The 69,811-nt window shown below is 32.6% G+C and overlaps 8 protein-coding genes and 1 pseudogene across 16 annotated transcripts; 3 read left to right on the plus strand and 6 right to left on the minus strand.

Moving 5' to 3' along the window:
* Positions 1 to 1,806: 1,806 nt before the first annotated feature.
* Positions 1,807 to 4,190, plus strand: LOC124833956 (hypothetical protein At1g04090-like). Its single transcript, XM_088104518.1, has 2 exons — positions 1,807 to 2,326; positions 2,441 to 4,190. The coding sequence occupies exons 1-2, from the start codon at positions 2,221 to 2,223 to the stop codon at positions 3,979 to 3,981; spliced, it is 1,647 nt and encodes a 548-aa protein (XP_087960644.1). The 5' UTR covers positions 1,807 to 2,220; the 3' UTR covers positions 3,982 to 4,190.
* Positions 4,191 to 4,269: 79 nt separating this feature from the next.
* On the minus strand, positions 4,270 to 6,441 carry LOC124833958 (large ribosomal subunit protein eL13z-like). The gene is made up of 5 exons (XM_047308535.2): positions 6,309 to 6,441; positions 5,693 to 5,808; positions 5,397 to 5,530; positions 4,812 to 4,970; positions 4,270 to 4,678 (listed from the first exon to the last, which is right to left on the minus strand). Exons 2-5 carry the CDS (start codon positions 5,799 to 5,801, stop codon positions 4,457 to 4,459), a joined length of 624 nt encoding a protein of 207 aa, XP_047164491.2. The 5' UTR covers positions 5,802 to 5,808; positions 6,309 to 6,441; the 3' UTR covers positions 4,270 to 4,456.
* A 3,945-nt stretch (positions 6,442 to 10,386) lies between these two features.
* Positions 10,387 to 12,343, plus strand: LOC124828436 (putative polyamine transporter At1g31830 pseudogene; annotated as a pseudogene).
* Positions 12,344 to 13,519: 1,176 nt separating this feature from the next.
* LOC124828447 (uncharacterized) lies at positions 13,520 to 15,807 on the plus strand. Its single transcript, XM_047301738.2, has 2 exons — positions 13,520 to 13,904; positions 14,409 to 15,807. The coding sequence occupies exons 1-2, from the start codon at positions 13,775 to 13,777 to the stop codon at positions 15,716 to 15,718; spliced, it is 1,440 nt and encodes a 479-aa protein (XP_047157694.2). The 5' UTR covers positions 13,520 to 13,774; the 3' UTR covers positions 15,719 to 15,807.
* On the minus strand, positions 13,879 to 23,087 carry ERV1 (Erv1/Alr family protein). 5 transcript variants are annotated; one of them, XM_088104520.1, is made up of 8 exons: positions 22,787 to 22,926; positions 22,094 to 22,305; positions 21,604 to 21,681; positions 20,901 to 20,948; positions 20,424 to 20,488; positions 19,502 to 19,579; positions 18,597 to 18,741; positions 13,879 to 14,017 (listed from the first exon to the last, which is right to left on the minus strand). In XM_088104520.1, exons 1-7 carry the CDS (start codon positions 22,830 to 22,832, stop codon positions 18,627 to 18,629), a joined length of 642 nt encoding a protein of 213 aa, XP_087960646.1. In that variant the 5' UTR covers positions 22,833 to 22,926; the 3' UTR covers positions 13,879 to 14,017; positions 18,597 to 18,626. The 5 variants fall into 5 exon arrangements, with proteins under 5 accessions (XP_087960646.1, XP_047157714.1, XP_087960648.1 ...); XM_047301758.2 differs by lacking the exons at positions 13,879 to 14,017; positions 22,787 to 22,926 and adding an exon at positions 23,024 to 23,087 and having other exon boundaries at positions 18,486 to 18,741; XM_088104522.1 differs by lacking the exon at positions 13,879 to 14,017 and having other exon boundaries at positions 18,486 to 18,741; positions 22,926 to 23,017.
* A 1,278-nt stretch (positions 23,088 to 24,365) lies between these two features.
* Positions 24,366 to 28,218, minus strand: LOC124828469 (protein RBL-like). 4 transcript variants are annotated; one of them, XM_047301777.2, is made up of 7 exons: positions 28,032 to 28,049; positions 27,707 to 27,805; positions 27,013 to 27,081; positions 26,788 to 26,884; positions 25,482 to 26,572; positions 25,140 to 25,401; positions 24,366 to 24,686 (listed from the first exon to the last, which is right to left on the minus strand). In XM_047301777.2, exons 3-7 carry the CDS (start codon positions 27,019 to 27,021, stop codon positions 24,505 to 24,507), a joined length of 1,641 nt encoding a protein of 546 aa, XP_047157733.1. In that variant the 5' UTR covers positions 27,022 to 27,081; positions 27,707 to 27,805; positions 28,032 to 28,049; the 3' UTR covers positions 24,366 to 24,504. The 4 variants fall into 4 exon arrangements, with proteins under 4 accessions (XP_047157733.1, XP_087960649.1, XP_047157726.1 ...); XM_088104523.1 differs by lacking the exon at positions 26,788 to 26,884 and having other exon boundaries at positions 28,032 to 28,047; XM_047301770.2 differs by lacking the exons at positions 26,788 to 26,884; positions 27,013 to 27,081 and having other exon boundaries at positions 28,032 to 28,218.
* Positions 28,219 to 38,055: 9,837 nt separating this feature from the next.
* On the minus strand, positions 38,056 to 41,076 carry LOC148206656 (uncharacterized). The gene is made up of 10 exons (XM_088114148.1): positions 40,817 to 41,076; positions 40,532 to 40,736; positions 40,224 to 40,460; positions 39,482 to 40,141; positions 39,138 to 39,397; positions 38,888 to 39,055; positions 38,705 to 38,809; positions 38,555 to 38,603; positions 38,379 to 38,474; positions 38,056 to 38,290 (listed from the first exon to the last, which is right to left on the minus strand). The coding sequence occupies exons 4-10, from the start codon at positions 39,887 to 39,889 to the stop codon at positions 38,201 to 38,203; spliced, it is 1,176 nt and encodes a 391-aa protein (XP_087970274.1). The 5' UTR covers positions 39,890 to 40,141; positions 40,224 to 40,460; positions 40,532 to 40,736; positions 40,817 to 41,076; the 3' UTR covers positions 38,056 to 38,200.
* Positions 41,077 to 47,520: 6,444 nt separating this feature from the next.
* LOC124844018 (cyclic dof factor 1-like) lies at positions 47,521 to 50,521 on the minus strand. Its single transcript, XM_047320871.2, has 2 exons — positions 50,217 to 50,521; positions 47,521 to 49,261 (listed from the first exon to the last, which is right to left on the minus strand). The coding sequence occupies exons 1-2, from the start codon at positions 50,358 to 50,360 to the stop codon at positions 47,978 to 47,980; spliced, it is 1,428 nt and encodes a 475-aa protein (XP_047176827.1). The 5' UTR covers positions 50,361 to 50,521; the 3' UTR covers positions 47,521 to 47,977.
* A 5,288-nt stretch (positions 50,522 to 55,809) lies between these two features.
* On the minus strand, positions 55,810 to 61,922 carry LOC124844017 (phospholipid-transporting ATPase 1-like). 2 transcript variants are annotated; one of them, XM_088104526.1, is made up of 9 exons: positions 61,360 to 61,922; positions 59,727 to 61,252; positions 59,313 to 59,619; positions 58,277 to 58,982; positions 58,071 to 58,194; positions 57,689 to 57,908; positions 57,239 to 57,534; positions 57,076 to 57,151; positions 55,810 to 56,295 (listed from the first exon to the last, which is right to left on the minus strand). In XM_088104526.1, the coding sequence occupies exons 1-9, from the start codon at positions 61,401 to 61,403 to the stop codon at positions 56,076 to 56,078; spliced, it is 3,519 nt and encodes a 1,172-aa protein (XP_087960652.1). In that variant the 5' UTR covers positions 61,404 to 61,922; the 3' UTR covers positions 55,810 to 56,075. The 2 variants fall into 2 exon arrangements, with proteins under 2 accessions (XP_087960652.1, XP_087960651.1); XM_088104525.1 differs by having other exon boundaries at positions 57,076 to 57,534; positions 61,360 to 61,920.
* Positions 61,923 to 69,811: the final 7,889 nt, after the last annotated feature.

Genomic DNA, 69,811 nt, shown 5'->3' on the forward strand with positions numbered 1-69,811 from the left:
AAAACCTTAAGGCAATGGATTAATGAGTCTTTCATCTTTATATACTACTCTACTTTCTCATTTCTATCCAATGTGAAACTTGAACTCACACTTGGATTCCCAACAAGTGCATCGTCATCACATATGCCATAATCATCGTTGCAACTTAATAGCGCCAACTTCATATTACTTGGTACGCCAAATATTATATAGAATTAGTATTCATCTTTATCATAGCTTAACTACCTAACAATTCCTAAATTACTTTTCAGGAACAGATTAAAGAAAAAAAAAAACACAAAAATTTACATCAGAACGTGGATGACAAAGAGATTAAACATATATTTATAAAAAGGGTTTGTTGTATTCACCGTCGTAAAACAAGAGTAAGCTGGTTTTAGTTTCTTTATTATAGACTTGGTCTTCATTCAAACATCCATTAATTGTTTTCCACATCTATGGCAATTAATTATAAGGCTTTGTTGAATGTAGTGATAGTAATTGCCATGGTTTTAGCTGCTTTTGTGGTTGCAATGTACTATTTCATCACCAAGATTTTGTACAACCCCAAATATAGTATCACAGCCTATCAAAAGGCATTGGCAAAAGCTGCGAGCATGGAAAGGAGAACTTCAGTGTCACATCAGATTCCAGCCCACAAGTATGACAAGAAGAAGCACTACTATGATGTAACTCAAGGTCGTGAAGATGGAACTTGTCAATGTTTTAGAAAACGGTCTGCAACATTAAATTTTCCAGTGTCTTCCCGACCACAATGCAACCGCATTCATCAACAATTTTTCATGACATCAAGAATCGCGGGGAAACAGCAACCAATCCCAAATTTTACAACCTTAAAACTTGCACCTGGGAGACTTTAATTAGTTTATTCTATATTTTTAATTCAAAAATATGGAAGATTGTTGGGAATTGAGATTTTTCAGCTGTAATTTAATGCTTCTGTGGTTACATATTTTGTTTGTAATTGTAGTTAAAATTTGCTTGTTTTAAAAGAAAGGCTAGTTGTAGGTCTCGTGATGTTTACTTTTAGTTGTGATAATTTGTTGTTGTAGTTTATCTATTCAAGTCTTGTTCGTAAAATTATAAAGTGTGTAGAATGAGTGCAAAATTAATATATCAAGAACTCCACTGACCTTTAAGGGTTTGTGAGGGACAGAAAACGAAAAATAGAGTGTAAAAAAACAGCAAGGAAATCTAGCAAAATCCCTTCAAACACAAAAATGATTTCCAACTTCAATTGTTTACTTTCATCTCCTATATTTTTGGAGGTGAAAACTACCATTTGTGAACTACAAAAATAAGGAGTCATATTAAGGTTAAAGTTTGTAAGATATGGTGACAGATGGAAATTAGAAGACCTATAGCTCAAATGAGAAGTCATAATCATCAAGTGGCAAAAGAAGACAAAACTTGTTAACATTCAAGCAACACTACATGATGATATCAAGATTTTGATTCTTAAAACTACAAAAGATTCATGTGATAAGTAATAGGAGGACATTCAAGAAGTAAAAGAACAAAAAGAATGCAGGTTTTGGACTTGAGAAGAGAATTTAAAGCCATAAAATGAAAGAAATTGAATCTGCCAAATATTTTTCAAACAAAGTTTCTAAGGTGTTTACACAAATTAAATTTCTCGGTGAGCAACTTCTAGACCAATGAGTTGTTGAGATCATTTTTGTGTTCTTCCAGGTTTGAGTAAAAAATTTCCTTTGTAGAGGAAAATAATGTTTTTCTAAAACATCAATGTAGAATTTGTTAAAGCCTTACAGGCTTCTGAATGGACAAAAAATGAAAAAAAAAAATATCACATAACTATACACTTATACATCATCCATGACAAACACAGTACTCTGTTTTGCACAAGTTCCTCGCGTCATAAATGATCACATCATTCACATCTGGAAATAGTCATTGCCCTTACGAAAAGGGATATAAAGGTAAACAATAGAAGCAAGTCACTTGTTTAATGAACAACTTGGTGTGTAAGTGACGTTGAACAAAGTTTAGACGGTTGTCTATGTAGCACTATTATCTTCCTTGTACGACACATCTTAGGACTACTATAGTATTTTGTTTACATATATATGATGACCTCGCTACCTTCAAAATTATCCTCGAAGGAATATACCAACACCACTTGGTAAAATCGCTAGATATATCATATAGTAGCTATATTCTCCATATATTCACACTCATTCTTCTGTCAGAAACTCGACAATGGATAATTGTTGTGCAGGGAAATTCTTCAAGAAAAAACAATCTCTTCCCATTGATACGACATTCAAGCTTCCTGTACCAGTTGCAAATTCTTCTTGGCCTCCAGGTATTCATAATGTGATTCACTGATTGGTCATAACATAACATATTCTCTCCTTGTTGGATAAATAGTCTACTAAATGCATGCTGATCGTTGCAAGTGGCAAATTGTAACATGTAGGTGGTGATTTTTCCACTGAAATAATTGACCTGGGTGGACTACAGGTGTCTCAAATATCAACATTCAACAAAGTTTGGAGCACACATGGCGGTGGACCTGACAATCAAGGTTTCACCGTGTTTGAACCATCAATACCTCAAGGTTTCTTTATGTTGGGTTGCTACAGCCAACCCAACAACAGGCCACTTTTTGGATGGGTTCTTGTGGCAAAAGATGTGTGCGCAAATACAAGGAACCCCACTCTAAGACAACCAGTTGATTTCACACTTGTATGGAATAGTGCATCTATGAAGATTAGCCAAGATGCTCCTGTCTATGTTTGGCTTCCAACACCACCTGATGGGTATAAAGCTGTAGGCCATGTTGTCACCACCACACTAGATAAGCCTTCCCTTGACAAAATCAGGTGTGTCAGGTCAGACCTCACTGACCAATGTGAAACAAATTCATTGATTTGGGAATCAGGCAGCTTCAGTATTTACGATGTTAGACCAAGCAATAGGGGAATTCAAGCTCCTGGTGTTAGAGTAGGCACCTTTGTTGTTCAAAATGGGAGTGCCAACCCTCCATCTATTGCTTGTTTGAAAAACACCAAAACTATCCCAAAATACATGCCTAATCTACAGCAAATCAATGCATTACTCAAAGTTTACTCTCCAACTATGTGCTTGCATCCCAGTGAAGAATACTTGCCATCTTCTGTGGATTGGTTTTTCAACAATGGAGCACTACTATATAAGAAAGGGCAAGAGTCAAATCCTGTCCCAATAGCACCAAACGGCACAAACCTGCCTCAGGATCATAACAATGATGGCGCCTATTGGCTGGACCTTCCTGCTGATGCAACCAACAAAGAGAGGGTCAAGAAAGGAAACTTGCAAAGTGCCAAAAGTTATGTACATGTGAAACCAATGCTTGGAGGAACCTTCACTGATATTGCAGTATGGGTCTTCTACCCATTCAATGGCCCTTCAAGAGCAAAAGTTAAATTAATTTCTTTTCAATTGGGGAAAATAGGTGAACATGTTGGGGACTGGGAGCATGTGACACTACGGGTAAGCAACTTTAGTGGTGAACTATGGCAGGTCTATTTCTCACAACACAGCAACGGCATATGGGTTGATTCCTCTCAGATTGAGTTCCAAAGTGGCGGCAACAAACCACTAGTCTACTCTTCCTTGCATGGTCATGCATCATACCCACATGCTGGCCTTAACCTGCAAGGGGAAGATAACATAGGCTTAAGGAATGACACTGATAAAGGTAACAATGTTATGGATATGGGGGCATTTGAATTAGTTTCTGCTGAATATTTAGGTTCTGCAGTCATAGAGCCTCCTTGGCTTAACTATTTCAGGGAATGGGGTCCTAAAATTGATTATAATATAGATGTTGAGCTGAAGAAGATTGAGAAATTCTTGCCTAAGAATCTAAAATCTGCACTAGAAAAGATTTTGAGGAGTCTGCCAAATGAGGTGCTCGGAGAGGAAGGACCTACAGGTCCAACGGTGAAGAATAATTGGAACGGAGACGAAGTTTGAAGATTGTAACCTTTAAATACGATTCTTACGTATAATTGTGTGTACATGCATAGTTAGATATTGGATTGTGTAATTCTAATCAGTTAGGAGTTGTTGCTCTGTTACAATTTAACTGTAATAGCTTCTGTCACAATAATTTAAATAGAATTCTATTATCATGACCAAAAAATAAAACCATGATGAAATTCAAATTTATAAAGGGTTAATTTAGAGGGCCCAAACACTATGCCATCCACAATAGATCAGGAATAATTGTAACCTGCTGAAGAAACGAGAAAGACAACTTACTGAAGACAAAATCAAATAAATAATCATAAGAAACCAGAGTGTTAATTCGATTAGCAAACTTGAGTTCACCAGAAAAAACTGACTGACGCTTTTAAGACTAACGATCTTCCCATGCCATGCGTGCAGAATCTCAAACAAAAATTTCTCAAAACTATAATACGAATAACAAACTGGCTTCTCAAGGACCCTATTTTTTGTCTTCCTTCTCTGCTTCAGCAGCTTTCTTTAAACGGGCACCATGGTGACGTTGGTTGGTGCGTTCAAGACGAAGCTTATAGTAAGCTTTGAATGACTTCATTTCATCTGTTACCTTAACAAGGTCAACAGTAGGCTTCTCCCTTACAATGGGCAAGAATGGACCCTGAACTTGGGTAGCATTTGCTAGTTCCTCAGCACTAGAATCACCAGTCTGCAAAATATAAGGGCCGTAAAAATCCCAAACTTTTGGTAAGTTTCCAACTTCTATGGGAATGATGATGACCATAAAAACAAATAAAAAGTTCACATAATTACCAAATTAATCAAAGAATTTTTAGTATTACCTTGACCTTTCGTGCTCGTCTTGGGAACACAACCAACTTGGCCTTGTATGTTTTGAGTCTCTGCACATTGGCCTGCAGACTCTCCAAAGAACGGTTCTTGCGACGATGATCAACAGCAATACCAATAGTTGGAGCAAGTTTTTTTGGAATTCCAGCACTCTAAGATATATAAATGAATATTATTCTGTCAGAAAGAAAGAAAAGAAGCAGAATTTCTAATGTTCTACACAGTTTTCGCGTAATTACATGCTTCCATTTTCTTTTTGTTCTTTCAGCATGAATCTTATAAACTTGAATGGAAACAGGGATAATGAAGAATTTTCAAAGAAATTAAAATTTCATACTTGCTGACTAGCAATTAGCATGTTAAGTGGGATACAGTGTAGACCTTCTCCATAAAAAGAAGGGACAAAAGAAATAATGCATAGGGCTCCTATCGGTTACCTTTGCATAAAGACAGCTCAAACAGCCAATCAGTATTTGATAACATTAACACCACCCCACCAATCACGGATCTATTGCAAGTCATAGATTACTCATAAAAAGGTGCTTTTGGGAGGATGGAGGAAGAACAATGCATTTTACCTTCAATTCCTCAAGAGAAAATCCTCTCCCAGCTCTGACTTTCATGTTGTATTTCAAAGTCTGACCATGAACTACGGGCCTGAGAGGTCCGGCAGTTGGCCTGGGGAAAATTTTGACAGCCTTCTTCTGCCGAGCTGAAAAATTGCGTCACCCGCATATCAAAATTAAAAGACAAACACAGCAATCATTATAAACTCAAATTAATTATTGTTTATTGAATAATAAGTATTAAGCCAAACTAATCAATTAGGACAACAGTGTTCAGAAGAGCAAGTAAGAAATTAGGTAAAAATAACCTAATCGTCTTCTGGTCTTCCTCGCTGGTTGATTAAACCAAGTCTTCACATAGTTTTGCCAATGTTTCCGAAAGTGTCCACTTGGGATGACGTTGTTATGCTTAACCATTGCTTACCTTCAAATAACAAAGATATAAAAGAAAAACAGGGTCAACAAAAGATCATATAAACATGGAAAATCAGCTCCAAACTGCAATCAACATACTATGCCATCATAACTAAAATGATTCACATTTAATACTCTTCATATGCAAACCATGTTACAGTGATACCAAATGAGAATACCTAATTATTGGTTATCTAAACCTAGAGGATTCTATCAACCATGAACCATTATCATTTTTTTCACACAAATCGTCATATACATTCAGCTAGTAAAATCGTCTAGGTTTCCACATCCTCGAACCAAGACAAGTCGCAAATAGAAATTTTTTTCCAGTAGGTTTTAGTTCTCTTCCAATTTTTGATATTTCAACACTGCACGTCCCTTGAAAATGTAATCGATAAACTCTTGTAGGTGGTATACACAACTACGAATCTCCCACACTCACTCACATCTTTCGAAACCAAAAGAAATTGAAAAGAGAGTGGAACACAGATATGAACAAGTAAAAACCTGGTCTTCCGTTGAAACGCAGGACACTGTTGTGTGTAGCTGTGGCTGCAGCTGTGGAGGGACGCTAGGCAAAGAGGAGAAGGATTAGTGTTATGTTTTAGAAGGGTTTCTCAGATGGGCCAGCCCAGCCCAATCCGTTTAAGGTTTAACAGGCCCGATCAATTTGCTTAGCATTCAAATAGAGACATCATAAATCATGCAGTAACTGATTATTGTGTGCTATTTGATAAATGATAAAGTAAAAAATATATCCACTTATTTTGAGATAAAATTTAAGAATTATCTTCTGATAATTCTTAATTGTATATTTTAATCAGAATTGAATTTTTGTCATGAATACTGATTTTTAACACAAACATCAAATCAAAGATATTTTGTATATCAAATAAGTAGTTCAAAATAAATTACTACAACAGCAAGCAAAAGATATTCTATATATGTAACTAAGTCGTTCAGAGTCAGTAACTTAAATATCAAATAACAAAAGTGTAGTATATTCAAGTAATTAGTTCAAAATAAACGTCTTAAAATTAGATCAGATATTGTCTTTGCTCAGAGTGAGCAACAAAACATAATAGAATTTTTTTTTATAAATTATAAACTTCAAATAGCACTTTTAGTTATAGGCGAACTCTTTTATCAACGTTTTTTCGTTATGAAAAATATAAATTTAGATGCATTCTTCTTAAAACCCTCCACCAATCAATATTTTCGGTCTTCTAATTAGGTTTCTTTTTTATATAATTTCTCTATTACCTTTTAAAATCGAATTCACTAATTTGAGTTTCCTTTTGACTGTTCAACTTTCTCTAAAATCTTCTTCAACTCTAAAATCTTCTTCAACATCTTAATTTTTACTTTCTTTAGAGATTTATTAAAGAGATTATATAAATGTGATAATTTACATAAGAAATTGATAATCCTTTTGACCAAAAACCTCGGGATATTAAGTTTATGAAAAAAAAAATTATATATGGTATTTAATTTATTATATATATACTCAATATAAGATTCAGATTATTTTCAACACTTCTATTTTTAGATTTTTGTTAGATAAAAAGTTAAATCTTGACAATTTGGAGATTACGGTGGAGGAAATCAAGGATGAGACAGCGGCGATCAGGCGCGATATACAATAACTGATGAGGGTGATGGGGGAGGTCACAATAATCAAGGAGGTGGCTCTGAAGGAAGTAGCAACTATGTGAATGAGAATCAAGAAAGGCGCGACAATGGGGGAATTTCCCAAAATTGGCGGAAAAGGGTCGAATTACCATCGTTTGAAGGAGTGGAACCCCATAGTTGGATCAATCGGGCCGAATGTTTCTTCGACATCGAGAAGGTGGCCGAAGAAGATAAGGTGGATCTAGCCTCCATGCTACATTAGCATGGAGGGAAGCGCCAGCTACTGGTTCAAGTATTGGAGGGAAAAAACCAAGAACCGTTCTTGGTTGGGACTAAAGGCGGGATTGATTAATCGGTTTGGAGGCGGGTTAAGGGGAACCGTGTATGAACAATTAGCGACGCTGAGACAGGAGGGCGTGGTGGAGGATTATATTAGGAGCTTTGAGAAGTTGTTGGGTCAGACTCAGGGGTTATCGGAGGAATTGATTTTGGGTTTTTTCCTTGCTGGGTTACGCGAAGACGTAAAGGGTCAAGTACGAATTCAAGATCTGGCAGGTCGGACCAAATGATAGGTTCTTTATCAAGAACCTATGTGAAACACGTCTCTAAACTCACACACAACCCACAGTTGAACTGAAACAGTCTCCTTTATTCAATATGCAGGTAATGGTTACAGAAAGAAGAGAGCTTAACCTCCCCCTATCAGGACTTAACAAGTTCCTGATCAAACAAATGAATTCACTAACTACTCTCCACTTACAACTAATCTCCCTTATATACAAGGTATCCTCAACCGACCCCCCTAACTGCCTAGACAGTTAAGTTATGTAACTGTCTTTCTCCTACTATACACATGTAGAGGTCTAACATTTTACGTCTCTTAAACTTTACTTCATTTAAGCATTGTCAACTAGTGCTCCTTTCTAGAAGTAACTTATTCTTATATATCTCATCAACATTATTTAACATGAATCAAAGCATCCAATGAACCATATACTTAGAGTTATCAACTTGACTTATGACACATGAACCAACCCAAATTCACCTTTGAAAAAAAAACTCCTTTTAGGAGGCTCCATTAAGTAGGGGAATAAAAACTCAACCTTCAAAACTCTCTCTCAAGTGGGTTAGGGTCAGGGTTAAGGTGAGTTTGGTTCCACTACAAGACTTTAATTAACTTTTAGAAACAATTTCATTTATGTTCACATATAAAATTATATATTTTACAAGATAGTCTAATATGTTATAATTTTATTATATTTAAATCAATATTTTTATATCATACTTATTATTATATTATTAAATAAAATATATTATATATAATTTAATACAGTTATTGACTATAATCTTATTATTAATTTTATTTAGAGAAAAAAACTTATAGCATTTAATAAAGTAATACATAATACATTGTGATAATATTCCAAACACGACAGAAGAGACATAAAGTCTAGCTAAAATGTGAGATATTAGATTAATTCTAATAAAATTTACAAAAATGTTTTTTTATAATTAATAAATATATATTAATTAGAATTGCTTCCTCTATCTTCTTAGTCGTCCTTTCCTTTGAATATTCAAAGTTTATTCGTTCATTTGGAGTAGTTGATTAAATGACTCCCACTTCTTCTTTTGTTATTTGTGTGTTTCAAGAGACTCAACAAACTCTTCAACTGAGAACGTTAACATGTCCTTAGAATCCTCCATTGCTCACACCACTTTCTCAAAGTTGATTGTTAACAACCTCAAGATCTTCTCCATAACTCGGCTAGCAAGCAACGTCTCTCGATTTTAACTAAGTTATGTCACAATGGTTTCTACTCGAGTATTATACTCTAAAACTCCTTTTGTCTCCTTCATCCTCATCCTTTCTAACTCGCCCCTGAGTGTTTAAAGCCTCACTCGCTTCACTCGGTCATGCCCCTTATAAGTTTTCTCCAGAATGTCTCATGCTTCTTTTGAAGTTTTTGCACTTGCAATCTTCTCATTGTCAAACTCATCAATAGCTCGATAGAATATGTATAAGGTTTCATTGTCCTTCACTCATGGTACTTTTAACGTATTGAATCGAGCATTTGACCAATTCGTGGTATTTATTGGATCTTCATGACCATTTTTCATCACCTTCCATTTGTTTTGGGAACCAAGAATGATCTTCATTTGTAGACTCAAATTGTCATAGTTGACCATTAAAGACAATTTGAACAAAGACACATTGTTTGTAGGATTGGTCATCTCACTCTCTCTTTTGCAAACACTCAAGCTCTATAACTTTTTTTTTCACACTCGGATATTCAAACTAAAAAGCTCTAGTATCATTTTATAGACAACAAACTCTTTAATAAAAAAACTTATTCACCTCATTTATATATAATCAACAATATAATTTATAAACCACATTTTTTTAACGTTGTATTCCAAACAAATAAATACGAAAACGACTAACTCATTAGTTATCCACAACTACTAATACATTATAATTATCAAGACAGATAGTACATTAACCATCTAATCTAATGTAGTTAAGTTTATTCATATAAACTAATATCTCTTCCTTTGAAAGATAGTATAAGGGATTAATAAAAAAATTGAATTTTTGAAATTTAAGCATGGAACATAAGAATATTTTATTAGGTTTCTCTAAAGAGAAGGATGACAGTTGACTAATTTCACAAGAAAAAGTAAGATTAATTTTTTAATGAACTTCAAAAGAAAATAAGATAAAAATAAAAATAAAAATAATACTTTCTCTGTTTAATTAAGGAAGATGAAGTGGCAGACAGAAATAAAAAAATGATAAAGTAAAAGATGAACCGTGGATGGTGCAACACGAAGAATAAAGAATGGTAGGACTTTCATTTCGTCCGTTTCCGCATGCATTGTCATGAACACAACCTTTATATTCTACGTTGTTTTACTTGGTACGTTTATCTAGCTTAATCGTTGGATTCCAAATTCCCCAAAGACAACTACGTCATCATTACAGTTTGCACCGTCTAAGGATTTAGATTCTTTCGTCTTTTCCTCTTTCAATCTCATCTTCTGCCTCTCATTTATTGCTTGGTATTATCTCTTTTGCTCTCTCTTCTGCTCTCTCTACTATGTAGCAATAAATGACCAACTGATTCAAGTTTTCCTTTCACTTTCCGATTTTGTGAATGGAAACTTTGCTGGTAAATTTCTCAAAGCTATTGTCTTATCTGGTTTTTTATTTGATTGCCTTCAAAGTTTATGACACCTTCGAGTTTAATGGGGTGGTTCAATGGTGGTGAGTATGCGCGTATTGAGGAGTTATCTTCCCCAAGGGAAAATCACACAAGGAAAGTCTCTGTTCTTCCTCTAGTATTTCTCATCTTCTATGAGGTTTCTGGGGGACCCTTTGGGGTTGAGGACACTGTGCATGCAGCAGGTCCTCTATTAGCCCTTTTGGGGTTCTTGGTTTTTGCAGTCATATGGAGTGTTCCTGAGGCTCTAATTACTGCAGAGATGGGTACAATGTTTCCTGAGAACAGTGGTTATGTGGTTTGGGTCTCTTCTGCCCTGGGTCCCTTTTGGGGTTTTCAGCAAGGTTGGATGAAATGGCTTAGTGGGGTGATTGACAATGCTCTGTACCCAGTGCTATTTCTTGACTATTTGAAATCTGGAATCCCTGCATTGGGGGGTGGGGTTCCCAGAAGTATTTCAACTTGGGCCTTAACTGTGGTTCTCACTTGCGTGAACTATAGGGGTTTAACCATTGTGGGAACTGTTGCTGTTTTTTTAGGTGTTTTCTCACTCCTTCCTTTTGTGGTCATGGGATTCTTGTCAATTCCAGACTTGAAACCTTCAAGATGGTGTGTGGCAAATCTTGATGATACTGATTGGAATCTATATTTGAATACTTTGTTTTGGAATCTCAATTATTGGGACTCTATTAGTACTCTTGCAGGAGAAGTGGAAAATCCAAGGAGAACTCTTCCCAGGGCTCTATTTTATGCTTTGATCCTTGTAGTTCTGAGCTATTTCTTCCCTCTTTTGATTGGCACCGGTGTTGTTCCTCTCAACAGGGAGTTATGGACTGATGGGTACTTCTCAGATATTGCTGAGATTGTTGGAGGAGTGTGGTTGAGGTGGTGGCTTCAGGCTGCTGCTGCAATGTCAAACATGGGAATGTTTGTTGCTGAAATGAGTAGTGACTCTTTCCAGCTTCTAGGAATGGCTGAGAGGGGCATGTTACCAGAGTTCTTTGGCAAGAGGTCTCGTTATGGAACTCCTATAATAGGAATACTGTTTTCTGCATCTGGTGTTATTTTACTCTCATGGCTGAGTTTTCAAGAGATTGTGGCTGCTGAAAATTTCTTGTACTGTTTTGGGATGATTTTGGAGTTTGTAGCATTCATATTGTTGAGGATCAAGCATCCAAACGCATCTAGACCTTACAAAATTCCTGGGGGAATAGCTGTAGCAGTTGCTATCTGCATTCCTCCCACAATTTTGATTTTTGTTGTGCTGGCTTTATCCACCAACAAAATACTGCTTATAAGCCTCATTGCTGTAGTGATAGGCCTTGTGATGCAACCTTGTCTCAAGATTCTGGAACAAAGGGGATGGCTTAAATTCTCAGTTAGGTATGAGCTCCAGGATCTTCACAATCAAAACAGCATTCCCTCCTTTGTGGGTTAGAGTTGTCTAGTGGAAAGAAAAGTATACTTAATGAGCAGAATCTGAATTTGAAATGCATTTTGTCTGGCTACATCCTAAGCTGCTTATCAATTCTGAGTTTGGTGATAAATAGGATATAAATTAGTCTTTACTCATTAGTCTCCTCATGCTGATAATTAGAATGTTCTAAGTATATTTATTTGCCTTCTATATATGTATTTTTCTTAATATCATGCAGTGTTTTGAATGAAAGCTGTTCTGTTCCCATATCTCTCACATTCATAGAGAAACCATGCAGTGGCCTCCTAATTCTAGCTTTCTGTTCATGTGCCAAGACTTTTCTAGTTCTTGCTTTACCTAAATATAAAGACTTTGCACTGGAGCTTATGTTTAAGTACACCTTTGCTACTTGTGTTCACTTACAAGTTAAATTAAGGTTAAAGTTTAAAATAAGAATTTTAAAAGTAAAACTAGAAGTTGTTTGATGATTTTATTTTAAGTTTTTAGCTTTAAATTTTTTTTTTAAATTAAAAATTGTTTGGTAAAAATTTAATATGTATTTTAGACTAATTGCTTCACTCTACGAAAAAATTATTTGATATAATTAGACTTGTTTTGTTCAAAAATAATTTAAGTAACAAAAAGTTATTTTATTGATAATGAAAATTTAAAAAAATATTCAAATATGATTCATATATATTTTATTATATCATATATATTCAAATAATAAAAAAGTTAATTAAACGTTTTTATTAAAATAAAAATGATTCATAAATATTTTATTATATCTAACATTAACTAAATAAGAAATAATTACAACAAAAGTAAAACATTTAATATTTCTATATTGTCTTTCAATAGTTTTTAGATGGTAAAAGAATTATTTAAATTCAATAATGAAGAAGAAAATGGCGAGAAAGAATAGCACTTAGTTACGATATTTATTAACTAATCAAATTCGTAAGTAATTAAAAATAGAATTATAGACAGATTTTCTTATTTGTTAATGACTATTTTATTGACAAATTTTGAAATATTAATAATTCATCGATAAAATTAAATTACTGATAAATTTTTATTATTAGACAGATTTTATCCATTGAAAATTACAATTTCTTTTGTATGACATGAAAAAATTAAATTAATTAATGTTTTATACAATGTTGTTATTATATAATGTAATTAAAAAAAATCACTTAATATTAATTGATTATTTATGTAGATGTGTATGGGATAGATGTGTAAGGTATTGACACCAAAAACTAAAGTCAATCCATCGCCATCAAAACCTATTGAAAAGAAAAAAGTGGCAAGCACTATAAAATGAAATAAAAATTGTGATTTGCCTAAGCCTCTATTTCACATTAGAATGACTCGTGAATAATGTTGCAAGTACGTAGCATGGTAAAGTAAAGTGTGAGGGCAAAACAAAGAACAATTACATAAAGAAGTTATACCTTTTATATTATTCAAGTTCAGCAAAGCCCAAGGCAATACCCAACCCATTTACGTCAACAAACCAAACACATGCATACGTACAAACAAGGAATTGTTTCTTTGACAAGAAAACACTATCCACACACACCTTCTATATAAACATGCATATACAACGAAAATTTAAACAATAACATATCCCATTCAAAGCATTTTGTGACAGAATTTCAGTAAAAAGACTTTTTAGCCTATAACATTGTGCAGCTATGGCTTCCAGGCAGAGAACAACATCTTTCCGTCCACAACTTTCTGTTCGACGCGTGTACGAGACTTTGCAGCCTCAATCAGAGACTAAAGAACTCCCAGAAGCTTATCTTCTACATGTTTATCTTCCTGGTCTGCTCATTTACTTTTCTCTTAATCCATGCTTTTCTTTCAACTTATATATATATATATATATATATATATATGAGCAATGTACTTCTATGATATAGATTGAGTTTACTCTTCTGCATGTAGATTTACTTAAGAATGAGGAATGTTTTAAAGTGATATATCACAAATGATAACACAGTTGCCTAGTTTATATTTTTCTGAGAGTATGTACGTTATAATTGTTTAATCACTTCTGAATTTTCATATAATTCCTAGGAATTCATCTTATCCAAACACACGGCATGCACATCTCTATTTTAAATTTGTAACGTTAATAATCACAAATATTCAATTAATACGATACAGTTCACGTTTAATAGTTTCAGAATAGTCATTTAAATCAACTTTACCCGAGTCTAAGCCAAAAGAAGCTTTATCTTAAACAGACAAATCGAGTTTAGTTTAGTTTTTCAGTTTGTTTTCTTCTGTCTTGAGTGTAACTATTTTTTTCACCTAACTTTACAGGTTTTCCAAGGGAAAGTGTAAAGATAACTTATGTGGCCCCTTCACGAACGGTGAGGATATCTGGAGAAAGACAAGTTCGAGGGCCAATATGGCAACGAATTGACCAATCATATCCCATTCCTGATTATTGTGATGCAGAGGCACTTCAGGGTAAGTATGAAGCTCCTGTTCTCATCCTTACAATACCAAAGAAGTCCACGACCGCATCACAAGCTGCACCTAAACAACAAGAAGTGGGAACATCCCAAGACAAAGGTGCAGTGGCTGAATCAAAGCCTGATGAAAAAGTTCAGGATGCTACTCCACCACAACCTACGACTACAACTAAAGTGGAAGAAGAACCAGTTGAAGACAAGAAAAGTGCTTCACCACCAAGGCTTGACTTTGAGGCACAAAAAAGGGAAGACACACCATCTCAAACCCCTTCAGAACCAATTAGCGACCAAAAGGGTCAAGTGGAAGCTGTAGAAAGAGTTCGTTCCATTGCTGAGCCTCGAATGAGTGAAAAGGAGTTGGAACAAAAACCAGCATCACCAAGGTCATCCACAATGCAAAGAGATGAAAAGCCACAAAAGGGTCAAGAGGAGGATGAGCCAAAATCAACACCAGCTGTGACAACCAAAATGGAAACAGATAAAAAGCCTGAAAAGGGTCAAGAGGAATTTGGACCAAGACCAACAACAACAACGCTAACCAAAGTCAAAACAGCTGAAAGGTACCAGCAGGGTCAAGAGGAATTTGAACCAAGAGCAACACCAGCAATGCTAACCAAAGTAAAAACAGCTGAAAAAATTCAAAAGGGTCAGGAGGAAATTGAACCTAAATCAACACCAACAATGGAGCAGAAAATCAAAAGAGATGAGCAACCTCCAAAGGGTCAAGAGGAAGGTGAGCCAACACCTGGAATAACAAATATTTCCAGAAAGCCAACAGTTAAAGAGCAACCGGAGGAAAAGAGGATAGAAGAAACAAGTGTTGATGCTGCTAAGAAGGAAAGGAACTCAAAGAATGAAGCTAAAGAGGAAGCTTATGAGTCAAGACACGCGAAAGATAAGGAGCAAGCTGATTTTAAAGAGAAAGAGAATTTTGTAGCCAAGGAAGCAGAAACTCGTGCTCCAAAAGTTCAGAAGAAAAAGGAGAAAAAAGGGAAGAGTGAAGAGAATGCAGTGAAAAGGGTTGGAGGTGTCTCCCATGCTTTTTCAAAAGTAGCATTGAATGAGGAAGAGAAAAAAATAGCAACAAATATTGGTGCTGCAGTTCTGGTCATTGCTGCATTGGGATATTATTTATCTTACAGGTTTACCTCTTGAGTTGAACTTAAAACATGTTCCAATCAATGTATGCTTTCTCGCACTTGTACATGAATAATAAACTATAACAAAAATCATTTGAATAAAGAGCGAATGCAATCTATGATTCTTCGTATTTCATGTTCTGTACGAACGCAAAACCAAGTGTTAACTATAATCGTATAAAATTTTATATAAATGAATTGAAACTATATATATAATATCGAAGAAAAAAGGACGGACCACAGCCAACGTGATGTGTGTTTTTTCTTTTACACTCTTTGAAGAACACTTTCACACTTGTACAACCCTCCACGGATAAAATTTGTGTCCTGTGACAATCTTCGAGTTCCACCACTACATTCGAATAAAACTAATAATAAAAAAGAAATTCTAAAATACAAGTTTGTCCTAATCCGTGTTTGGCAATGTCAACTCATATTAGTATGACTTGTATTTGGTATACAATCCTTGAAAATTATTGTTGTAACATACGCTTTAAGTAGAACAAGATTCAAATGTTAACATTGATGATTAACTGATTAGAGTTAATGGAAGATTTTAGAAGTTTTAATGTTAACGTAATGATATCATCTAATCACATTAGTTAATAAGTATAAAAATTTTCATAATCTTTCTCATAAATTTCTAGAATTTAAATTTTATAGAATTTTTTACCTAAACGTCGTATTTTACCAAAAAATATTTTATTTTCTGTAAAGATAACTTATCCTGTAATTTTTTTTAATAAAAAAAACCAGCAATGTATTTAAATTGTCGCCGTAGTTCAATTAAATTCATAATTGGTAATTCATGTCAAGTCACATACAGTGCACACTAAAAAAAATCAATTCATGTTAAAATTACTCTTATCAAATTAAATTGAGCTCAGTTATGAGTAGAGCTGTCAAAACGGGTTACCCAGTCCGACCCGATCTATCACGGGTTGGTCATTTAGTGAGCCAATCCAACCCAACTCATTTATTAGTGAGCTAGAAGAATTCGAACTCAACTCAACCCACCACGGGTTGATGGGTAAACAGGTTGACTCACTGGCTCACTTAATTACAATTTTTTTTAAATAAAAAAAATACAAACTTTCTATAATACAAATCTAAACAAATTTCACTTCTATGTTTAATTAATTTTGAAAATAAGAAACTTAAATACTTTTTTCAAACAAAAATAAAATAATAAATATTTTTTTATAAAATTAAAATTAAATTTTTATAAAATTAAAATTAAATTTTAATAAAATAAAATTAGGTAGGTAGGTTGGTGGGTCAACCCGGCCCACCACGGGTTCAACCCACATGAGTTGGGTTTAAACGAGACAGGTTGAAATCTAACCCGCATAAAAAAAATATAATTTTTTCTAACCCAACCCAGCTCAAACCCGTGGTGGACCGGGTTAGCTCGCGGGTCATGATCCATTTTGACAGCTCTAGTTATGAGAGATTTTTAAATATGAAAAAAGAGTGTTTCATCCTACACCTCCAAGATCTCATCCTGTACCTCCAAAAGTTTCACTTTTAACCTTCTGACATCTCATCATTATCTTACACCTTTAACTTTATAGAAAATTTTATTTTTAATTTTAACAAAAAAAATTTATTTTCTTCTTTTTCTTGTTAAAAAGACTCTATATCAACTAAATAATAACTAAATTTAAAATTCAAATATTATTTAATATAATTTTATATTTTAATAATTATTAAAATATGATTTATGTTATAATAATAATTATATTAAAAATATAAAAATAAAATAATTAAAAATAAAAATAATAACAAAAAAGTAAATTATATTAAATAAAATATTTAATATATTCAAATATATTAAATTATATTAAAATATTAAATTATTTTAAATAATTATTAAAATTTAAATAATAAACAAAATTTTAAAACAATTATTTATCAAATAACAAATAAAATTATATTAAATAAAATATTTAAATATACTAAATTATATTAAAATATTAAATTAAATTAAATAATTATTAAAATTTATATATAAAATAAAATTTTAAAAACCATTCTTTATGGGATATGGATATACGACGATTAACAAATTTTTCAAAAATTTTTGTCTTTTTAAAATTTTAATAATTATAAAATTTAATTTAATATTTTAATATAATTTAATATATTTAAATATATTAAATATGATTTTAAGTATTATTTTTATTTTTATTTTTATTCTTATTTTAGTTATTATTTTTCAATTTTCTTAATAGAACTATTTTAAAAATATAAATTATATTTTATTAATTATTAAAACATAAAAATATAATAAGTAATATTATAATATTTATTTAAGTTTAATATTTATTAAATTTTAAATAAAAAGCAAAGTATTAACATATTATATAGATTTTAATATATAAATAAGCTTTTTAAAATTTTCATTTTTATTTAAAATTTAATAATTATTTAATTTATTTTAATATTTTATTATAATTTAATATATTTAAATATATTAAATCAAATTTATTTTTATTATTATTTTTATTTTTTTAATATAACTATTATTATAATATAAATTATATTTTAATAATTATTAAAATACAAAATTATTTTAAATAATATTTAAATTTTAAAATAAATTAAATTAAATTATTATTAAGACAGTGAAGATTGTTTTTAGTAAAAAAAAAAGAAAATGGAAAAATATTTATTAAAGTTAAAAATAAAGTTTTGAAAAAGTTGAAGTTGCAGGATGATGATATGTTTAAAAGTGAAATTTTTGGAAGTGCAGGATGAGATATTAGAGGTGTAGGATGAAATACTCATGAAAAATATCAGACTCTTGGATTATGAAAAATCAACCTATAAATATCGTATAGAAAAATATTCGTTGACAAACATGCTCTCAAAAGGCCAAGTTTAGTACATACCGTATATAAGTTATCATTTTTAAATAGATATTATATCTTCCCAAAAAAGGATGTACTTCCAATAATTTCACAGGCTTTCTGTTCGCATTCTAGTTTGCCCCACCTTGCATCAACTCGTTCACAGGGGAATACTGGTTTGCCAAGGCTGCCAAAAAGAACACAAAGTGTCATGCAAATAAAAAATGTTGGCATTTACTCCTGGTAGTCCTGTTTGCATAAATTTCATCACAAGACACTTAAAAGTTAATTTTTAATTTATTTATAAATTAATTTAGATGAGAAGCGTAATTCATTCAACTTCTTCAAAAGCTAATTTAACTTACACATAAACCAATTTTAACTTGTACAAAGTTTATGTCAATTTATCTTATTTTCTTTCTTATATATGTCTACAGAAAAGTTTATCCGATCATGACCTTAGCTTTGCTATAGTTAAACACAACCCTTTTAGGCCTAATGCATGGACAATGCACAAATCTATTTTTACCAAGTCAAAATTGAATTCTACTTACAAGGTGCAGCAAGGATGAAACAACTTCAGCAGGATATGAAAATGAAGTCAAAATTTTGACTAAGCTATTAGTTTTTTAATCTACACATAAAAGGATTCTTTCTTTTCAGGTATCAACATAGCGAAGTCTTCTTAATTAAATAGCAAACTGTACTACATAAATTTTAAAGGAATAAAAATTTAAATAATTTCTTAACTCTAGACTTTCAACTTTTAAAGCATATTTGCCAACACAGCAGAAAATTAGACCAAAAGTTTTAACAGGACATACCCATTAACATACTAATAGAGGCATACACTGAAAAAATATATACGAAAAAGATGGTTTGAACCATTTGTTAAATGATACGGTGGCAATAATTACATCTTATAAACCATAACGAGCAGAACTCACCTTCTATTAACAACATTGTGAACATGACACAACCACTGAGAAAATTCAGTATGTGACCCAGTCTGTACAGGATTTGCTCTGCCAAACATGTGAATAAGCACTTAAGTAAAAGGTTAACTAAAATAGAACTTTTGGAAGAATATCATGCTGATGCAATTAAGCAACATGTGAAAATTCGAGCAGATCAAATAATTCATTTACATGAATCTTTCATACAGGATATAAAGATCCATAAGAGCTTAGTTGGAGTATTGGAGATGGTTAAGGGCAAAGCATAGTAGTAGAAAAGTTTGACCTTTATGTTGTCAGGTCAAATCAAAGTCACAGATAGTAGTATAGTTTAAAAAAAAATACTCAATAGTGATGCAAATAGAGACAACATGTGCAAATTTCAGATGAATGAGTATTAGGGGTTGTCCTTTTGCATTAAATACGGCATGGATTTGCGTATGTTAAATGAAAGTAATCTTATATACTTAGTATTGCTGCAAAAGGACCTTGTTAGAAAACATAAAATGTAATGACTAAATAACTCTTTCGGAAAAAAAAATAGAAAAGTAAGGATGAAATAGGAATTACTTTGTGGGCTATGTAGTTCAGTTTAAAAGGTAAAACAAAGACAGAAGTCCGCATTCATCATTTAGAGGCAAAAAAGGCATTATACTTAAGAAAACCCTTGACTAAATGCCAATGCTCAAACTCTGGTAGATTTTTTGACATCCATCCATCATGAATTTACAATTTTAACTAAATTCATTACTTTGTCCATCCGTGTCCCCAATAAAAGGAAGTTATAAAAGTACAATTATCTAAATAGGAAATAAAAAATTTAAATGAATAAAAGGGGGAGAGAGAAAAATTAAAATAAACAATTATAATCACGTGTGATTAATTGTAGGATAAAGAGTGAGGATTGATATACCTAAGAATTTCTTTAAAATGATCTGCACATTCCCTGCATGGATACATTCGAGACAAGATTTGTACCTGTGTAATAATTGCATCCTGTTACAAGATTTTACAGTCTAATAGCATAACTAAATTTCCCTACTACCATACAAACGGAATTTTTGACAAAGTACATTGTTTGCCTTAAGGTCAATCCCTGGTTATTTGGATCATAAGTTTAGACCAAGACTCCAAGTTACTTTAATGATAGGTAAAAAACACACAAACGTTCCTCCCACACACTTATTGTCAGGATAATATACTGTCGTATTGACATAATAAATCAGACATTAAGGTTTTTGTAACACAATACCACAAGATAAATTTGATGCAAGGATTTCGTATAAAAATTACAACAAAGACTCAAATAGGGCCACATCATGTCCTAACTACTAACTTCTGGATGAAATTTTACATTTATATCTACAAACAAAGGAAGCAAGGAAAATACCAATTCTTTTACATCCTTCTTTTGCTGTCTTGTAGGCTTATCTGGATACTGAAAAGATAACAAGGTCGTTCAATGGAAAACATCCAAGTTATTCATTTTTTTTGTTTCAGTTAAGGTGATAAGACAACAAAACTAAACCTGCGTACCACATGAATAAGAAAATATTGATTATCTTTTTCTTTTTTGACATCCTCGGATACAAAAAATGTGAAACCATGAAACCTAATGTTGTGCTGTGTGATTCAACTTGGTTATGAAACCGTTAATAGAAAACACTGAATTTGTTTGTAGATGAAAGTAACAGCATTTGAAGAAGTGTTCAGAAGTTCAAAAGTAGCAACACAGATGAAACAGACTTTCAGAGTGCATAGAAACAAAAGGTTGAAGATAACGAAGTTGAAATTTTAGAATGGCAGGTCGAACACCATGATAATAAGAGAAATGGAACCTAGTAAAACTTTTAAATGGAGAATATTAACCATGTGAAACTCTGCTAAAATAGCATCCCATATGTAAAGCAATAAAAAGTAGGAGAAAATGGTCTGCAATAACTGGTACATATGTCTCCTCGCATAAAATAATTCAATACTTATTATGCAACAGGGAACAACAATTCGGGGCATAATACATAACATATTTAGATAATTAAAAGCAATGGAGGGATTAATATTAATAGTATCAGTACAAATTGCAGTGACAAAACCTGAGCTGCTAGAGTGTGAAGTAAAGTCCAAGTAGCCCTTCCAAGCTCTTCTTTAGGCCCTTGGGTTGTAGACTTTACCTATAGGAACAAATTGATGATTAAAAGTAAAGCAATTCACAAAATTTCATATGCATAAAGATATCCGCTAAACATATGAAACCTTGATAAATATAGCATTCAACTCAATTAACGATCTAACAAGGCTACAAATAATTACCATGTTTACATATATATACCAACAACATAGTAATTCCCCCCACCCAACCAAAAAGAATATATTTTTAGGGAAAAAATGGGTGTTTCTTAAAAGCCTCAATTATAAACTTTATCGTAGCAAATCAAAGCATGAATTAAATAAAACATTTTAAAAAAAGAAAGTAAAAGGTATTCAAATTCAACTAGAACCTAGAGACAACTGCATATTCAATTCAATTCAAAAAACCACAAAGAGCCAATAACAAAACCACAGTCACGTTGATGATATCGATACCTTGACAGCAGTATCACCAAGTTGTACAGATGATGTAGTTTTTGCAAGTGGAGCTTTAGTGGAGGAAGAGACAGACAAGGGAAAGCCACTACCAGGGAGCCCTGATGACTGAAGATGAGAACCTACGAAATTAGAGAGATGATGTTGAACAAAATTTGAGACTTGCTCAAAGTTTTGAAACAGGACCTGCAGTGGATTCACAGGCATGCTACCTGACATAAGAGCAGGAGACAGCATAAGAGAGAAAAAAGACAACAATCACACTCAGCAAAGCTCAACATCAAAATTAAACTAAACCACATACATATATACATTCGTTAGGGGTGGCAAAGACCTGAAAATCACATAGAACTAACAACAGCGCGTATACCTATAAGCTACAAGACTTGAAAACTAATCATCACATATAAAGAAATGTAGTTTGCATTTTCTCAAACATATTGGGTGCACTTAATTAAACTACCACCCAAATCAGACTAAAGTCTTGATTCACAACGACGGACATCTTATATCATTCACAATTTCACACTCAATCTACTCAAAGAATTTGAATTGCATGGAAAGGGTCAACAAATCTCAGGTTAAAGGAGACTCTTTTCTTTCCAACAACACTCCATAAAATTCAACCAAGTAGTTAACATTACCCATGCATTATACACACAAAAGAAAAAGATAACTGCATCATTCTCTTACTCGCATCTGTAACAGAAAATATCACGGCTTCCATGCATAATAGCATAGCAACACTATGAAACTCAACAATTTTTATCAAACTAATGACGAGCAAGCGTGAGAAAGCGCACTAGGTAATCATGACAACCCTTAATCTTACAGTATCATCCAAATGGTTAAATCAGATATACAAAGCAAAACTTCATCATCACTTATTGCCACTGAATACAAATGAATGAAAGAAAGAAAATGAGTTACCGCCACAGAATACTGTCTCAAGAACGTAATTCAAGTCTTCTTGGCCGTCTCTCAAGAATGGGGTTCATCTACTCTTACATATAAAAGGTAAATAGTTATATTATAAAAATAACTAAATTAATTTATTTTAGTAATAATATAATTGATTTAAATTTTATTTTAAAAATATTTATAGATAAAATATTTTAAATAATAGTTATATTTACAATCAATATTCATAATTTAAAGTATAATTTCTCCACACCTCATAAAATAAAATATTTTCAATTAAATTCCTATTAAATTATTTTAGTATATTTGTCAAAAAATTTATGTAATTTAGTTTTTCATAAATGAAGGATGTTATTATTATTTTATCCTGTCATGATTGTCTCTATAATTTACAAAATATAAATTTGTGATTAATATAATATGATATTACAATTAAATATTGATTAGTTGTTTTTATTAATTTATTAAAAATATATTGAATGACGATACTGTTGATTTTCATGTCACTGCTCACAATGATCAACAGTGTGTCATCATTATCACCAAAAAATTACTGTTGATACTGTAGGAGTGTCAATATAATTGCTCTTTCTAATAACCTGTCTCTTCTAACCTATCATTTTCATCTTTATTTCTAAATCAAATTTTATTCATTTCTAGTCAAAATTATTATTAAAAACAATTCTATATAACAATAAAAATTATTTATCATAATTACTAAACATAAATTATCTATACTTATTAAAAAGTAGGATTGATTGTTGTAACCGTGTTATACATGTATTTTTAATATACACATTTTATTATCAATTTTACCTTTATTCATGTTATAAATTATTTTATTATTTTACTGTTTAAATTTTATAGCTATTTTTTAAAATCTAATAAAATTATAAACATTATTTATTTTATACCTTATTTTTTAAAATAATTATGTTAAAAATGATTTTTTTTGTCATTATAATAAAAAAAGAATGGATATACATGCCCCCATATACGCATGTTTTTACTAGTTAATTTTAATTAAGATAAAATGTATATTTAAAAAATATTTATTACGAATTTTAATTAAAAAATCAGTCTTGACAAATTACATGAAATAAAGAACATTAATTTACACATGATCATTTTAGTTTTTATCTCCTAATAAACTCATAAATTGGCTAACTTACCATTCTTTTAAAAAAAATAAAAAAGAAAAAGAAAAGTGTTACATCTATTCTTGCCATTTATCAAGGAACAATGGCTAAATCATGTAGAACTTGAGAAAAGCTCAGTTCATTAGGATTCAAAATGCTGTTTTTATATGGTTTTAATTTTAATCTTCAGATGCATCTAATCCAACGGAACATATCAAGTTTCAGTTGTCTCCATACCATATCTACACTTCTATCTCTCTCAGCAGTAACAACAGGTGTCCAGGCATAAAAGTAAAAGACAAGAAATTATAGTAAAATATGCTTTTACAGGCATGAATTTGCAATACGCTATTATTCATCAGAAAACTCATCACCATAAAAACCATTACTACCATCCTCATCAACCACAGGTTTAGTTTTGAATTTTGATGCTTTGCTAGATTTTGAGGGTTTCTTTAATTTTTCAGCCTGCAACTCCAACACCTTCTCTGAAGGTTTCCGCTTTCTTTTAGCTCGTGTTCCCCAAGCATCATCTGCAAAGCAATTTTAAAGACTATGTAACAATTGCACACACAACATAACCTTCTTTAGTAACAGACAATCAGAGTCTATGTAAATGTTTGAACTAAAAGTTCGCACACTTAAGGTTGAATTATCTTCACTTTGCAAAAGTAACTCTCATTTTAGTCCATTTCAAACTAACTTGCAATGCAAATTTAAGACAACTCGGTCTAAAATGCAATTGAAAACCAAACAATTTTTTAATGTACATTGAAAACCAATTATGCCCTACGTATGGTGGACAGGCGAACTTCAGTAAATTTGCTTGAAAACAAGGAAGAGACCAAAACTAAAAGGTTCCTTGCAATAATTTTGCTGCACGAGTTACATATTCGGGGTTCAATAGTTCACTTCTTTTGAAAAACAAGATTTCTTAAGAATCCAAATACTTAGCTTCTAGCGTACAGTGTAAGGCTTGACATTACCTTCAAGTGGACTTGAGTTATGATTCGTGGTATGTTCATTTGGTCCAGCCTCTTCCGAAAGTGGGGATCCTGAGTTATTGCTGTCCACCAACTTGGAAGAACTTTCTATGAACTTGTCCATTTGTTCAGGAACATCACAAGTGGGAGTTGCTGGCAGGAAACATAACTCTTCTTCAGACATATCAGAGTCACTGAAACCAGGATCTTTCTCCACGGTTACAATGTCAACTTCGTCATCTTCATTAACATCCGATTCTTTTACCTGAAAGAATGTGAACTTAAGACTAAAATTTAACAGGGAAATAAAAAGAAAACCAGCATGACTATCTAACACTAGCTTACCTTCCCAGTCTCGGGAATCAAATCAAATTCATCTTCTCGCTCCACATACTCCTCATTTTCCTCAAGCTCCTTAAAATCGGGAGCAAAGGCACTCCAGTTCTCTGTGTAATCTTTAGCCCAGATATAAACTATGCCGTTCAAAGAAACAGATACAACAATAGGACGTACAGGATGCCATGCTAAATCAATAATGGCTTCCTTAGGTCCTTCAAGGATTTTGACTAGACGGCCAACTCTATCCCATATGTAAATCTTGTGCTCTCCTTTACTGGCAGAACCACCAACAACCCACTCACCATCCCCACTGAAGCAAGGTGCTTTCCAGTGAACCTTCGTGATTAAATCTTGAAGCTCCCGGAACAAAGTTAAGCATTTTGACCCTACAGCCTTCAACTTCTCAACACCTTCTAGATCATTGAGGTTCTCATTCAGATCAACAAGTGCTCTAACTTCATCTTTCAGAGGTAGAAGATTTTCAAAGATCCTGATTATTCGATCATTTGAGTTTGTTAAAAGATATTTTCCATTCCTGCTGAACACAATGTTCTTCACTACAGAACCACCAGGAATAGGAACCATGGCACGCACCTCATTATCTATATGGTTAATTATAAGAATTTCCCCCTTTGAGTTTCCCACATAAACTAGGTTTCCGTTCTTACTAAAACACGCAGCAGTTGGTGAAAAGGAGGTAATTCCATCAGCACACTTATTACGTGAGGCAGGGGTTGCTCCATTATTAGATACCTCCAAGACAGAAACCTTAAGAGAAGTTGTATTTCCTGTGTTCAAGTCAACAATCATAGGTGCACATGAGAGAGGGCATGCCAGGCAAAGAGATGGTTTAGAGGAACCCGGATGAAGACGAGCATGCAGAGGCGTTTGTTGTAAAACTATTCTTGTTATTCTCGTACCACTCATAACATCCCACAGTAAAAGTGACTTGTCAGCAGCAGATATAAGAATCCGGTTACCACACTTTGACCAACACACACTGGTTATTGGAGATGAACAATCATTATCTCGGAGCTCTTTAGCAATGCCCCGCGTTTCAAAATCCCAGATAACACAACTTCCGTCATTGCACCCAACTGATTTAGTTAGTAAAAGCAAGAGTCAGAAAGCTGAAAATGTATAACAGCTCCAATTAATAATTCATAAAACTAATCTTTTTTATTAAATTTATATACAAAACATTCAAAATAAAAACAGACATGCTATGAGTTTATGCATCAAAACAAGAAACTACTGCATAGATCCGAAAGTGATACTCAGTATGAATGTGGCGATGATCTTATTGTGCAACCTTCCATGGTTCCACTAGACCCCATTGGGGGCCAATACTGCTGAGAAAATCTCCCCACGCACTCAGCATATCTATACAGATTAGTCCCAACAAAATTCTGCATGCCCACAGACCAAAATTCTTCAAATAATTAGCACTACCAAAAACATTATATCTTCCCTCCTAGACCATAATGACCGGAGACATATGATAACTGCCAACATAATCCATAAATCATCAACTCACACATGGCATATCTTCAAGTTTACAACAACTCCATCATGAACCTCGTCAGCCTTGTTGTCAAAGGATTGACTGTTTGCACAAGGTAACTTTGCATTATCTATGTTTTCCATCAACCAACAAGGCCAAACATTTGGCTTTACACAGGATAAGTTTCAATAACAAATATGCAAGCCATTTTAGTACATTCACAAGGACTAATTCAACTCATGTGATTATATGACTCAATATACTGGTTTCAATGAAAAAAAAACGACTATTCCCCCCACTCAACCAAATCACACACTGCTTAAAGCACATAGCAACTTAGCACAACAACCTAACACATACATATATATAATAATCAAGACATTCTAAAAACCATAAACAAACCAAACCACGTCATCCATATCATACCACGTTGTTCCAGTACACGAGCGATTATAAATTGGTAAAGCAATCATACTTCATGTCACAAAGAATCATCATTTGCCAGAAAGAACAGCAAAGCAAAACGGACAGACCTAGGTTGTATTTAATTGTTTTCTTTTTTCAATTTTTCAAAACTATTGTATCAAAAAGATTTCAAAAACTGTTGTTCACAGAGTATGGTGGGTGAAGAATATGTCTCAGGACAAAGAATGATGACACAAAATTGAAAGTAAAATTATTAAAATAACTGAAAAAAAAATGTTAAAAGGGAGAGTGAGAGAATTACCGGCAAGAAGTGTACCACGACGATTGAAAGCAATACATTTCATACACCCATGTTCCAAATACTCTTCTATCACTTCAGGAAAATCTCCCTGCAAGGGGTCTTCAATATTGCACAAAATAACAACAATGTCAGTTGGTACCCATTAATGGAAGTAAAAGTAACTTCTTTTTCGTTATTTTAGTGAGTACGCCTTTTAAACTTGTCAAAGGTTAACTAATTGAGTGTTACGGACATAAACAAAAACAAAGGTTTAAAAAGATTATGTTGGGTTGCTGAAACAAAGGAAAGGGGCGTAAGAGAAAGAAATTGGAAGAAGAAAACAAACCAATGATTTGTGCGTTCATCGTTGCGGGAAGCTTCCAGTGCAGATTCAGAGAGAGAGGATGAAGTTAACTGTGGAAGGGGAAACAGAAGCAACAGACCAAGAATGGCGAAAGACGAAAAGGGAACACAGGCAACGGTCGCGTCGTGTACCGTACTGCTATCTTCTACCGTCCGTCTAAAAACAAACATCTTTTTATTTGTTGGAAAAATATTTGCAAATATATATATATATATATATATATATATATATATATATATTAATTTTAAATAAAAATAAGTTTTTAAATTATAAAATAAAATTACATATTAGAATACTAGTTCAAATAAATATAATCTTTATAAAATATAAACTTAAATAAGTTATATTCAAATATAAATTTAAAAAAATTAATTCTTTCAAAAATAAACCCAATTCATATGTCTAAAGGGTTAAATATGTTTTTAGTCCCTGAACTATCAAGCGATTTTGGTTTTAATCCCTACTCAGAACTTTGATGGTTTTTAGTCCTTATTGTTTTAAAACTCTGAGTAATAGTCCTTAAAATTGGACGGTGTTAAGTTTCAGTGGATGTGGCAAACGGCGTTGCCACGTGATCACTGATTTACTCTATTCTCTGTCTGCCACGTTGGATGTTTAAGTATTTGAACTGAGATTAAGTTGATTAATTAAGTTGTTCTAGGGTTCATAATTTGTGTGTCTTCTATGGTACGCCAGCACTCACCACCCCGATCCCCACCTACCGACCAAGCACGTCTCCGACGCCGGCCTCTCCCCCTCGCAGCTCCAAAAGCTTCCCTCCATCACCGGAAAAGACCTTCTCATGGGCTCCGAATGCGCCGTCTGCCTCGACGACATCGCCACCGACCAACCCGCTCGACTCGTTCCCGGTTGCAACCACGCCTTCCATGTGGAATGCGCTGACCCCGCCGTCCCAAACTCCGCTGCTGGCAGAGCGCTTTACTCTGACCCCATCAGATTCCGGCAACAAGGGTCCCCTTCTCTGGCGAGCTTCTCCACTTTCTTCTCCTTTTCTGTCACCAACCTCAATCCATCCTTCGTCGGCGGTGGCCTCACCTTCGTCATCTCGCCGGACTCCACCGCTGTCGGCGATTCCACCGCTGTGTGGGTCTCGTACTCGACTGTGAGGCCGAAAGATCCGATTTTGAAGGTGGATCTCGATGTCGGTATGTATCTTAATGATTTCATGTATGTGGGGTTTTCTTCGAACGGTACTATGGGGGCTGTTGCTGGGGTTGTGACTGTTGCTGGGGTTGTGACTGCTGGTGCTTTTCATCTTGCGCTCTTTGCTGGTGCATTCATTTGGGTGTATTCTAAGAAGGTGAAGCGAATGAAGAAATTTGATCAATCTATTGAGTCGGAGATTATTAGAATGCTAAAGGAGTTTAGCTAAAGGAGCTGAAATTTGCCACTAAGGGGTTCAGTGCTAATAGGGTCATTGGTCATGGTGCTTTTGGGACCCTGTACAAGGGTGTGCTGCCTGAGAGTGGTGACACTGTTGCGGTGAAGAGGTGTAATCATAGTGGTCAAGGTAAGAGTGAGTTTTTGTCCGAGTTGTCTATAATTGGGAGTCTCAGGCATCCGAGGTTTTGTCCGAGTTGTCTATGATTGCAAGATAATGATGCAGAAGCCTTACAGAGAAGAAATTATGAGTGAAGCCGAGAGAAAACGACGCGTCGCTGCCAACTCCAACCTTCAGAACGTAATTAACAGACTTAATCTCAGTTCAAATACTTAAACATCCAACGTGGCAGACAGAGAATAGAGCAAATCAGTGATCACGTGGCAACGCCGTTTGCCACATCCACTGAAACTTAACACCGTCCAATTTTAAGGACTATTACTCAGAGTTTTAAAACAATAAGGACTAAAAACCATCAAAGTTCTGAGTAGGGACTAAAACCAAAATCGCTTGATAGTTCAGGGACTAAAAACATATTTAACCCTATGTCTAAATTATAAAATAAAAATATATAAAATTAAATTCTAAATAAATTTTTCATGATTAATATTTTTTCATTAATATTTATTATTTTAGGTCTAATTTTTACTTTTACTTTTTTTTTCTTATTTTGATTCTCTCTTTTTTTTTTCTCTCTTGTTTCTTATTAGTTGAGAAAAAAAGTCAAACTAATTCATTCTTTGAGTTGCCTTTTTTCTTACATTAGTGACTTTTACTGTGTTTTTAAAAGTTTTAATAAACCCTTAGTATATCTTAATTACAATTTTGAAAGTGAGGATGTGACATCCCAAAATATAGTAACCACATCATATAATTTAGGAGTCAACATTCCCAATAAAGAGAACAGTTAGAGTATGACTTGCAATTAAATACGAAATTACAATCATCCAAATAAAGGACAGAATATAAAACTTAAACAGTTTTGATTATTTCAAAATAACACCAACTCTTATTTAGAAATCCTAAAAAGACTATACTGCAGCATCAGCATCTTCCAACTCTTGCTCCAAGCGAACCTCCTCGACAACATCTGCTCCCATCCAAGTGGATGATCATCGCAAAGGAAAAACATACCCAAACAGCACACAACACAGAAGCAAGGGTGAGCTAGGTAAACAAGAAATAAACATATAGTACAATCAATCCATGTTATCATGCTTAGTTACGTATAAAAGAACAATTAAAACATACCCATTAAACCACGACTCACACACTCACACGACTCATCCGGATTTGTATAACTGTCGAACTATTGGTCGTCTTTGCACTTGCATAGTTCAGCTGGCCCTCCCCAACACTAGCAAGGTAAATCCCACAATCTGTCTATCTAAAGTCAAAGACTATAGACGAGGACCTTCCTCTACTCTCACCACTTACACTGCTCTCCTCTATCTGAGTATGAACAGTGCTTCGAGTGTAGGGATAGACATACCAGTTCAAAGCTCCATACAGTTATACACAACAACATCATCACCCCACACATCACTTTCAGTCATCTCTCCCTGAGATGTCCTCTTCATATTCATTTATATCATCATACAACATCAACCATGTCATAAAAACAACTCATACATTACATACTTTCACAAAACCATCACTTATTAACACCAATTTCTTTAGGACTTTTAATGTTCAATACTTAAATAATTCAAACAGCTTGGAGACTCTCACCAATGGCTCCGGAAGGGTCAAAACCCCCCAGAACGACCTAAAGAACGTTCAAAACGGACATCCAGAACCCCGAAAACCACCCAAAACTGTCCGGAATGATTTTCCGACGACAATAATCGATTATCATATGTGATAATCGATTATCATATGTGATAATCGATTATCATATGTGATAATCGATTATCATATGTGATAATCGATTATTTGCGAGAGCTTTGAAGAGGATACAACTCTCTGACTAAAATAATCGATTATCAAGTGAGATAATCGATTATTCTTATCAGTTTTTGACATCAACGTGATTTTTCTGGTTTTGGTGCATCTTAGACATATCCAAATGAACAAATTAAAATCTGTAACTCTAATATTGATATGAAACATGTTTATAGATGAAAGTAAAGCATTGCATTGGTCATTTGGATAGGAATTAGATGTACTAAACCAACTCAATTTCTACTCCAAAACATCTAACTCAATAACTAGAGGACCCCAAACCCAATTTTATTAACTCAGGATCCAATTTCAATCCTACCATGTTGCTAATGGCTTTGCTCAATTTTATGGCCCTAACCAGTTCTAATAGACTCATACCAGCCAGCCCCACTGTCCAATTTCACTCAAGACTCCCTAGGCTCAAATCCTCTACCTCAGTTCCTCTCAAAAGGCATAAAACATTACTCTCTTAACCCTTTACTCTTCTAGCAAGACCAACTCATCAATTCCATTTCAACCACTCTTTACTACCCAGTTGGTCAACGGAGAAGAATCAGATGTCTGAACGCATCAGTCTCACCTTCGACGCCAACACATATGACTAGTCATAACGTACTGGACCAGGCCAGGGCTGCTCTATGATCAGGGATGTGCCAACTCAGGTTTTTAAGATTCCTCTATCCTACCAACACAGTACTCTCAACAAGTCCCAATTCAGTAACCTAAGTTATCCAAACTGCCCTATAGTGTTTTAGACTCTACTTGCCCTATTTCCCTTATCTCACTTTCCTTTACCGTAAGCTAACACAGTACCTGCACACCTATTTATTAACCCCAAGACCAACATTACATATTCCAGTCCTCTCCAACAACAGTCAATACAACCAACAAATATATCCAGGTAAAATCAACATCAGTATAGCATGATCACACAATTTCTTCATTTTCAACCAACGCAATTTAAACATGTTCATCACCAAAACAACATAACAGTAAAAGCAAAATAAATCAGACAAGCATATCATACATCATCTAAAATTGTAACTAGCTCCCCTTACCTTGAAGTTGAGCAGTATATCCTACTGGAGTGCCCTAACAGTACCCTCCACACAGAGCGAAACTTGACAGAACCGTTCAGAATGAAGAGAACGTTTGATAGAAATGAAACCCTCTACTCCGCAGACGCTTAGGTAGCACCAGAATCAACTTTCTATGGTTCAAGGTTCTGGGTATCTAAAGAGAAGGCAGAGAAAACTTTTAGGACAAGAGTTTCTTTTTAGAGTGAGAAAGGAAAACAGAAAGAAGAATCTAACAATTTGGGGAAAGACCCTTGCTAAGGTCATGTTCCCTTAGTTTGGGTTTGGCTGCCTCCAACTGGGCCCAATGGCCTTATAATTTTCTAGGCCCTTACAGAGGATATGTTGAATTTTAATCGTTTATTTCTAAAAAATAATTAAAATTATATATTTAATTTATTTGAGAAAAATTAAAAAAAATGAAAAAAGTTAAATAAAAAACAAACAAAGTAAAAAAAAAAAGAATCTACAATACTAGTCTTTACAATACTAGTCTTTTAACTTTAGGCACATATTGTTTACAATACTAGTCTTTTAACGTTTCTACAATACTATTTTTTTTTAATATTTTCATACTTTTGAGTATGAAACCAAGTTCTAAAGTAAACAATGGAATTAAATAAATTTATTGACGAAATCTATAATTTCATTTTCTAAAATTAATTTGAATTTCAAGCCTTTTTTTATCTTTTATTTTCATCCTTTAAGTAAAGTTTCGTGGCAGCTTTTTTTACCATATTTTATTTATTTTTTCCTTAAAACTCCACACTAATTAAGGAATCCTTTTTGAGAAAGAATCTTATTTTCAGAAATGCGACCAAATATCTAGTTATCATAGGAAAAAAATAGATTATGTGGAAGTTAGTTCCTTTGTGGTTGAACCTTAACAATGTCCCTTTTTTTTAGTGTAAAAGCTATATTTAGATTGTGTGGAGTTAACAGTGTAACCTATAAATATATTTGAATATTGGTAATTGAAAAGCATATTCAATCGATTGAGTTGTCTCTTGAATATCATTTGACTACCTTATTTTGTACAACCATTGTTTTCTAATGATAATGAGAAAGCCAAAATCATTGGCATGTTTTGGTGAAGTTGCACCAACCATTTTAAACTCTCATTATCGAAGACGTTCAAGGTTTATGAAATTAGAAACTATTGTGGAAGAGGAAATGCAAGAATCTATTTCACTGTGCAGAGCTGCTCATGTTTCTCTTCCTTTGCTTCTTTCTGGGTTGCTCTACATTTTGATGTGCAGAGGACTGGTTTGATGTTATGTTCATTTCAACACATGTAAGAGTTTTGCCTATAATATCAAATAATAAATCTGGTAACAAAATATATTTAATAAATCTCCTTTTTACTATTTTCGGTCATTACATGCAATATGGAATAAATTACACAACATCGTAAATATTAAATTCATCTTTAAATAATTGTACCCATCACTAATTACACAAAAAGGTAAATTCAATTTTTTTTAGTTGTATTAATTGATAACTACATAAATATTATTATTATTATTATTATTATTATTATTATTATTATTATTATAACTGATACGAAGAAGACGATCAGGAATAAAAGAACGTTAGCATCAATGTTTCTTTTTCTATTACGTGATTTTAATACTGGACTTTCTCGCCGAAGTTAGATAATTTCAGTTTCATTAGGTTTTTTTATTTGTTTCTTTTTTGGATTTTATTATTAATTTACTTATATATATATATATATATATATATATATATATATATATATATATATTAGTTAAATAAAAACAGTGGACACACATGACTATGCTCTCTTTTTTAGATAATTAATTTTATTAAGAAAATATCTGAATTTAAATAAATAGTAATTTTAAAAAATAATTAATTTTAAATTAATGATTTTAGGAAAAAATGAAAAAATAATTATTTTAGTTTAAAATAATGGTTTTTTGAAAGGTAAAATTAGAAAAAAAGAATACGTACATAAAAAATAGAAAAATTCCATTTATATATGGATATAGATAAATAGATAAATAAATAGATTAGAAGAAAAATTAATTATATTATGTAACTTTTACTAAATATTTTGTTATCCATAAAATTTGGATTTCGTAAATTTAAGCGTAAATTATATTTCACTTCAATATAATAATTTTTGTTAAATTTTGTTGAAATTAAATATCAATAATAAGGTAAGACTCTAAAAAATCAAATATTAGATGTATTAAAGTGTTTTAAATAATGATACTCCATTATTTTAATTTAAAAATATCAAAAGTATAAATAGAATTTCTTATTAAAAAGTTTCATTATTTAAAAGGTTTTATCTCTCTAAAACTTTTTCTTTCAAATATTTCTCGACCTTTCCTCTAAAATATCTAACCCCTCTATTCATATGTCTGAAAATCAAATACTGTTTGAAAAACCCTTAAGGTGAAATTTTCATTTCTAATCGATCAATTTTTATTAAAGAGTTGATTTTTACTCTTTTTCTTGATTTAGGCGTTTTGCATGTATCTATGTTTCCTCTCTAATTTAAGGTCTGAGTTTTCTCTAAAACTCTTTGTTGATAAGTGATAGTAAAGGTATGTGTTGATCAAGTTATTGTGGTTTGTAGGAGCAAATAGAGCTCTTGGAGTTGTGGGAGAGATTTTAGAGCCTTTAGAGCCATCTGATCATCAAACAGGTAAAGAAAACTAGTTTTATTGATGCTTTTAACAAATAGACAAGTACGAATTGATGTTTGTATGATGTTATGACAATTAATTTGAGTAACAAAATTGTTGGATGACATTTGGTATGTTGAGTTGTTTGATGAAATTTGGTTTGTTAAGTTGAATTTGATGAATTTTTGTTTGTAGACAAGTCATTGAATTTCATTTGAGTTTTGATGAATGGATGTTGGAATTGTTATGTTGATTAACTAGTTTGGTTGTTGAATCTTGGTTTAATAATATGTTCATAGGATATTTGGTTTTGGGTTACAATTGGGAGGTTTGAGAGGTGAGATGTTAGAGAAATAGTCATTAAAGTTAGTTTAGTGTTTGAAGTTTATTTTTGTGTAAATTAGGACTAGGTTAGCCCCCAAGTTTGCTAAAATTTGGTCTGCATTATGTGAAATATGATGTTAGTGTTTTTGGGTAGTTAACTTTATCTAATGAATTGAATTCTTGTCCAAATGAGAAAGTTTGTATTAAACTTGAAGTATAAACATGTTTTCTAATTAGCTATAGTGCTAAGAATATCGATTTGGTCATTTGGATAAGTCTTGAGTGCATTAGGATCAAGATTTAGAGTTGTTATCATTTGGTATAGTGTTAAGCGACCCTATGTGGCATTGAGCGCTACCAAGCTTGAGAGTCACTGGGCTCCAGGGCGTTGAACGCCCAATTGGGTCGTTGAACGACAAAAAACCCGAGAACTCTCTAAGTTATGGGCACTAAGCGATGGTTTGTGGCACTGAGTGCCACTTTCCACTACAAGTTTGGACTGTTGGGTGCCAGACTTGGCGTTGGGCGCCTGTTGTCTACAATTTTTTTTTCTTGGTTTCTCTAAGTTATGTTGTTTAATTTTGAGTTACACTATACATGATTTGATGTTTATTGATGCTCGATATAAATGTGATAATGAGTATGAATGATATGTGATGTGAGACAAATCTTAGTGAAAGGTTCTGTGTTTGAGATCATTGTTATGAATGCTTGACATGAAGATTTTTGAAAGCGGATATTATAATATTCTACCAATCATTCAATTTATTTAGATATAAATGGGGTGATGGAGAGAATAGTAGAAGGTCTTTACCCTAGACTTTTGAGTCTTAGAAGTGAAAGATTAACCTCATGAGTAGTAGGTCGAGTTACCCTTGTTTATAACTCTACAGAGTATAAATACTACTATGGGTGCAAGTCTTCATTGAAGTTTATGTCAAAGCATCGTATCCGAATAATTGAATCTAGAGTCAATTGTTTGTATGATTATGTGTTTGATAGAATGTCGTGAAGGTTGAATTAAAACTTGATATGTTATTTTGAGCTATGCTAATTTTTTTTGTATAGTAGCTTACCCTACTTCCTTTTTATGTGTGTTTTCTCTTTTCTTTTGCAATGATCACGTGTTAGTGTGAGCAAAGGATGTTATAGGTGATAGTTTACCTTTGTTGGAGCTCGAGGATGTGGTTGAGTGATATGCTGGATTTTAGTACTATGTATATGTATAGATGTTTTGTATAGTAGCTTTACTCTTTTGTGAGACTCAATAATTAGGAAGTTTAGTACATATATTTTGTTGATATAATTATTACTTGGATAATTGTAACAATATTTTATATGTTTTTCTTATCTATTTGTTGTGTACCATTAGAACATATGATGTTTTATTTAGAAGTTTATACATTTTGAAATGTTATAAATAAGATTATCAACATTCATATTTAGTATATTTTGTAGAATATATATTACATAATTTAAATGGAACATAAAATAATTTTAGATTAATATAAAATTATATATATGCTATAAATAAAAAGAATTTTAAATTTATAATGAGTTTTGAAAAAAAAAGTCAATTTCAAGATATTAAATAGTATTAACTCAATTAAGTTTTACCTAATTCATTTTATTAAAAAAGTTATTTTTGTTTGAGTAATGTTTTGTTTTATTTTATGATTTGGGATAATATAACCATTAGTTGTACTTTTATGTTTTTAACTTATTTTAATCTCTTCAAACTCATCAGTTAATCCACTCGTAAAACAAGTTAGAGGCGGATAAATAAATAAATAAATTATATTATCTCTTTGTCAACAAAGGCAAACATCGTTATACCTAGAAAGACAAAAAAATAACTTCCATCATTCAATAAACTAATAATATTAGGGATACAATTTGATTCATGATTAAATTTTTAAGAGATATTGAAATTAAGGTTGATCCTCACAATACAAATGATTAATCGTAGTGCAATTCCTAAGATTTCTTCTTACTTTTGGGATATATCATTATGTTAATTCATTTTGCTGCTTTGTATTATATTTTATATGATTCGATCATATAACTTTTAAAGTAGAATGATATTGACACTAGTGCAGAAAGGGCTTTAGACGTTTGATATTTTGGTCTTTTGACGTCCGTCGTACGCCCGACGTTTATGTGGGTGACGTCGCGCAGACGTCCGTTGTGTCAGGACGGACGTCTATGTAAACGTCCGTTATGTCAGGACGGACGTCTATGTAAACGTCCGTTGTGTCAGGACGGACGTCCATGTAAACGTCCGTTTTGTCTGGACGGACGCCTATATAAACGTCTGTTTTGTCTGGACGGACGTCTATGTAAACGTTCGTTGTGTCTGGACGGACGCCTATATAAACGTCCGTTGTGTCAGGACGGACGTCTATATATACGTCCGCCTCCTCCCCCCGGACGTCTACCTTGCTGAATTGTTTTAGATAGGAGCTGGGGGGTGGACGTCCGTGTGTGCACTAACAGACGTCTATAGAAGTCTGACTGTGCACTAACGGACGTCTACTGGGCGTTTTTTTTTTTAAAAAATTAGTTTATTTTTTCAATAAAACCATACCTGAAAAGCAGAAAAATGTCCCAGAACAATTTTGCAATAATATAAATATGTGTTTTATATAAACAAAGTTCTACTTAATGTGGAGTTCAATCCACTACCAAACTATCAACATAAAACTTAAACTAAAACTAAACAATGTTCAACAAGAAATATAATTATTCCTAACTCCATCTTTGCAGAAGATAAGCGGTCCACTCCTGCCTTATCTGTTTAATTGTGTCTTCTGTAATAGGCGATGTAGTCTTGAAGCGCTGCAAAATTCAACAAAGATTCATTATTGTTTCATATATAGTTGAAGATGAATATGATTTGTAATGTATTGAAGGTATACATCATTACCTCATTCCAGTCATCTGTAATGACTGCTCGAATGATGGTCTTAATCCAACACATCACATAGAAGTCACATTCCCATGAATCTAGCTGGTGGTTACACTAAAATAACAAACTAAATAGTTAAGAATTTAGATCATTCAATAACATAAATGAATTAGAAACTATAAATGACTTACAACCTTTGGATACAAAATTTGAACCAGTTGACCACGAGATTTACCAATAACTCTGTACAGATTGAAAACACAAAGTATAATTAATATGACTATTTTATCATAAAAGTTGAAGGTGAACATCAAATTCAAAGTCATTTTTGGAGAAACACTTACCCTTGAAGCATGGTTCTCAACTCAGTTTTCATCCTCCTGTGCAACGAACAAAACCATATAATTTTACATTGTTTGGGAATTATGACCATCAGCTGCCAGTGCGACCTATCACGAAGGACAAATAGTTATTCAACTAATTAAGGAAACTATAATAATAAACTGACCACATATAACAACACCTACCCGTCAATGTATGGCACAAGGTATACGTCTCTTTTTGACTCATCCATCCATGTTTGCAAATAATCTTGTCTGTTTTGAAGTGTGTTACCAGACGGTTGAATGGTCTGAGGTTCAACAAATCCGTACATGGAAGACCGACCTTGGTCTACAACGATTGTGTCCATGTACCTAAAACAACAAAGTTAAGTTGTTAGAAACTATATAACAATGTAAATAAAAGTAATATGAAAGACCAAATTGACTAACTTACATGCACCACAGCTGAATGATGGAAATATTCAACATCCTGTCTCCCCCAATCACCTCCAATGCATCAGAAAATGTGATATAAACTGGCACATGTGGGGGAAGACCAAATACCCTCAAATCCCAATATAGTTCTAATGATGCTTTCTTCAATCTGGGTAATTTTGTCACTAACTTTGATAGAGGATCATCCTCCGCTTCAGCCATCTCATCATCTTCATTTATGACTGTATCATGAATTGGCTGCTTCTGAGGACGTGTGAACTGAAGATAAGAATTTACGTCAAAGCTTTATCAACAATTATATGAAGAATAAACATAGAAATACTAAGGAAAAAGACATTATACCTGTGGAGTAGCGATGTGGGACATGATCAATGCTCTAGGCCAGACAATAAATGATCCTATGGCCTCCCCCACAAAGTTAATTTCTGGAGTGGGTACAGGCACTTGAGCCTGGGGATCCCGAACCTCGTCAATGGTCACACGCACGTGCTGGGGTAATATGGCAACACCATGAATGGTCTCCCCTCCCTCAAGCACTCGTCCGACAGCCACAATGCGTGGGGGATCCCCATCAACCAACAGCTCATATTGACCACTATACTGAGTGGGGTCTACAGCAGAGCATGATCCTCTAGTGCTGACACGAGGTGGTGTGGGAGTTTCATCGGCCCCCATGTTGCCTTGCGTCATGGAATGCAGCTTTTCTTCAAGTGCTCTTTGTATTTGTTTTTGTTCTTGTAGCTGCTCCATGAATCGTTACTCCATTGATCTCATGCTTTGGTTGAGTCTTTCCTCCCACTGAAGATCCATCTGCCTCAGTGTCTCCTGACTCATTGATTAGGGGGTTTTCTGTGTAGGGCCAAAATAGTCACGAAGACCAATCGCCCCAGGAACTCCACGTACACGTCCTGGGTGCTCGGGCCTTCCAATGGCCGTTGTCAGAATGTCGTCCCTACCTTGGCCAGCAAATGTGTCCTGAGTCTGCTGCTCAACCAACTCATCCTGCACATAAAAAAACCAAGTTACTTAGAAGACATGCTGTGATAGATACACAATCAAATAACTGCTTATAATTTGAACTTACAATTCTCTGTGAGATCAAGGCAGCTGAGGAAGATGTCATGTTCCCATCAGATTTAGATCGAGCAGCCTTCCACAGCTCGTACCTAGCAGGTGCTGGTGCTAGGTCCGGCGACTCAAGTCCCAAGGCATCGGCTCTAGACTTTCTCAGTTTCTTCTCCAGTTTTGCATATCCACCTCGTGATAACAAGTGGGGTGCGTCGTTTAGCCTTTGTCTTTCTTGGGCGGCTAACCTTTTATCCTGTGAAACCATGTATATAAGTAAGTGTAAAATCATAAAAACTCAATGAAAGACGATCTTAAGAAACATACCTTCCATTCCTCGGACTCTCTAGATGCACGAAACTGCATCCAATCCTCCTCTGTGAAGGGTATAATGCTGAGATGGATTTTCATGTTGTCTATCTCCAAAGACATATAGTCGTGTCAGCCTTGTCTTGAAATCCCTCCATCTTATCGCTATATACGATAACACTTTCTTTCTGATTTGCATTGTGTTTGGAATATCAAAATGTTGCTGTTTAAAACAAAAAACTTGTTACCAAAAGAAAACATAACAGATAAGTATATCACAAATTGCATGAAGTCTAAACATACCTGAACATCTTGCCATAAGAGGTTCTTGTCGACCTCTGGGACGTCATCCCAACATGCATGAAGGATAGAGACATGACTTTTTGCTAACTTGCCTAGATAACTCCTAAACCTATCAGCATTTGGCCCTGATGGATGACCTGATCTGGGGTCAATGTCAACATGCCTCCTCTGACCATCCACGCGTCCGGATGTCACATCTGCCACTCGGGTGACGCCTCGTCCACGTCTGCTCTTTCCCGATCCTGAGTCTGAGGCCGACATACCTGAAAAATTATACAACGTTAGTAATAATTCAATTATGATGAACATACATATAAAGTCAATAAAAGTGAAAATATTAACCTATTAATTAATTGTTTTTTCCCAAATGCCTTCGTTGTGATCACTACGAATTGCCTGCATTACATCGGCAACGTCATCAACTGGGTCTTCAGTGGGTCTACATGCAACAGATGTTGTCTCAAGTATATCAAGAGAATCGTCATCAGCATGTCCATGCATGTTTCTACCTTCTAAAACCACTGACCATTTGTTATTCGATGGATCACTTACGTAGAATATTTGTATTGCTTGACTAGCCATGATAAATGGTTCATCAGTGTAATTCATCTTGTTCAAGTCTACCAATGTGAAACCAAGGTCATCCATCATGACACCAGAATTTATATCAACCCATTTACACTTGAAAACTGGTACTCTAAAAGTGACGTAATCAACTTCCTATATTTCTTGTATTATTCCAAAATAAATGATGGATGCTGTGATTGGATTTTTGTCTTTAGAACTAGCAAAGTGCACAGCCTCAACTTGTAGTGTGATGCCACTATTTTGAACTCTGCTTTTGTCATCTTCTACCTTTGTCTGAAACGAAATATTGTTTATATAGTACCCACCATATGTAATGACCTCTGTGTTCGGCCCACGAGATAACCTTAATAAAGTTTCAGAAACATGTGGAGTCGCATACATCTTTTTCTTAAACCATCCCAAGAAGTTTTTCACATGTTCATTAAGATGTCATTTTTCACTCATTTTTGGGTTTGCTGCCTTTATTTCATTAACGTGGTCAGAAATGTAAGGAATCACATCAACAGTGTTGTTTAAGACGTACAAATGAGCTTGGTCAATTTCTTTTCTGCTAACACTTTGAATTCTCACACCTCGAACACCCTTACCTTCACATTTTCCTTCATTTTTGCTCTTGGGAAGACCGACGGGTTCACAAGATGGCATATAACTTGAACAAAATTCAATGGCTTCTTCTGCAACGTATCGCTCTATGATTGAAGCTTCTGGTCTATACTGATTCTTGACATATCCCTTTAAGATCTTCATGTATCTTTCAACTGGGTACATCCACCTTAAGAAGACCGGCCCACATATTCGAATTTCTCTGACTAGATGAACAATCAAATGTACCATGATGTCAAAAAAGGAAGGTGGAAAATACATCTCCAATTGACATAGTAGTCTTATTCCCTCATTTTCCAATTCATCTAAACCTCGAGGGTCAACAACTTTCTTGCAAATGGCATTAAAGAAAAAACTCAGACGTGTCAGAATACCCCTAACAGATGGAGGTAATATACCTCGAATAACAACTGGTAACAACTGTTGCATCAATACATGACAATCGTGAGACTTTAAACCAACTAGCTTTAAGTCTTGCATAGACACAAGGTTATTAATATTTGAAGAATAACCTTACGGAACCTTCACACTTCTTAAACAGTTACAAAAACTTTGTTTTTCTTTTTGGAAAGTGTGTGACAGGCTGGGGGCAGATAGTGCGTCTTCCTATTATCTGTGGATGTAACTCAGATCGAATTCCCATGTCAGCCAAATCTTGTCTTGCTTTTATTCCGTCTTTGCTCTTCCCTTTGACGTTTAATAAAGTTCTGATAACACTGTCACAAACATTTTTTTCAACGTGCATCACATCAATACAATGTCTAACATCAAGTTCACACCAATATGGAAGCTTAAAAAATATCGATCGTTTCTTCCAAATGTTCTTTGCAGAGGTACTTTTATGATGTTTTTCAAACACAATGTCAATGTTTTTCACTTCGTTGTACACCTCTTCACCATTCCGGGGTCTGCACACAACCTCATCCTCAGCACTTCCATTAAATGCTTTTTTCAATCTACGATAAGGATGATTACGAGGAAGAAAGTTTCGATGTCTTGTATATACTATCTTCTGATCATGCTTCAATTGAAGGTAACTAGTGTTTTCTTCACATATGGGACATGCAAAATGACCTTTAACACTATAACCGCTCAAGTTTCCATATGCTGGGAAATCATTTATAGTGCAAAACAACATTGCACGCAAACGGAACTGTTCCTGAACATGTGAATCAAACACGTCGATGCCTTCTTCCCACAACAATTTCAAATCATCAATTAAAGGTGCTAAGTAAACATCAATGTCATTTCCAGGTTGTCTAGGACCCGATATCATCATGGACAACATCACATATTTTCTCTTCATGCACAACGAAGGAGAAAGATTGTAAATCATCAACATAACTGGCCACGAACTGTGTTTGCTACTTAAGTTTCCATAAGGATTCATACCATCAGTTGCAAGTGCAAGCCTTAAGTTTCTTGGATCTGCACCAAATTCAGGGAATTTGTCATCAATCTTTTTCCATTGTGGAGAATCAGCAGGGTGTCGAAGAAGATTATCGCACTTTCTTTCGTCAGAGTGCCATTTAAGGTTCTTTGCATCTTCTTTAACAGAGAACATACGTTTGAACCTAGGTATTATAGGCAAATACCACATCACCTTAGCAGGTGCACCATCATTACCTTCATTACCAGTGACTCTGTCAGATTTCTTTTTAAAACGGGATAAACCACATGTTGGACAATACTTTAACGAAGCAAACTCCTTTGTGTACAAAACACAATCATTAGGACAAGCATGTATCTTTTGATATTCAAGACCCATTGGACATAAAAAAATTTTAGCCTCGTAATTACGAATAGGTAGAATATTATTTTCTGGAAGCATCTCCTTCAACAACTCGGTGAAACTTTTATCGGTCCATCCATTCCTTGTTTTTAAACTAAACAACTTTAAAGTTGAAGACAGACGTGTAAAGTTCGAGCATCCTGGGAACAACGGTTGCTCTGAATCATTAATAAGAGAATCATACAAATTAGCCCTTCCAAAATTATCTTCACCGACATCACGTATCATGTCCTCTAAATGGTCACTCATCCATTCTTCCACATAATCCGTTCCTCGTGACGTGGTAGGCTGCTCCAGTAGTTCTCTATGCCAAGTCCAAACGGTATAAGTCCTCATTATGCCGTACATGAATAGATGGTCACGCACATTGCCTAAGTCTTGCCGTATTTGATTAAGACAACGCACACAAGGACAAAAATATGTCCCGTTGACAGACTTAGCATTTTGTTCAACGTATTGCAAGAACTTCGAAACACCCTTCTCATATTCTTCACTGATGCGACGTTCCTTCATCCAGCTTCGATCCATACTATGTTCGTAAAATCATCAGTTCAAGTGTTTTAACTCTCACAAGGTTAGGCCCTACCCATTCAAAAAAATTAATTTTCATAATTTGCTCGCCACGTGCATTGAAGTCTACATCATAAAATTGATAAGATTTCGGCAGCATTTCGCATTGGTCTCCGAAATACACGAAATGAGAGTAGTCAACGATGACCACAATCAAATATGCATCCGGAGAACAACACAAGTACTGAACCGAAATTTTATCAATCTTATCCTTAAACTCCAATTGACATGGTATTGCAAATTATGAAAATTAATTTTCTCAAACTGTCCAATCGGACAATTCAAAATTTAACACAAACGATTAAAAGATTAATCGTTTGTCTTAAATTTCAAACGGGAACTAAGTGTCACTCAATGATTGGATACTTATAATAACACAACTAATACAGATATATTCAAAAGCCAATTACACAGTCACATTTTACAGTAAAAAACGTGCATTCACAAAACTCAATTACATGCATACAAAAAATTTTCAACCAACAAGCTAACCTGAAAAGTAGATTCGAAATGAAAAGGAGGAAAATGGAGGAGTGAACGGCCTAAAACGCAGTCCAAAAACAGTCAAAGAAGTCGCCCAAGAACATGCAAGAGTCTGCAAAAAAACGGACCGAAAACGATTTTTAATCGGTTCAAATCAAAGGTATTTCATCACAGAGCAATGTAATCGGATTGAAAATCAATTTAAATGGTCCAAAAAAGAGAAAACGCACCTGGAAAATCAATGGCGCAGCAGCGTTTTGCGGAGGAAGACGGTGAACAGTGTTTTCGCGTTTCCAAAAGTGAACTGGTCACGGGTTCGCGGGAGCACTATTAATAGTCTTAGACGTCCGGTACGCTGGTAGACGGACGTCTATAATATTATAGACGTCCGGTTCGTCACTAATATGACGTCTTTGAGGATTTAAAAATGATATTCGCGGGTGGGTTTAAACGTCCGTCCTGGGTCGCGCCGGACGTCTATAATATGATAAACGTCCGTTTGGGGGGGGGGGGGGGGGCTGACGTCTATTATACTGAACAACTGAACGTTTCAACTCCCCATGGCAGCCCATAAACGTCCGTCCTAGGGGGCCCGGACGTCTATAATATTATAAACGTCCGACCCCCCAGATTGGACGTTTAAGGACCTGAAGACAATTAAATGTCCAACCACCCTGTCAGTACATTAAACGTCCAATATGCGGGGCCGGACGTTTATAATATTATAGACGTCCGGGCCCTCCCAGGACGGACGTTTAAGGTCCCTACTTGGGGAATTGAAACGTTCAGTTGTCAGCCTCGTAGACGTCCGTCCCCCTGACACGGACGTTTAAGGGCTGGCATGGGTACTTGAAAACGTTCAGCCTATTAAACGTTCGTCCTTGGGGGACGGACATTCATAACATTATAAACGTCCGTCTCGACCAAGGACGGACGTTCAAAGGCTGACATGGGTTCACTTGTTCAGCCTATTAAACGTCCGTCACCTAGGACGGACGTTCACAACATTATAAACGTCCGTCTCGACATGGGACAGACGTTCAAAGGGCTGACATGTGTTCGCTTGTTCAGCCTATTAAACGTTCGTCACCTAGGACGGACGTTCATAACATTATAAACGTCCGTCCCTTGTCGAGATGGACGTTCAAAGGGCTGACATATGTTCACTTGTTCAGCCTATTAAACGTCCGTCACCTAGGACGGACGTTCACAACATTATAAACGTCCGTCTCGACATGGGACGGACGTTCAAAGGGCTGACATGTGTTCACTTGTTCAGCCTATTAAACGTCCGTCACCTAGGACGGACGTTCATAACATTATAAACGTCTGTCCCTTGTCGAGACGGACGTTCAAAGGGCTGACATCTGTTCACTTGTTCAGCCTATTAAACGTCCGTCACCTAGGACGGACGTTCACAACATTATAGACGTCCGTCTCGAGAAGGGACGGACGTTCAAAGGGCTGACATGTGTTCACTTGTTCAGCCTATTAAACGTCCGTCACCTAGGACGGACGTTCATAACATTATAAACGTCCGTCTCGAGAAGGGACGGACGTTCAAAGGGCTGACATGTGTTCACTTGTTCAGCCTATTAAACGTCCGTCACCTAGGACGGACGTTCATAACATTATAAACGTCCGTCTCGACCAAGGACGGACGTTCAAAGGCTGACAGGGGTTGACTTGTTCAGCCTATTAAACGTCCGTCCGCCAAAGCCGGACGTCTATAATATTATACACGTCAGGCTCGACCCAGGACGGACGTCTAGAGTTCCACTTATTTACTAATATGCCATCGGTCAATTATATACGTTGGGGCTTTTGTGGTCGGACGTCTATTGAGAGACGTTAAAAGCCAATTCTGCACTAGTGTGAATATGACAATTATTGTTCACGTCTTGATGTGTCGGATTGAAGGAAAGATTAAGGTTCAAATAATTTACTTATGGAAGGTTGTTGGTTTTAATTTACGCTACAAACTAGCACTAGTTTTGCTAACGCAACAATTAATTAAAGTTTTAGGTAAAAATATAAAGTTACTATTTGATTTCTGAGAAACTTATATTTCGGCAATAATACCTTGAACCAAACATTAATTTAGATTAAGTAAATGTCGAATGATTAAAAAATGAAGTTATTAAAGCAGATGTCGAAAGAAACCAGAGAAAGAGAAAAGTTGTAATTTTGCATTATGTAAGCAATGTCTTTTACTAAAACGCATGGTTCAGCAACTATTCACTAAGCATACATTATTGTGTGGACAAATCCATTGCAATGCCAGGCAAAAATAAAATAACCAAAATGTTTTTGCAGCATATCATGCTTTATCATAGTCATCTCATCACAAACAATAACTAAGATATGATAAAGGTGATGACAATAGCTATATCATTGACCAACGCATACAAAATTAGCAAACATACACAAATAAACTTCTTACAAAAACCAAAAATAAGAAGTAAAGTGAAAAATAAAAAGTATTGTGCTATTAAATATGCATTGATGTCTTGAAGCCACTGTCAGTGTTTACCTTGTGCAATTGAGATTTCCATGAATTGCATGATTTTGAGTTTATCTAAATGTGTGCGTGTGTGCTTATATATATATATATATATATATATATATATATATAATATAACTCTCAAGTTAGAATACAGGGCTAATCTGTTGGAAATAGGAAAGAAACAGTAAAATAAATTCCTCAAAAGTGTGAAAAACAGTACACAGACGTCAATGACACCAAAATTTTCTAACTGAATATTGACTAGACAATGATAAAAAGATGAAGAATCAATTCACAGGACTAATGTCTTGATTGCATCTATTTTGAAGCCTAAATATCATACCTCAGTCAGGTTTCATGTTCATGACTCTTATTTTGCCATGAAGCAAATGGTGACACAAGCTTGAGACAGATTCTTATTGACTAATTACTGCTGCTGAACACATAGCTTAAACTTTAAGGTTATTGTCATGGCTGTCTTCTTGAACATCGATACATGAAACCATCCCAGGTAGAGAAAAGGATTTTTAGAAACCTTCTATGCCTCATCTAACAAGAAATGCCAAATTGACATGGTTGAGCTGATCACAACATACAACTAGAACAAAAATACATCACTTCACATGCTTTCCTGAAAAGATTCAGAACGTGAGAAAGCAGCAGGGTTTGTCCTTCGAATTTGATTATCATCAGCACTTGTCTTAGACTCAAATGATTTAAAGACACTTCCTTTTATAATGATTTTGTTCTGTTCAGATTTTGTTCCCAAAGTTGTCCATATCGAACTGTTTGCAGCCTCTTCTGGACCGTTAATTCTAACAGTCTTAGGCACCCAAAGGTTCTGTTTCATTGCACCTTCCTTTGGTGTGCTTCCATCTCTGGAATGTTTTCCCAAGGCTGGGGATCTATTACCAGAACTAGTACTATTGCTGACAGAAGATGAAGACAATGAGATGCCACTAAATGCAGATCCAATCAATGAAGACTCTTCCTCTTGGCCAGCTAAGTTTGACATGAAACCTGAATACGAATAAGGTGCTGCAGGTGGCATTACTGTTGGTATGGAGAAGCCAGAAACTGCCATCATGGTTGGAGAACCTGTGTAACTAGTGCTACTGGACCTAAACTCCTTGACATTCCAACATGGATTCCATTGATAAGACCATGAAGGGACAGGATGATAATGAAATGAATGTAAGGGAATTAAACCATTAAAGTGTTGTGCCAAACCAACCTGCTCCATTTCATTAGATCTCATAGAGGAGCTGGAAGGGTCCTCACCATCATCTTTGACAGTGGAAAAGTCCACATCAAATTTTCTTTGGCCATTGAGACTCAACACAGTTTCTACAGATTCACTAAGAGGATTTTCCTCCCTTTCTCTGATAGGTCTTGAAGTCACAGAAAGTTCATTAGATGAGAGAATCATATCATCACTAGAACCACTGGAATGTGTCTGGATCGCAGATTCACCATCAGGAGTCACAGGTTTCTGATAATACTGCAGAGCTGAGTGCTTATTCTTACGCTTACCAGCCCCAACAGGAACATTTCTAATCGCCCCTCCAGCTGTCCAATACCTTTGGCAATTTTTACAGAAATGTCTAGGTTGGTTAACATTGTAATTGTTGAAGTAGCAAAACTTTGTTTCCAAACTATTGCAGCGAGGACATTGCAGGACCTTGTCTGGCTTCTTGAAAACCTTTTCCTGATCAATATTTCTTTTAGCATTCCTGTGCTCATTAGTCCTATGAACTACTTTTCCCACCAGTTTCAGTGTAGGATTTTTACATATGTCTCTTGGAGTATCATTACCATCTTCTTGAGGATCAATCTGTTTGCTAGAAACTTCTTCATTCAAAGGAACATCCACTTCATCATTAACTGATTCTTCAAGTCCATTCTGCAATGGAGGAACATTTTGTGTCAATTAGGAATACATTAAACAAGCAACTTGCATTAAGAGTTCAGACCAAAGTACTACTACTAACTCTGTTACAGAATGTAAGGGCTGGCACAAAATATTCATTCCAATACAGAAAATAATACAACATCTCAGTATTTATTTCATGGTTAAGCTCCTGCAATGCCATCAACCTTCAACTTCTAAAACAACACGAGAATAAGAATTTTCATTGCTACAGTTGTTATAACACAACCTTTGGCCTCATTTAAACAGTATCATGTTAATTACTTGTTAATCATGAAGTCCAAGTTAGAATTGAATCCAATACAAAATTCAAATCAAATTCCACCACTTACATTTACGTAGCACCAGAAAACTACAACCTGATTTTCTTTAACAAAATTTCAACTTCATTCACCACTTTTATAAAATCAACAAAAGTCTTATTCCATTAGGTGGAGTCAGATTCAGAGATCCCACAGTATTAGTAGATTCAATTAAAGATCAAAGTCTCAGGAATATTATTCACCATCCATCCCTTTCAGAAATTTTCTTTAGTGTCTAAAAACAATGCAATCCACTAATCTCACTAAATACCTTCTTTTTAAAAAAGAAATTAAGAAAGCAAAAAATCTTCAGAAAATTTTGGGGGTAATGGACATGCGGACCACATCCAAATACTCATTATACAAATCTAAGCTCGCATATGCAGAATACATCTAGGTGCAAGAAAAAAAGTTTTCTACCACTTAAACAAACAAAAAATAAATCAGGAACAGCTTTCATATACCCATTTCAGTAAGGCAAATAAAGCTCCAGGCTTTTTGTGAGTTTAAAAATGTAAACTTTAGCATGAACCTTACTGAAATTTTTCACAAGAAAAGAGCAGCACGTGAGAAGAATGAGGAGATGGAAAATGAAAGAGTAGAGAAGAAGGGTTGAATGGCATGACCATGACGATGATGGGTTGAGGCAGAGGCTGAATCCGAGTCAATGAGTGTAAATCTGGGAAGGGTGTGGTTGGCTTAATGGGAGTATGTGTAGTATGAATATCTGCTCCAAAAAGCTTTATTGCAGAATCTCTAACTTGGGACATGCCTCCCTCCTATGAAACCCATTCCCTTAGGACCCAAAAAGTGTCTTATGATGGAACAACATAATCCACAACCATAGGAACCAATCTGTTTTACTTGCCAAAATAAGAACTCAATGGATATTGGAATTAACCCTTTTAAGATTCTAGCCTATGCTTATGCCTTATGCCATAGAGTAGTTTTTTAAAGACATATCCTAACCTGCCCACAGAACGAAAATTGATTTTTTTTTTCTTATTCATGCGCAAAAGTGTATATTTTTAATAATTTTAACATATTTTTATATAATATTTAAGAAAACTTCTCTTTTTTATTTCTTAATTAGAGTTATTGTGACTTGTTTTCATTAATAGTATTTTTAGTAAATTACACTTCATTCATTGAAGTTTGACTATTTTTATAAATTGTTTTCACACCTAAAGGCACTAATAACTATCATTCCTTCGCTGTTTTACTTGGACAATTACAAGACTCATATAAACTTCTTTTTTTCAATTATTATGTTTACTGCAAAATTTTCCTCAACAAAGGAACAACTTTAAAATTAACTAATTTCACATGTTTTTCATAAAAGCATGATTTATTCTTAATTGATTACGTCCGACTAACTGTATGTTTAAAGAAAATGTAAAACAAGAGAAAATGAGTTTCGCAGTCGTATCGATGGTGATATTAAAATGAGGAAGCAGATGAAAAAGAATGGCATTTTGGTTCAACAATATAGGCATATGGGAAGGTCTGAAATATACCCATTTCTCAACATTTTGGTTCTCCAATGAAAATTCCCTAAAATTTTATATGTCGGTGCAAGATATAAAAGTTTTACAAAAATTCTACTTCGAATAATATAAAAATAGAAATATAAAAGTTTTATACAAAAAAGATAAGGGTTGTATTGAGAGTTGTCATCATAATTTTCTGTTTAGAGTCTATAGAAGATTTAATTAGTTGCAGGTCACTGTTTATAATTTTATCTAGAAAATTTTTTAGAAGATTTATCTTGTATGCTAAATAATAATATTTTTGTTTGAGATATCAAACCAAATTAAATTTATATTACACTTTTATTTTTACATGTGGTTTCATGTAAGAGATTATCTTTATGTAAATTTTAACAATGTCACATTTTTAGTAACTTGAATGTCATAAGATCTTTTTCACGTTAAACTTTCTTTTAGCTGAGACTTTAATTATCATCAAAATCCAATTTAAAAAAATCGTCAAGAAAAGTTAATCTCTCTTCATTCAACCTCCTTATAACGTCTCGTGTGATTGGGAAACTCTCCAGTTTTTTTTATTCTACCTGTACATTCATATTCATTTAAGTGTTTAAAAACTATGATAAGTTGAGTATTGTAACCATTCTTAACTATTTTTAAAATGTATATGGTGTCTCTCTATGAAAAAAGTTGTTGAAAAAATAAGTAAAGAATTTGTAAAATTTTATGAAACTTAAGAGCTATAAGTATAATTCACTGTTAATGAGAATTAATTTGAACATACAATCATTTGTAATAATTTAAGATCAATTTCATTAAAAAAAAACACTATAGTTGGATCATAAATAATGATATTACGTTAAATTGTAATTATTTTGATTTTTTTACAAGTGATTTGTAAATAACACCTAATTATTTTATTAACAAAAACTAAAATTATAAATAAAATTTTAATTAATCAAATTTTATTTTTATAAAAAACATAATTTTTCTAAAAAAAATTTCTAAAACTTTTTACTATCTTTTCTAAGTTTTCTGATTTCACCGGTCATTAATTCGACAATCAAAAATCACCACTAGAGTCATAATAGAGAATTTTACATATTTGTCAAACAAAATTGAAACGAGGATAAACTCACTTTTTCTCCATTTTAGCATTTTTTTAGTGCATGTGACTCTAGTTTGGTATATGTCTCAAAACAGTTCAAAATGAATTTATGTCTAGTTGTGATGGTAGTGATATGCTTAGTTTTATTTGTGTAGGTAGTTAAAACATTATGTAAGGAATAAAGTTTTAAAATTCTCTTTTAATCAAAGGTTTTTTTGCTATACTTAACGGAATATGATAGTGTTTTTAAGCAATTTATGCTTTATTGGTATGTGATTTTGGTTAATTGAGATTTAAATCTATGATATGCATGAAATTGTGTTTTTGGTTGAGTTGGTTTGTAATTTGGGTTGTGTTTGTATATTGTGAGGTAATGATGCAACATATTGATCAAATTAGTCCATCTAAGGCATTTTGAACTTGTAATCATACTTTTATGAACTAAGAAACATGAAGAGATACTTAGAAGGGCCAAATTGACTGATATGCCCGAGCCAAACAAAGTTACATAGCTCTAAATTATTCCACTCATTGGATAAGTTAGAGCTCGTTAGGCAAGCTTGATACAACAAGTCGTAGTGTCCTGGTTGTGTTAAGTAAGTAGAATGGTTGCTAGGCGAAAGCGATTATAAGACTTGAGTTGTTGGGCGAACCAACACTTCGTTGGGTGAGTATACCTCTAAGAGTGTTTTGCTAAGCGAAAAGAGGATTCATTGAACAAGTTTATGTTGGCTAATTGAGATATTATAACTGGAAGTTTGAGGTTTTAATGGTGGTTATGATGTTAATTAAGATGGAATATGATTTTAATGTTTATATATAATGGAACATGAGAATGAATGTTATTGAAATTGTTGGAATTGTATAAATGTGGTAATTTCTAAGGAGAAGTGTCATTTGGTATAGTTTAATGCATGCATTAAATAAGGATCCAAAGAGTAAACTCATTCTAACTCTACTAATTCACAAACTCATGAAATTTATGTAGTGAAAATTTAAGGAGAATTTTGATTTGAATTATCGATATGAAATAATGTTGTGACTTAAAAAGTAAAAAAAATTAATCTTATTATGAAAATTTTAGACCAAATATATTCATGTCAATAATTATACTATAAAATTACATGATAAATACAAGACTTCATCAACATTTAATTCAATGCATGTTTATTCAAAAAAAAATCTAAAAAATATTTATGTGTTAGTGAAAGTCATTTGTGATTAAATGGCATAATTTAATATTATATATATATATATATATATATATATATATATATATATATATATATATATATATATATATATTTATCTGGTTATTTGACCGTTAAATATTAGTATTGAAATGATTACATCATATAGTTTTACACCTATAATTAGGTCGTCAGAAAAATAAAAGAAATGAATGTGTAACATTGAGGACCACACGTATATTTCTAAAAGTCGTATATTTAACCAATTTGAATTGAAGCTAATCACACAAAAATAAAAATCACACAAAAATAGAAAGACTAAAACTAAAAATAAAAAGTTAGACGAATACCAATCTATAGTGTAGTTCAAACTAAATTTAAGTAAAATGATTTTAATTTGATATTATAATACTTTACCACCCATAATAATAGTCTTGGTGGTAAAGTTTAACTCTGTTAAAAAAAAATTGAGCTAATGAACAATATTTATCACTGGAGTTTTATTATTAATTTAGTTTAGTCATAAATATTATTTATGACTAAATAATATTATTAAAAATCTAATTTAATCATAAATATTATTAAAAATACTTAACATATTAAACCTAATTTATCATAAATTTCATAGATGTGTTTCCCTAAAGAAGGTTTAAAAAAATGGAAACTCATTACGTATGATTTCTTTCTTTCATATTCAAGTTTAATAAAAGGTTGAGAGAAATACTTATTGTACTTATTTTACAATATTTTCAATAAAAAAGTTTTTATTCTAAAGTAAATTAACTTTTATTTTGATTTGAAAATCAAAATCAATTAAAAGTTTTTACACTAAAATAAAATAACTCAAACATGATATAAACGAATTCAATCTTGTATTCCACACTATTTAACATAATAAAATAAATAAATTTATATAATTTACTACAAAGTAATCTTATATTAGTGCACTCGTTCTTTTAATCATTCTATTTTAAAAATAAATAAACTTCTCCCATGTGGTTTTAGTAAAACAAAATCAGTCATGTTTTATTCTTGAATATTGTTAATAAAAAACATTTATTTTCTTTATATTTTAATGTAGGACACCGTACCTCTTTTGTTTTATTTAAAAATAATATATTCACTAAAATTTAAAAGGAAAATTATGAAAATTAAAAATTTAATTATTAATTTATAAATAATAATATTTTTTTTCGAATAAGAAGTCAAATGATTTAATTATTTGGAAATTATTTCGCTGTTGAGGTCTTTTTAAATGACTTTCAATGTATATAATAATTAAACCATTAAATTATCATTAAAAAAATTTGTAATTTTTAAAGTTATAAATTTCAAACTTTTCTTTAGATTTTGGCGAGTGTGTTATTTTTAAATAAAATAGAAAAGATAAAATTCATTTTATTAAAAGAACCCTGATGAATTTTCACTCTCACCAGCATCTCATTCTATTAATTTTATATTCAATAATTTAATTTATATTTTAATTAAATAACTTAATTTAATATATTTGTTATTTTTTAAAGTTGTTATAAGAATGTAAAACAAGTATGATATCAATACATATTTTTCTCTTATTAAAATACAAATACAGTGATGTCAAGACATATTTTCTCTCATTACAATACAAATGGAGCAAAAGTGTCATTTACTTAAAAGTTGTAAAAGTATAAATATTATTTTATTAAAAATATAAAAGAGTTGGAATAACTATGAATAATAAATGAATGAAAGTTTGATACAATTCCACTTACTTTATGTGGACAATGAAGATTGTTTAACTCATAAGAAAACTGGAAAAAGTCTGTTTGAAAAGGTCACCTAAATAACTAATAAGGTCCCCACAAAAGGTAGAAAAGACAAGTGCTTCTTTCTGTTTCTTTAGAACAACCCTTTGCCCCATTTTTGGTGTAACAATAGATTTGGACCTACTTGTGACTTTGGTGGTCTTTCTTGTTTTTTCCCTTTTATCTTTTAGGTAGAAGACCAAATGTCAAACTAGTCCTTCTCAACAAACATAAAAACATGATAACTATCATTATACTTGCATAAAATAAAATGATGCATCTTTTTCAAGGATCAATGATATATTTGAATAAACTTGTAGTATTAGAAAAATAAAATAAAATTATATTTTTCAAAAAATTAAATTCATAATAATTTTGTATAAGTTCGTTTTAATATATGAAAATGTTACTACATTTAACTAAAATAAAAAGCATACAAAGTATTTCTTGATTAGAAGCTCAAGTTCTAGATAATCTTTTTTTTTCAAATAAAAAATAAAGTTACCCTTTTTTCATAAAAGGGTAATTCAGACTGTAAAGTTGTGCATTTTAGAAATTTATAAAAGATGAACTTGTATAATAATTTAAGAAAACATGAAGCCTTGCATAAAAATTGAACCAAGCAAAAACAAACATCATCAAGCAAGAAATGAATAAAACTCTTGATGTATAAATTTAAACTATCACTTGTAATCAACCTTTGTACTTTATCTGCTATAATATTTTTAATTTACAACAAGCTAATATATCAACACAATAATAGCAACAAAAGAAGCTTCTGAAGTGAACAAAAACTCCATCCTTCGGATAGAAACAATGAAATCTGGCAACCAACTGCAACACTGTGACTTAGCCTAAAGAATATGTAACTTTACAAAAGAAAAGATATTGTGTAAAGGGAACAAGCTAACATGTGCTATCTTACTGGACCATCTGAAACAGGAAGCATTTCTATCTGTCTTCCTCCATTGTCTCTTGGATTCCCAAACTTCTCAGTTTCTCTTGAAATCTGAATATCACTGGGAAAATAATACTGGTGAACGTATTTTACAACTAATCTGGGAAGTAATGCGGCTATTACAATTCCAACCAAACATAACCAGAACAATGCAGTGCCTCCAACATCAAAGATAGCCCTGCAGAAGTTTTTGAACACACCTAAATGTCAGATTGTATATATAGAAATGATGTTGCAAAGGCTTCTGGATCATATGGTTGAAGGGCAACAAAGAATTCATCCAGAGGAAAACTTTGTGTTGTCCCCAAGGTAACATGAACAGCTAAAAACACATTCTCAAATACTATAAAACTAGAAAATCATAAATGACACTCATTAAATAAGAAGTCAGACTCACAAAATTTTGGGATTTTTAATAAATTTAATTAATGGCAATCTGTGTTGCATCTTAAAACAAACTCCCTGAATTCTAAAACAATAGTCATTCTGTTTCAGTTCCAAAATAATTGTCATTTTAGTTTTTTAAGCTATTTTCCACAATACCTTACATCTAACCAGAAATATAACCCAACCCAATTCCCAAACACTACTTAAATATGTTCTTACTAAGGTAAAAGTGAAATTACGTTGAGGAAAACTTCTTCTCCTCTAGAGGCAAACATGTTTTTGTTTCCATTTTTCATTCCACTCTGCAGTCATACAATGGTTTGATTCTAAGATGGACTATAAGTCATGAAAAATGGAGATACAGTACAGAAAGACCAAAGAAAAGCAAGCGACACCACAAATGAAAAAAAAAACTAATAATGTATACAGCAGAATAAACACATTTTATTGAACATCTGACATTAGTAAATCTGTCTATCCTTTCCATGCATGTTATGATAATATGATGCCACTGCATAGATTTATTTGTATAAAAATTCAAAGGGAGAGATCAGGAAAAGATAGCACATACCAGTAACCAGGAAAGGCTGGTATAGCATCAATAACCATGACAGATATGAAAGTTGCAACAATAGAGCCCCAAATGGCTGCATGAGTAATCCAATTCCACCTGATGACATCCATGGCCAGATGCAAATTAACCAAAATAACTACTGCAAGAGTCCAAAGGTTACCTATGCTTGCTACGTCTACAGTGGTTCCCCAATATGCAATAAGGGGAGCAAAGAAGACAGCAATGCTTTGCCACAAAGTATCGGCCATTGTCAACCAAAACAGCTTTTTGTTGTAGGCCTCATTTCTCAGCCCGGCCCCATAAAGCTGAGGATTCTTTAGGAGAGTCCTTTTACTCAGATCCTTGTCGAGAATACCAACAACAATGGTTGGCAATGCAGTGTAGATTATTGAGTATAGCATGCTGCTCCATTCATTTATAGCTGTTGTCAATGTGAAGGCAGTAAAGAGCACATACCTGGAAAACGGACACAGCAAAATTAAGATCCCAAAATACTAATTCATTTTATAGAGAGAAAAAAAAATGGAAGTGACTGGTGGCATACACAAATATAAAGTAATTTGATGAAATCAAGTAATTAATAATATTCATTTTCTGTATTTTAACTTACCAAAATAAGACAAGAACAAAGATAGCATTTCTGTAAAAGTTGTATATTATCATGTAACCCAGTCGTTGGTAATTCCAATGTCCATGTACCAACAAGAGAGGAACTAAAAACCTAAACTGCCCCATTGCAAAATCTGAAGCCATTACAGCTTGCCGACCTTCCTGTCCACTGATTCCAACTCCAATATCAGCCATTTGGATCATCGATACATCATTAGCACCTACAACAAATTCACATCGTTTTACATAAACAAGAAAAACACCCCAAGCAAATTTAGTCTCCATTTCAATATATGCCTTTTCTTTTTCTTGTTATCCTATTTCATTTTCTTTCTTTTGAAGGGAAATGACAATTTGAAACAAGTATATGGAAGATTTCATACCATCTCCAATGGCTAGAGTCATGTCATCTGTCCTCTTCTTCACAAGGGCAACAATCCCAGCTTTCTGTAGTGGAGCCACTCGACAACAGAGAACAACAGAACATCTAATTGCAAGTTGAAAGAACTGGAGTCAAAAGCATTGAGCTAAGTCAGCACTTATAAGCAAGGAAGACATTCTAAATACATTACAAATTAATGGCACTTACTTCATCTTCAAGCTCGCTGTCAAGAATATAAACAAGGCTGGTACCATCAATAATCAAGGCTAGAGTTAAAACAGATCCTGAACTTCCTCCTGAATTGTGAGTAACCCTAGGCACAGTCATGTTTTGCCTAGACATGACAAGGGCATCTTGTAAACGTCTTCTACATGATTCTCTATTGTTGGTATTAATTATAATTTGAATCATGCTGCTCGTTAGGAGCTTAGAGGAGTATCCAATAGATATGGCAGTTTCCTGTTTGTCCCCAGTCAAGACCCATACTTTAATACCTGCAGTCCTTAGAGACTCAATAGATTCTGGCACACCTTGCTGCAGTTTATCTTCAATGGCAGTTGCACCCAATATACAGAGATTCTTCTCTATATTGATAGCGACCTTGCGAAGCAAAGCTGCCCTACCCATCAAAGCAGTACTTGCTACCTCAAAGGCAGTGTGCCATTGCTCAAATTCTGAAGCATCTAAGTCCCGGATCCCAACAACAAGTGTCCTCAAACCCACAGAGGAATAAGAACGAAGATGGGTTTCGGTTGCTTGTAGTATGTCTGTGTTCAATGATTTGTCAATCAATCTAAGCATGGATGTATCTGCCCCTTTAACAAAAAGTTTCACACAATTGTCACTGTACCCCAGTATAACTGACATCCTTTTTCGATCACTATCAAATTCATGCAAACCTAAGACATTGAACCTGCATGACCAATAAAAGAAATATTCATTAAAAGTAGATAGGTATGGAACCTAACTAAGGAAAACATTGTACACTAAATCACTACATATCCAGGGAAGAAGGAACACTAAGAAGACATGAAAGAAGACAACTATTTAGATGATATAGTGACAGACATAAGAGACTCCAACGATATAAAGGTTTCAGAATATCTTTCTGTGTGCAGAAACAACATTAATACTAAACCAATAACTCCAAATTATTTCAGATTGTCAATGTAAAGTATGTTTGTCTGCAGAAGAAAAAGAAGCAGATGGTAATTATTATAAAAGAAAAGGCAATTAAATTTACTTTTTCCTTTCTCCTCGAATATCAAGCACTATGTGACCTGAGGTTCGTTCAATTAGCATAAAACCATACGCAGCGGCAGCATAAGTCAATGCCTGCTCATCCGGTGATTCCCCTTGGTAATCTATCAGCTTGACCATAGGGTCGGATGTGTCAACAACAAGAGGCACAATGGTATTGCAGGCTGCCAATGCTAGAAAGAAATCATAAATCTGTTTCCCCTCTTCATTTGTAAATCCACTCTTTGATAATTGCAAAAGCTCTTGATTAACTTTCACCATCATCTTTGGCTTAAAGACCGTCCCATCCGCTGCAGTAAAAATGACATAAAATATCCTACAAATTATTTAAAGGAAAATAAATGCACTAATGTAATATTGTACTTGAACAGACAAACATTTGAAAATGGAAATGCACCTTGAACAGAGTATTCAACTTGCTCATTCTCAAGATTGGCAGCCGTTGAACTGTAATCAAACCCCAAGATGCTTGCGCATTTAAACTCCATCTTGTTCTCAGTCAGTGTGCCAGTTTTATCAGAAAAGACATATTTAATTTGGCCTAAATCTTCGTTAATATTCAAAGCTCTGCACTGAAATCTTGACTCTGTTGCCTTATCATACATTCTCGAATCTCCGATCATGAAGTATGCCTGACCAACACGGACAAGCTCCATCGAAATGTACAAGGATATGGGAATCATAACCTGGTACACTATGACTGACATGAGGAAAGTGAAAACAATTTCCGGTCCCCATCCATAATATTTATAGTTGTCCTCTTCCCCCTTTGAAAAATCCAGCTTCCTATAATAAGGTGAGAGATTCAACTCATCCTTGTGGCGCTTTAACCAAACAGCAGCACAAACTGAGGTCACTGCACATAAAGCTATAAGAAAGAAAGAAAGCATAATGATCTCAGAGTTCATGCGAGTCTCAAGAAGACTCCTTTTGGATGGAGCTCCTGAGCTGTTGAGCATCGCTTTGGTCTCAGGGCCGCAATACACGGCAACTCCCAATGCCCAATTGGTATTCTTGAGCTCACAGCCTCTAAGAACAATGTTAGAGGATCCAAGAGACAACCTTTTTCCATCAACTTCAATATTACCCTGAAACCCATATATATTCCTATTGGGTTTCTCACACTTAATCAACAGATTTAACTTCTCCTTTTCTGGCAACTTAGATTGAGTCTCTTGCTTTGCATACCTAGTCTTCAAATTAGACTCTCCATCCAGATTAAGAGTCTGCACATACGCAACCCCAGTGGGGTCACTAGTCGAGAGCAGCACAACATCAGAAGGAATGGTTTCATTTGCTCTAATTTTAATAACTTCCCCAACTCTAATGTGCTTCCACTTCTTCTCCACAAACTGATCATTAACCAAAACCAATCCGAACCTGTTGTTCTCAATTTTGTCAGACTTGTGCCTCCTCCAGTCCTCATATGCATCCTTCACAGCAGTAACCAGAAGCACAATGGCCAATGGCATAATGGAAACACCCCTTCCAAAAACAGCTAACTGAGGGAGCTGATTAAGAATGGCAATTGCAAGGAAGTAAATATAAGCAACTCTATGAAACTGTTCAAACAAATTCCTTGGGAGAAAGGTGAGGATGGAGTACTTTCCAGTAAGAATCGAATTCCCTGCAAATTCAAGCTTTTCATTTGTCTTCTCAGGATCATCAACATAAACCAACCTTGCATCCTCATCACGTATTTCCTTCTGAGACATACTGAGAAACTCCGAATCAGCACCCGTTGACCCATATCTAGCTGGCTTGGATCCTAACTGGCCAAAACTCACTTCCCTGGTGGAGTTGTTGACACCAGAACTCCTGGACTGAATGGACACGGTACTTCTGTGTGATGATGAATTGAACATTAAAGAGTCAAAATTGGAAGAACTCTCTAATGGGGTTCCCGGTTCCATCACAGTGGTCCTAGAAAGATAACACTTTCAAGTCATTTAGATCTTGGGAAATTCCAAACTTCAAGAAACTCAAGTGTAAGGGGTTGGTATTGAAAAAGGGATCAGAAGGTGACAAACCTCAAAAACCCATGATCCAAAAACCACCGAGAAAAAGAAAACATGAAACCCAACAACACAATTCCCAAAAACTCGTGTAGTTGACTCACGCATAAGAGATTAGTCCTTACAACGTGACGAAAACACGGTTCAAATCTCTTGATCACATTTTACGTATGTCTGACATTTCCCGGAACAGAATTGTCAGAGAACAAGAACCCAAACGAAAAGGACCGCACGAGTTTGAAACAGAATAAAAAGCGTTGTAAAAAAAAGGTACCCAGAAAAAGGGGAATCACGAGAAGTGTCTAGAGATGGTGGGAAATGTGAAGAGATAAGTGAAGGTGGTGGAAATTGAGAGGTGAGTGGCGGTGTTTTTCTTGAGTTGGGTGGAAAAGGGTGTCAGGAGAAAAGGGTAACGTGGCGAAGGTGCAATCGTGACGGTGGTCGTGGCTGCAGAGGAAGAAGCGTGTTGGTGAGAGAGAGGGTGCGATACGGCAAAAGGTCAAAGGCATTGTAGAGAGAGAAAGAACGGCAAAGGCAAGGAAGAAATAATTAACAAGTCAGCCAGCCATGGTTGCCTCCAACAGCTGCCTAATTAAATGTCTAATGCTGTATTAATGGTGTATTAGGAACAATTTAATTTAGTACAAAACATTCAATCTTTTTTATTTCATCTTACAAATCTCTCATATTATATCATTGCTTTTTTTAGAGTTTAATACATATAGATTATATTTTTAGTGTTCACAATAGTATCAACCGATCCCATAATTCTAATTTTGATCATGTTACTTTAAATATAAAATAAAATATTCTAAGCAGATTACTCTATAATCTAATAAACAGGGAAATTTGTGAAAATAAAAAATATTAATTTAATTTATTCAACATAAATTAGTGTCTTTTCAAGTATATCAATACCGATGTAATTTTGTTTTTTACATTCATATTTGTTTTGGTATTTAGAAATTCCATGGAAGTTGACTCATCCGAGTCAAACCAGTATATTAACAAATGCATTTCAGTAAACATAAATTGTAGTGTTTTTTTTCCTGAGCCTCTCAAATCAATTTTAGTTTTACTTTGTACATATCAAATCAATAGTTTGAGTTTCCTGAAAATATGCGAATGTGTCTTTTTCATAGTAAAATTTCATATTTAGTTTCAGTTTTCTACCTACCGTGACGAACCCAAATTCTTTATTTTTTAAATTTGGAGAATTAACTTTATCCATTTAAAAAAGTATAGAAATTAAAATAAATAAGGAAATATATTTGTTAATTGATTGTTAAAAAATGGAATCTAATTTGAGTGGGGCAATGAATGACAAACGAAAATCCCGCGTACTCTTTGATTTTGCATTTTAAATCTGATTCTTTTGCACCAATTATTGGTGGACCCCACTCATTGATCTGTTTTATGTTCCTATCCTCTGATTTCTTTTTATAGTTATGTTATATATATATATATATATATATATATATAATATATGTTAATATTAGTTGACACATACTATTTTATATAATTTTATTTATTGTATAAAAAATAAGATAAGTAAGTATATTATTTATTATATAGTATCCAATTTATGTTACATAAAATAAATTTAATTGCTATTTTTTAATTTACGTGAAAGTTTCTTAATTTGTGTATGTAAAGGAAAGTTTCATATTACATATATATGTATAAATGATTTACGCAATGAATAACATGATTTTTATTTGTTATATAAGAGAATTGGTTAGGGTTATGGTAGTTTTAATTTAATAGATTCGAAGAAACACATAAAAAGAGAAAGAAAAAAATAAAAGATCAAAATTATAACTATTCAAAAACCGTAAATCTCGAGAGAGATAAAATTTTCATTGCATGATAACGAAGAACGATAATATTTTAACAACTAAAAGTTAACAACTAACGTGTCAAAAATTTATTGGCTATTTAAAATATTTTTTAAATTATATTTTAAATGCACCAATGAAAAGCTACGACTTAGACAATTGTTAAAATTTTGTCATAAAGAAGGTTTTTCATAACATAAATTATGTTTAATGTTGATAATATAAATAATTTTTTTGTTAGTTATATTATGTCTTCAACATAACTTATTAAATTTTTAAATTTTTTTATTTTATTTATTATGATAAAATAAATCATTAATGTAATCTTATTAAAATAGGAATATAAAATAATTCTTTTGAATCACATTTAGTATAAAAATTTATTTAAATCTTAATGCAAGTTTCATGATTTTTATTTTCAATCACTTTTGGTGAGTTTCTTTTCTAAACAAAGAGAAAGCTAGACTGAAGAAAATAAAAACGCTTAAAACTAAGTTAAGAAAATATCTAATAAAACGTAAACAGCTAGAAGAAAGTTAGAAAGCCGAAAATTAAGATTGAATTAAAATAAATAAAAAAGTAATATGAATTTGTTTAAAATAAATGCAGTAAATTAATGTTTTGAAATTTGAAAGCGTGACAAGTGGAGAAGGTCTTGGGGCTTCAATTATTATCGTTGGTTGGAATAATGACACTTGCTTTGATAGCTGAGGTTTGTTTTCTTGAACTCTGTACTTACTGTTTGGTCATCTATGCCAAGTCCCACCACATTTATCTCTCTTTTCACTAAAAATAAATTTACATATACTTAAATATATATATTATAAATATAAAACCAATGGTTCCGTACAGCTCCTAAACCTGCAACACCATTTACTTAACTACCATATATAACCCCAACAGTTTCCTAATAGCACAAAAGAAGAGGATAATACCCAAATAAAGATAATAACATTTACTATTCAAATCATATATAAACTAATATGCATATGAATATAAATTACTAAAGCTCTTAATATTTTTTTTAATTATAAATTAACGTATGGATCTATATAACAAAAAGATATTTAATAAGTAATTTTTGTTATCGTTTCGAAAACTAGCACCTGAATCGTTATAAACACCATAGTATATAAATCTCAACTTTATATAGACTAAGGTAAGTTTAAGGAATCTAATATTTAAACATATGCATGTGTTTTGTATGTGCTATAAATTCTCCCTTAATTTCTCACTTAATTTACATGGTTTAAATATTTAGTAAAGTTGGAACATCTTTACACATGTGTATGTACTTATTACATACGTTCAAATTAAGAACCTATATACTATTCCAAATTTGTGGCCTCATTTGAAATCATGTCATAAATGTAAATCAAGAATCTTAATCAATTCATTATCATAATTCAATCATAATATTTTCTTATTGACATTGAATACTTAAACTAAATAAAGGCTTAAGTTCTAAAAATGTCATTAGAGTGACTTATAATTAAATACCATAAAGTATTATTATTGAAGTTTTCTCATTCAAATCATGTGATGTTGCTTGAATAAGAAATTATATTAGCATATGGTTAACTTTTGAGTTAAAATTGTTCTTAAATCCTTACTCTTTTAAGTAATTATCAGTTGTTTAAGTAATGTTTCCTGTTCTTGAACATAAACCTTATTCTTCGAGAGAGAAACTTCCAAATAAAAATGACAAATAAATTTATTTTTGATGAAAAATATCTATATTATATGAATAATATTAAATTTTTAACTTAGAAATGAAGATGAAAATAAATATGTAAATATCTATTTTGCATTCATCTTTGTTCACGTTTATACTTCTCTTATTTTAAATTATTAAAAAAATCATAATTTTTTAAGCAATGCACATCGTTCTATCTTCATTTTATGTAATAAACCTTGTTTTTTTTCTTAATTATTGCTTTTGTTCAATATTTACAAAGTTTACTAATATCTTTAAAATACCTTTTTGCTTATTACAATTTTAATTATATATTTTTTTCTTTGTGTGGTTTATTTAAATTATGTATTTCATTTGAAAAAAATATAAACCTTAATATCATTAAATCAAATAAACACATAAAATAATTATCTTATTCAATGAATTAATTTAAATCACTTCTCTCTTGACTCCATAGTTATTCATTACATGTCAAAATGTTTTCACAATATATTCGTCTGTGTTGTCTAAGTTCACATTTCGGTGAGAACATTGATGTAAATTAATCTTCAACAATTGCATTAAATTTTATTCTAAAAGCATTTATGAGGTCCATGTATATATATATTTTTAAATTTAAGTACTTTAATTTTAATTTTGAGTATAATTATTTTATATATAAACAAATGTAAATCATAATATATATTTAAAAATAATAATATTATTTTTTTATTTAAAAAAATATAATTATTATTTTATAAAACAGATATTTTCGAACTTAAATAATCAATTAAATATAAATTAATTTAACTCACATGATAATATATCAGCCAAAAATAATTTGATTCAATCTAAGACATAATTTTGTATCGAATCTAATCCAATATTTTTTGCGAAATATTTAGAATAACTTGTTTGAATAAGTCTATTTTAACAAGCCTAATAGTAGTATGTGTTAAATTATGATAGCGTGGACGGCAACATGCTGGCGCAAAGCATATTGTACACACACAAACAACCAAACATTAGTCAAAGTAAAATTCAACCGTAAATAAACCACCAACTAAAACACATCTGAAAAAACAAGGTTTTAGAACATAGTGAAATTCGAAGCTCCTGAAATCACTGCACAAAATTAGAAATAATAAAATCACAAAAAAATTGGGTAAGTGGCCAATATTCATAATTTATGCCCACAATTCTTTAAATATGATAAATTAAGTCATTCGAAATAAGCAGTTGGGGTTTACCTAAACAAACAAGCATCGGTCTAATTTTGCAGGAGTTATTAATGAGAATTGAAAAGGAGCTCTTATTTATTTTTTTAAGTAAATTTACCTAAACAAATAAAAATGGATAATAAGTGGTTATTTTATTTAAAAATATTTTTTCAAAAAAATTCAAATAAAAAATCAATGTTAACTTAAAGTGAAAAATAATTAAACCTTAAATTAAAATCGTACTTAACACTCTAATTAGTTGACCAAAATATCTCTATGAATAAATATACGTGGATAAAATATGTGACAAATCATTAGTATTTATAAATATTTATTATTTATAGATAGTGAATATTTCAATATATGGTACGATACTTAACCATATATTTGGATATCTATTATCCACAGTAATTTAATTTATATTATTAAGTTAAATTTAATTTTAATTTATATTATATTTATATATTTTTTATTTATATTTTATTTTAAACAAATTATAAAATATATTTTTTTAAACATTTGTAGGTATCTGTAGATTTTGATTTTAAAATAATCACATGTATACAGAATAAAAAAGTAGATAACATGTGAATTTTTTTTGGTCAGATAACATATAGACTCTATTTGGGCTCATCTCGATATGTTATCATTCCTTACTATAACATATTTGATTGACAATATATAAACAAAATTTTAAATTATTTATTTATTTTATGTCATTAATTTAGAAATATTAGACTTAAATACTATTTTAGTCATGTTTTTGTTAGGTTTTTCAATGTGGTTCTATTTTTTTTAATTAAGTTATATTTGTTGTTAATTTTTTCAATTAAGTCATTTTTTATAAGCCATTTAAATAGTTAATGGTATCATAATAGTGTATTGAATAGTGTATGTCTTGTGACGGTACGTTTTTTTTTCCTATATTTTTTACTTCTTAAATATTTATTATTTTTTTAATTTATTTATCAATTTTTTAATTCAATTTTTATATTTATTATTCTTTTAATTTATTCTCAATTTTGTTTAAAATGGATTTTTTTTTTAAATTGAGACTAAATTTAATTTTTATATAAATATTATATTGATATTTTTATTAAAACTGGCATGTTTATTAGTTAATTTTTTAAAATAATTTTTAAACCAACATTAATAATTTATTTTAATAATATATAGTTAGAATTGGTTTAAAAGTTTAGAGTGATAAATTTGTGTTTACTGTAATTATGTATGTTTGTATTTTTTTTGAATACATATTGTACAATCTGTATTTTGTAACGCACTGTAGGTAATGTAAAATTATTCTCCCTGCATCTTTAACACAGTAAGGCTAAAAAGTATTTATTTACTTTTATTTTCACTGAAATTATACACAAATTACCTATTGTATTATTTTAGTTATTTCTTTCCAATAGCACATAATAAAAAAAATGTATTGCAATGTTTTTTATTATCTTGATTTTAAAAAAAAATATGTATTGCAACGTTTAGTCCATATGCATATGCATTTAATGCAGCATGTGCATGACTTGCTTCTTTTCTTCCCCCTTTGGATTTGCCAAAAGTTTTGGAGTTCATTTGTGGGTGACTTGTTTTGGCTTTAGTGCATATAATGAGATTTTGTGGTCCTAGGATGGTCAGAAATGGGAGACATGTGGGAGGGGAATATTGTTTTCTCTCTTTCATCATGTCATCTACAAATTCAAATTTCCCTTTCTTCTTCGATCCATGGCCATGTACAAACTACTATTCTCACTCTTTGCCCTTTTCTTTTCCTGTACACCTTTCTTTATCATTTTGACCATATTTTACATTATATGAAGAAGCCGGAAACAATTTCATTTCATCATATTTTTAAATAAAGTAAATTCGTATTTACTATATATATCATTTCTTCTTTTATTTTTTATATAATTTTGTTGTCGAAGAGACTACAAACATTTTCAACTGATTATATATTTTTAATTGAAGTTTGCTTGTTTTTATTCATAGATTTTTTTTTTCCTTATAATTTTGTCATCCATATAAGTAAGGTCACTTGAGAAAAATGATTCTCTCAATTTAACTTATTAATCAATATAATATTATATATGGAAATTATGTTATGTTTGAATACTTTGTTTTATTAGTTTAGAGTGGCTTTAGTGCTTAATTTTTGGAAATTTGCTTTTAAAAACAAGCAAGGGAAGCTATTTAAGTTTCTTTTTCATATAACCTTAAGATATTGATAATATAAATGTGATTGTAACATGATCACACTACTTTGAGTTTTATGCAAGGATTGTATTTGGTTGATAATTTGTTTGAATATAATTGAGTTTTGTTTGATGCATTGGATAAATTTGATGAGAGTGTAAACATGCATACTTTAGGTTAAGGGGTCAAAATTGACTTGAAATTAATAAAGATTATGTCTAAACAAATCATAGTTTGGATTAACCATTTGAATTGTTTAGAAATTATAATTAAAATGCTTTTAAAATTATTGTTGAAAATTGATTTGTTTTCACGTTTGAGGTTTGTTTTTCAAATATTTTTGCTCAAACAGAAAATAGAATAGAGACTAAACCTTACTCTCTTCACTCAAGTGAAAAGATATTTCACATAACAAAAATATGATTAAAAGTAACCTTACTCTCGATCTTATTTTTGTTTAAGTGAAAAAAAATTCTCAACAAAAAACATCATTACAAACTCAACTTTACTTCCTATAAAAAATTTGTTGAAATGAAGAAACTTTTGCTCAATCTACGATATTTTCACTTAAGCTAACACTAATTTAGATTGATGGAATTTGCATGTTATATGAAAATAGTTGCCTCAGATTTATTAGAATTGTATGAAATTGTTGGATCTATCGAGTGAGGAGGTTCACTAGAGAGACATAATACTAATGACACTTGAATCCAACTACATAAAGAATTAACATCACTTTCAATCCAAAACCTAGACTTTTGATACATAGACCATATTGAGTCTATCGAGGGAGGAGGTTCACTAGGAAGACACAATACCAATTAAACTTAAATTTAACCATATAAGAGATTGACACCACTCTCAATATTTCAAAACCTTAAAATAATGGATTTATGGATCTTCATCCTTGTATGATGTTTTACTTTTTCATTTTTATCCAATATGTGACTTAGTCACACTTATATAAAATTCTAACCGATTTTATGGTCACATATATGAGATATGTTAATTATTATTTAAATTATTTATTAAGTATTAATACTTATATTGTAAGAAAGTTTGTCTTATTCACTAATGATCTAAGTCACATCTAGTAAGATATCATGGTGAGAAGAAGTTCTTGCACACTGTCACCACGTGAGTAGATATACAAATTTGATTATAATGAACTTACCTTAATCTAGTTTTTTATATTTACCTGTAAATTTAAGTTTTGAATATTGAATTATATGTTAGTTTGTAATAGAAGATACTAAATATGAATATTTTAAAAGATGTAAATTAATACTTTATTTATTAAATATTATATATATATATATATATATATATATATATATATATATATATATATAAATTATGTGTGATTTATATAATTATTGTATGTTTGCAGTTGATTGAAATTAAATTGTTTATAAATTACTAATACAATTATTTCTTTTATATCATGCTTTTATGTTATAATTTTTTTTTTAATAACTTATGTTTATATGTGTTATTCATGATGATTTATTATATAAATAAATAAATATTTAAAGGAC

The sequence above is a fragment of the Vigna umbellata genome, chromosome 1 (genome assembly GCF_029865625.1).
Source record: "Vigna umbellata cultivar VRB3 chromosome 1, Vumbellata_1.0, whole genome shotgun sequence".
Taxonomy (NCBI): Eukaryota; Viridiplantae; Streptophyta; class Magnoliopsida; order Fabales; family Fabaceae; genus Vigna; species Vigna umbellata.

Bases quoted from the DNA above. Each gene is read 5' to 3' on its own strand.
- LOC124833956 (XM_088104518.1), top strand. From the start codon at position 2,221: ATGGATAATTGTTGTGCAGGGAAATTCTTCAAGAAAAAACAATCTCTT. The intron at 2,327-2,440 runs GTATTCATAATG...TGTAACATGTAG, and splicing joins AAATTCTTCTTGGCCTCCAG to GTGGTGATTTTTCCACTGAA.
- LOC124833958 (XM_047308535.2), bottom strand. From the start codon at position 5,801: ATGGTTAAGCATAACAACGTCATCCCAAGTGGACACTTTCGGAAACAT. The intron at 4,971-5,396 runs GTAAAATGCATT...TATATATCTTAG, and splicing joins TTTCTCTTGAGGAATTGAAG to AGTGCTGGAATTCCAAAAAA. The intron at 4,679-4,811 runs GTAATACTAAAA...TATATTTTGCAG, and splicing joins GACGAGCACGAAAGGTCAAG to ACTGGTGATTCTAGTGCTGA.
- LOC124828447 (XM_047301738.2), top strand. From the start codon at position 13,775: ATGGCTTCCAGGCAGAGAACAACATCTTTCCGTCCACAACTTTCTGTT. The intron at 13,905-14,408 runs GTCTGCTCATTT...CTAACTTTACAG, and splicing joins TCTACATGTTTATCTTCCTG to GTTTTCCAAGGGAAAGTGTA.
- ERV1 (XM_088104520.1), bottom strand. From the start codon at position 22,832: ATGCTATTATGCATGGAAGCCGTGATATTTTCTGTTACAGATGCGA. The intron at 20,949-21,603 runs GTTTTGTCACTG...TTATCTTTTCAG, and splicing joins TTCACACTCTAGCAGCTCAG to TATCCAGATAAGCCTACAAG. The intron at 19,580-20,423 runs GTATATCAATCC...CATGTTTGGCAG, and splicing joins CATTTTAAAGAAATTCTTAG to AGCAAATCCTGTACAGACTG.
- LOC124828469 (XM_047301770.2), bottom strand. The intron at 26,573-27,706 runs GTAATTCTCTCA...TAACTAAATCAG, and splicing joins TCGTGGTACACTTCTTGCCG to TTGGGTGCAATGACGGAAGT. The intron at 24,687-25,139 runs GTAATGTCAAGC...ATTGCTTTGCAG, and splicing joins TAACTCAAGTCCACTTGAAG to ATGATGCTTGGGGAACACGA.
- LOC148206656 (XM_088114148.1), bottom strand. From the start codon at position 39,889: ATGGAGCAGCTACAAGAACAAAAACAAATACAAAGAGCACTTGAAGAA. The intron at 38,810-38,887 runs GTAGGTGTTGTT...CCTTCGTGATAG, and splicing joins CTTGTGCCATACATTGACGG to GTCGCACTGGCAGCTGATGG. The intron at 38,604-38,704 runs GTAAGTGTTTCT...CAATCTGTACAG, and splicing joins TTGAGAACCATGCTTCAAGG to AGTTATTGGTAAATCTCGTG.
- LOC124844018 (XM_047320871.2), bottom strand. From the start codon at position 50,360: ATGTCCCAAGTTAGAGATTCTGCAATAAAGCTTTTTGGAGCAGATATT. The intron at 49,262-50,216 runs GTCATGCCATTC...CCTCCATTGCAG, and splicing joins CTCAACCCATCATCGTCATG to AATGGACTTGAAGAATCAGT.
- LOC124844017 (XM_088104525.1), bottom strand. From the start codon at position 61,403: ATGTTTTCTTTTTCTCGGTGGTTTTTGGATCATGGGTTTTTGAG. The intron at 59,620-59,726 runs GTGCATTTCCAT...TTTTTACTGCAG, and splicing joins AGTTGAATACTCTGTTCAAG to CGGATGGGACGGTCTTTAAG. The intron at 58,195-58,276 runs GTAAGTGCCATT...TTTTGACTCCAG, and splicing joins ACAGCGAGCTTGAAGATGAA to TTCTTTCAACTTGCAATTAG.